The sequence below is a fragment of the Mustela erminea genome, chromosome 15 (genome assembly GCF_009829155.1).
Source record: "Mustela erminea isolate mMusErm1 chromosome 15, mMusErm1.Pri, whole genome shotgun sequence".
In the NCBI taxonomy this organism is placed as follows: Eukaryota; Metazoa; Chordata; class Mammalia; order Carnivora; family Mustelidae; genus Mustela; species Mustela erminea.
Window position 1 is genome coordinate 42,144,303 of NC_045628.1, and position 72,089 is coordinate 42,216,391.

Consider the following 72,089-nt stretch of genomic DNA (forward strand, 5'->3'; position numbering starts at 1 on the left):
TATTCCACCTGAACAAATATATCCTAGGGTTGTTCAAATATCTAAATATTTTGGACAAAAACATTTGCAGGAAAAATATATATATACATTCTGTATGCTGAATAATAAATAAATAAATAAAATTAAAATGATGATATTACATATTTCGTAAAATAAAAGGAAATGGCAGAATATTTACTGGAAAGTAAAATATTCTTTCAGAAGGCATTGTCTTTTCAAGTAGTAGACATTGGAGTGGATATGATAGACACATTAATGTTTTAAGTAACATTTAGTAGAATAAGCACTATATTCAGACGTGCAAAATCTTTGGAGTATGTAAGAGAAATATTATTGGGGATGTAAGAAATAAATAAATAAAGTATCATGTTTAATGAAAGGCATTTGATTCAGACCCTAAATGGTAAAAATTCCATAATTAGGGTAGAAGAGAAAGACATTGTAAGATATAAGTCAGTAAATAAATGTCAATAAATAAAAACAAATAATTAAGTGGGCATCTTGACTTTAATTAGGGAAATTGTGATAACATCTATTGTGTAAATAATGTTTGAGTGTGGGGAAGGTATAGAACAGAAATCAAGTTTGACATAAGATTATCATTTACTTTTTAAGAGTTTTCTACTTTATCCTATGAGACAATCAGCTAAAATTTTTCTTTTCAGCATATAACTGAAAACATTATGAATAAGTGACTACAGACGTCAAGGAGTGAAAAAGCAATCTCAGTTAACTGAATATTGGAAAAGATCATATGAAAGACCACTGTGAAATAATAGTATTATGGCTCAGTAGGGATAGATCTGGGAGATAATTTAGTTGGTGGCATTGACAGGATTTAGAAAATAAGGAAACATGTAAATTGAAGAAGAGTGATGGAGAAAATTAGGATTATGAACAAACCTGGTTGTTAAAAACCAGGACAAGTGAATTAAATAATGAAGAGAAATCCCTTATTCTCACATTAGTCAAAATATTCTTTAATGTCTTCAAAACTCGGATTTAATTGCCACCCCCCACTCTCTTATTTTCTTCTATTTCAGATTGTCAGTTGGTTGAAACATTTTAGGTGCCCACCACTGGCTGACAAACACATTTTCTTCAGTATTTTTCTTTCCTTCATTTATTACCAGGAAGAGGCGCTCACTGATTTTATCTAGCTCTAATTCCTCTACCTACATTTTTGGGTCATTTCTCTGCTTATCTTTAAATTTAATAACTATCTACTTATTTCTAGACCATTACTCTCTTTTTTTCTACATTTGCCACCCTATCATTAAAACATGTTCAAATCTTTCCCATCTGAAGACTTGGGTGACATCCCATTTAGTTTTTTGCCTTACAGCCCTATTTCACATCATAGCCAATATTTTCAACAAGTTGTCTGTATTCATTGACTAAATATTTTCACAATCACTATTTTTCACTTTTTAAAATCCGGTTTCTACCCTCAGAACTGTGATTATAATCCCCAAGTTACAAAATCCAAAGAATGCATTTTAGTTTGATGTATTAAAATATGCATGCATATTGCTATATATCCCTTCCAATTAAAACAAAACAAACTATTGGTCTTACTGACCCAGATATACTTTTTGGAACTTTGCAGGAAATACTAGTCTGATCCAAAGTCTGTTCACTATAGTCATTCCTTAAATTTTGGTATTTATTAGCCTAAGCCTATCTTTTCCTTTCCTTTCCTTTCCGTTCTTTTCTTTTTTCTTTTCTTTCCTTCCTTCCTTCTTTCCTCCTTTCCCTCTCTCTCTCTCTGTCATTACATGATGGTATAAAACATTATCTTTGAGCCAAAACTGGACTGGATATTTATATTCAGCACATGGTATTTTAAAGCATTGATTACTTCTGTGGAGAAGATATTTAACTCCCCATCACTGATTTTCCACTCCTCTTGAGGAAGATCTCCAAATACATAGTGGTGAAAGAATTCAGTGACCTTCTCGCCATCTAGGAAGGTGAAGTGGGTAAATCTGCTTTGTACCTGCTCACTACTATCAGACAGAGAGGTTTTTGCCATTGGATTGCCCAATCAGACATTCTTTTTGTGAGCTTTCAGTCTGGAGTTAGGAAAGTAGAAATAGATCTGAGTTAATGTTCATTGGTTATATTGGAGATGTTTTAGACAGATTGTTCATGAAGCCAAGCTCAATAAGATTCCTGGACTCCTGTCTACTTTGTAAACCTGAAATGCTTTGTATTATCCTTCCAGTTCTGTGAAGTTAAATATCATTCTAAAATTGTACTTTTTTCACTACGACATTCAGAGAACTTTTCTTTCTTTGCTTGTTAGAAGAACTACCATAATATACACTGGACCATGTGTATAAAAATGTAGACATTTGGCTTCCCTTCAAAATTAGATAATCTGACAATTCCTAGTGTTGAAGACCAGCTGGCTCTATTAAATGAAGCATGTGGCTTCCAGTACTAAACCACCCTACTACTCTTACATTTGGAAAGCTTTACTTGTTTTTGTTATACAACAACAAGGGTGGTATTTGACTTTGTGAACTGCAATTTACACTTTTCCCCAAGACATCTCATTCATTCTCACTGCTTTGAATGCCATATGTGCATTAGAACTCTAAAATCTAATATATTGTACATGAACATATTTTTGAACTTCAGATCTATTTTTACAATTGCATTTTAGATATCACTTCTAAGGACCTAATATTAAAAATAATGAAAACTGAGATCACTACTCACCTAAAAATATCCCTGCTATTCTTTCTATCTTCACATATCTTTAAATGTAAACATATAAAGAACTAGAAATCTGGAATGTATCACTGACTTCTTCCTCAATTCTATGCCTAATTAATCATGACCATCTCTCAATGCCATATACAAAGTCTTTCATATTTATTTCATATTTATTTATTCTTCCTCCTTATCCCATCAACCTGGGGCAGGCCAAAATCATTTCTTATGTGAATAAGGTATTTTAACTTCCCACATGGAAACTTGATTTGCAGAAATATGTTTTCTGCATCCCATTTAGAGCACTCTTTGAAGATACGGAAAATCTAACTAATAACCTATTACATAACTTCTCCTTTTAAAGTGATATCTAAAATTCTTAAAATTACTTAAATATCCTTATCTCACTTGCCTTCTCTGATCATACCATTTTTTAATTTTATTTATCCAAATATAATGTATAGATACAGTCGGATATTTGTGTATGGAACCCAAGCAGGTGAATATAATCTTTATTTCTAAATCACTTAGGACTGCAAAAGTGAATTAAATTTTATTGTAGCATGAAGGGTGTTTTTTCAGGTAAAGAAGAGGAGGATATTATCTGCTCTTAAGCTATACTAAATAGAAATACGTATCTGAGCAGTCAAAATCCAAGAAAAGCCTCCAAAGTACTCAATAATCTAAAGACATTCAAGAGAGAGAGAATCTTGGGGCGCCTGGGTGGCTCAGTGGGTTAAGCCGCTGCCTTCGGCTCAGGTCATGATCTCAGGGTCCTGGGATCGAGTCCCACATCGGGCTCTCTGCTCAGCAGGGGGCCTGCTTCCCTTCCTCTCTCTCTGTGATCTCTTCCCTTCCTCTCTCCTACTGTGATCTCTCTCTGTCAAATAAATAAATAAAATCTTTAAAAAAAAAAAAAAAGAGAGAGAGAATCTTGATGTAAATGATGAGATATTAACCAATGTAACATTATGAGCCTTGGAGTGTACAACACTTACCTAGATCTCTGACATCAAGAAACTTAAAACTTAAGAGCAGATATAAGCAATTATTTAAAAATCCACAAAAGTTGGGGCGCCTGGGTGGCTCGGTGTGTTAAAGCCTCTGCCTTCGGCTCAGGTCATGATCCCAGGGTCCTGGGATCGAGCCCCACATCGGGCTCTCTGCTCAGCGGGGAGCCTGCTTCTCCCTCTCTCTCTGCCTGCTTCTCTGCCTGCTTGTGATCTCTGTCTGTCAAATTAATAAATAAAATCTTTAAAAAAAAATCCACAAAAGTGCGACAAAGGCTATATGATTTGGATAGCACAGGTATCCAAAGAGTATATATCACTTTATTTTGCCATATGAATCTTGAATATACACCTACCCAACAGTTTAAGTTCTCTTTTCCCAAAGTGTCACAACACTAGAATGAAGTTTTCAAAGATGATTTTTAGATACTTCATAGATGCATGCCAACCTAATGATCCACTTCTGTGCACAGTGGACCTGAACTTGGTGTGGACTGAGAGGAGATAGAAAGGAGATAGCAGGAGATAGAAAGATCTGAGATCAAAAAGTAATAAGGTATGAAAATATTTCAGATATTTTAAGTCATGTTAAGACCTTGGATTTTACCCTGAATGATACAAGGAACCAATGCAGTTTATTGCAGAGGATTATCATGCTGTAGAATATAAATTTGAAAGAACATTATGTCAGCTGTTGATAATAAATTGTGGGAACCATGGGGCAAGGATAAGATATATCTAAGGAGACTAGTGAGAAGGCGTTTCAGATACCTGAAATGAAGGTGATGGTGGCTCACATGAGGACTAGCAGTGTATAGAATGAGAATTGTATGGATTCTGGGCATACATATCTTTCCCATTAGAATAATATATTTTAGGGGGGCGGAGTCAAGATGGCGGAGAAGTAGCAGGCTGAGACTACTTCAGCTAGCCGGAGATCAGCTAGATAGCTTATCTAAAGATTGCAAACACCTGAAAATCCATTGGCAGATCGAAGAGAAGAAGAACAGCAATTCTGGAAACAGAAAAACAACCACTTTCTGAAAGGTAGGACTGGCGGAGAAGTGAATCCAAAGCGACGGGAAGATAGACCCCGGGGGGAGGGGTCAGCTCCCGGCAAGCGGCGGAGCAACGGCGCACAAAATCAGGACTTTTAAAAGTCTGTTCCGCTGAGGGACATCGCTCCACAGGCTAAACCGGGGAGAAGCCCACGCAGCGTCAGTGTGGCCGCAGGTCCCGCAGGGTCACAGAAGGATCGGGGGTGTCTGAGTGTCGCAGAGCTTGCGGGTATTGGAACGGGAAAGCCGGCTACAGAGACAGAGCCAACAGTAAGCTCACAGCTCGGTGTTACCTTGAACTGGTCGCAGGCTCGGTGAGCTCGGAGCGCGGCCAGAGATCGGGCAGACGGGAGTAACTGGGCGCTGTTCTCTGAGGGCACACTGAGGAGTGGGGCCCCGGGCTCTCGGCTCCTCCAGGCGGGAGACCAGGAGGCCGCCATTTGTATTCCCGTCCTCCGGAACTCTATGGAAAGTGCTCAGGGAACAAAAGCTCCTGAAAGCAAACCCGGGCGGATTACTCACCCCAGCCCCTGTTAAGCACGGTGCAATTCCGCCTGGGGCAAAGACACTTGAGAATCACTACAACAGGCCCCTCCCCCAGAAGATCAACAAGAAATCCAGCCGAGACCAAGTTCACCTAAAAAGGAGTGCGGTTTCAATAACAAGGAGAGCAGCAGAATTCCAGAGGAGAAGAAAGCAAAGCATGGAACTCATGGCTTTTTCCCTGTGATTTTTTTTAGTCTTGCAGTTAATTTGATTTTTTCTTTTTCATTTTTTGTTTTTTTTTTCCTCGCCTTCTGGTAAATTTTTTTTTTAACTTTTACCTTTTTCTTTTTTAACGTTTTTTAACTAGTTTATCCAATATATATATTTTTTCTTTTTTATATTTCTCTTATTTGTTTTCTTTTTTTTAATTCTTTTCTTTTTTTTTCTTTTTTCTTTTTTTTTCTTTCTTCCTATTTGAACCTCTTTTTATCCCCGTTCTACCCCCTCACGATTTGGGATCACTTCTAATTTGGTTAAAGCATATTTTCCTGGGGTTGTTGCCACCCTTTTAGTATTTTCCTTGCTCCTTTATATACTCTTAGCTGGACAAAATGACAAGACGGAAAAATTCAACAAAAAAAAAGGAACAAGAGGCAGTACCAAAGGCTAGGGACCTAATCAATACAGACATTGGTAATATGTCAGATCTAGAGTTCAGAATGACAATTCTCAAGGTTCTAGCCGGGCTCGAAAAAGGCATGGAAGATATTAGAGAAACCCTCTCGAGAGATATAAAAGCCCTTTCTGGAGAAATAAAAGAACTAAAATCTAACCCAATTGAAATAAAAAAAGCTATTAATAAGGTGCAATCAAAAATGGAGGCTCTCACTGCTAGGATAAATGAGGCAGAAGAAAGAATTCGTGATATAGAAGACCAAATGACAGAGAATAAAGAAGCTGAGCAAAAGAGGGACAAACAGCTACTGGACCACGAGGGGAGAATTCGAGAGATAAGTGACACCATAAGACGAAACAACATTAGAATAATTGGGATTCCAGAAGAAGAAGAAAGAGAGAGGGGAGCAGAAGGTATACTGGAGAGAATTATTGGGGAGAATTTCCCCAATATGGCAAAGGGAACGAGCATCAAAATTCAGGAGGTTCAGAGAATGCCCCTCAAAATAAATAAGAATAGGCCCACACCCCGTCACCTAATAGTAAAATTTACAAGTCTCAGTGACAAAGAGAAAATCCTGAAAGCAGCCCGGGAAAAGAAGTCTGTAACATACAAAGGTAAAAATATTAGATTGGCAGCTGACTTATCCACAGAGACCTGGCAGGCCAGAAAGAGCTGGCATGATATTTTCAGAGCACTAAACGAGAAAAACATGCAGCCAAGAATACTATATCCAGCTAGGCTATCATTGAAAATAGAAGGAGAGATTAAAAGCTTCCAGGACAAACAAAAACTGAAAGAATTTGCAAACACCAAACCAGCTCTACAGGAAATATTGAAAGGGGTCCTCTAAGCAAAGAGAGAGCCTACAAGTGGTAGATCAGAAAGGAACAGAGACCATATACAGTACCAGTCACCTTACAGGCAATACAATGGCACTAAATTCATATCTCTCAATAGTTACCCTGAATGTTAATGCGCTAAATGCCCCTGTCAAAAGACACAGGGTATCAGAATGGATAAAAAAACAAAACCCATCTATATGTTGCCTCCAAGAAACTCATTTTAAGCCCGAAGACACCTCCAGATTTAAAGTGAGGGGGTGGAAAAGAATTTACCATGCTAATGGACATCAGAAGAAAGCAGGAGTGGCAATCCTTATATCAGATCAATTAGATTTTAAGCCAAAGACTATAATAAGAGATGAGGAAGGACACTATATCATACTCAAAGGGTCTGTCCAACAAGAAGATCTAACAATTTTAAATATCTATGCCCCCAACATGGGAGCAGCCAACTATATAAACCAATTAATAACAAAATCAAAGAAACACATCAACAATAATACAATAATAGTAGGGGACTTTAACACTCCCCTCACTGAAATGGACAGATCATCCAAGCAAAAGATCAGCAAGGAAATAAAGGCCTTAAATGACACACTGGACCAGATGGACATCACAGATATATTCAGAACATTTCATCCCAAAGCAACAGAATACACATTCTTCTCTAGTGCACATGGAACATTCTCCAGAATAGATCACATCCTCGGTCCTAAATGAGGACTCAATCGGTATCAAAAGATTGGGATCATTCCCTGCATATTTTCAGACCACAATGCTCTAAAGCTAGAACTCAACCACAAAAGCAAGTTTGAAAAGAACCCAAATACATGGAGACTAAACAGCATCCTTCTAAAGAATGAATGGGTCAACCGGGAAATTAAAGAAGAATTGAAAAAAATCATGGAAACAAATGATAATGAAAATACAACAGTTGAAAATCTGTGGGACACAACAAAGGCAGTCCTGAGAGGAAAATATATAGCGGTACAAGCCTTTCTCAAGAAACAAGAAAGGTCTCAGGTACACAACCTAACCCTACACCTAAAGGAGCAGGAAAAAGAGCAAGAAAGAAACCCTAAGCCCAGCAGGAGAAGAGCAATCATAAAGATCAGCAGAAATCAATGAAATAGAAACCAAAAAACAATAGAACAAATCAACGAAACTAGGAGCTGGTTCTTTGAAAGAATTAATAAAATTGATAAACCCCTGGCCCGACTTATCAAAAAGAAAAGAGAAAGGACCCAAATAAATAAAATCATGAATGAAAGAGGAGAGATCACAACTAACACCAAAGAAATACAAACTATAATAAGAACATACTATGAGCAACTCTACGCCAATAAATTTGACAATCTGGAAGAAATGGATGCATTCCTAGAAACATATAAACTACTACAACTGAACCAGGAAGAAGTAGAAAGCCTGAACAGACCCATAACCAGTAAGGAGATTGAAACAGTCATTAAAAATCTCCAAACAAACAAAAGCCCAGGGCCAGACGGCTTCCCGGGGGAATTCTACCAAACATTTAAAGAAGAACTAATTCCTATTCTCCTGAAACTGTTCCAAAAAATAGAAATGGAAGGAAAACTTCCAAACTCATTTTATGAGGCCAGCATCACCTTGATCCCCAAACCAGACAAGGATCCCATCAAAAAAGAGAGCTATAGACCAATATCCTTGATGAACACAGATGCGAAAATACTCAACAAAATACTAGCCAATAGGATTCAACAGTACATTAAAAGGATTATTCACCACGACCAAGTGGGATTTATTCCAGGGCTGCAAGGTTGGTTCAACATCCGCAAATCAGTCAATGTGATACAACACATCAATAAAAGAAAGAACAAGAACCATATGATACTCTCAATAGATGCTGAAAAAGCATTTGACAAAGTACAGCTTCCCTTCCTGATCAAAACTCTTCAAAGTGTAGGGATAGAGGGCACATACCTCAATATCATCAAAGCTATCTATGAAAAACCCACCGCAAATATCATTCTCAATGGAGAAAAACTGAAAGCTTTTCCGCTAAGGTCAGGAACACGGCAGGGATGTCCATTATCACCACTGCTATTCAACATAGTACTAGACGTCCTAGCCTCAGCAATCAGACAACAAAAGGAAATTAAAGGCATCCAAATCGGCAAAGAAGAAGTCAAATTATCACTCTTTGCAGATGATATGATACTATATGTGGAAAACCCAAAAGACTCCACTCCAAAACTGCTAGAACTTATACAGGAATTCAGTAAAGTGTCAGGATATAAAATCAATGCACAGAAATCAGTTGCATTTCTCTACACAAACAGCAAGGCAGAAGAAAGAGAAATTAAGGAGTCAATCCCATTTACAATTGCACCCAAAACCATAAGATACCTAGGAATAAATCTAACCAAAGAGGCACAGAATCTATACTCAGAAAACTATAAAGTACTCATGAAAGAAATTGAGGAAGACACAAAGAAATGGAAAAATGTTCCATGCTCCTGGATTGGAAGAATAAATATTGTGAAAATGTCTATGCTACCTAAAGCAATCTACACATTTAATGCAATTCCTATCAAAGTACCATCCATCTTTTTCAAAGAAATGGAACAAATAATCCTAAAATTTTTTTGGAACCAGAAAGGACCTCGAATAGCCAAAGGGATATTGAAAAAGAAAGCCAACGTTGGTGGCATCACAATTCCGGACTTCAAGCTCTATTACAAAGCTGTCATCATCAAGACAGCATGGTACTGGCACAAAAAGAGACACATAGATCAATGGAACAGAATAGAGAGCCCAGAAATAGACCCTCAACTCTACAGTCAACTAATCTTCGACAAAGCAGGAAAGAATGTCCAATGGAAAAAAGACAGCCTCTTCAATAAATGGTGCTGGGAAAATTGGACAGCCACATGCAGAAAAATGAAATTGGACCATTTCCTTACACCACACACAAAAATAGACTCAAAATGGATGAAGGACCTCAATGTGCGAAAGGAATCCATCAAAATCCTTGAGGAGAACACAGGCAGCAACCTCTTCGACCTCAGCTGCAGCAACATCTTCCTAGGAACAACGCCAAAGGCAAGGGAAGCAAGGGCAAAAATGAACTATTGGGATTTCATCAAGATCAAAAGCTTTTGCACAGCAAAGGAAACAGTTAACAAAATCAAAAGACAACTGACAGAATGGGAGAAGATATTTGCAAACGACATATCAGATAAAGGACTAGTGTCCAGAATCTATAAAGAACTTAGCAAACTCAACACCCAAAGAACAAATAATCCAATCAAGAAATGGGCAGAGGACATCAACAGACATTTCTGCAAAGAAGACATCCAGATGGCCAACAGACACGTGAAAAAGTGCTCCATATCACTCGGCATCAGGGAAATACAAATCAAAACCACAATGAGATATCACCTCACACCAGTCAGAATGGCTAATATCAACAAGTCAGGAAAGGATAGATGCTGGCGAGGATGCGGAGAAAGAGGAACCCTCCTACACTGTTGGTGGGAATGCAAGCTGGTGCAGCCACTCTGGAAAACAGCATGGAGGTTCCTCAAAATGTTGAAAATAGAACTGCCCTATGACCCAGCAATTGCACTATTGGGTATTTACCCTAAAGATACAAACGTAGTGATCCAAAGGGGCACATGCACCTTTGAATGTTTATAGCAGCAATGTCCACAATAGCCAAACTATGGAAAGAACCTAGATGTCCATCAACAGATGAATGGATCAAGAAGAAGTGGTATATATACACAATGGAATACTATGCAGCCATCAAAAGAAATGAAATCTTACCATTAGCGACAACAATGATGGAACTAGAGCATATCATGCTTAGTGAAATAAGTCAAGCAGAGAAAGACAACTATCATATGATCTCCGTGATATGAGGAAGTGGTGATGCAACATGGGGGCTTAAGTGGGTAGGAGAAGAATCAATGAAACAAGATGGGATTGGAAGGGAGACAAACCGTAGGTGACTCTTAATCTCACAAAACAAACTGAGGGTTGCTGGGGGGAGGGGGTTTGGGAGAAGGGGGTGGGATTATGGACATTGGGGAGGGTATGTGCTTTGGTGAGTGCTGTGAAGTGTGTAAACCTGGTGATTCACAGACCTGTACCCCTTGGGATAAAAATATATGTTTATAAAAAATAAAAAATTAAAAAAAAAAGAATAATATATTTTATTTTTTAATTTCATATTTTCCATGTTTTTCCCTAAAAACAAGGACATTTTCTTTAACCAGAATTAAATAATCAAAATCATGAGATTAAATTTGATACTGTGCTATTTTCATATCTGTATATACCTTGGAGGTGGAACTAACAAGATTTTTTGCCAATTAGAGCTGTTTTTAAATGGAGTTTCCTGGATGGCTCAGTCAGTTAAGTGTCCAACTCTTGATCTCAGCTCAGGTCTTGATCTCAGGGTCTGAAGTTCAAGCACCACACTGGGCTCCACACTGGGCATGGAGCCTACAGAAAGAAAGAAAGAAAGAAAGAAAGAAAGAAAGAAAGAAAGAAAGAAAGAAAGAAAAGGCAAATAAAAGTTGTTTTAAATAAAAGAAAGGAGTTGAGGACAACTGTAAAGTCAATACAGTTAAAGTAACTATATTACTTCGAGTATTACAGAATTTCAACTGTATTGAAGTAATACAGTTACTTCAACTATATTTGTTTTAAACAGATAGATAGAGCTGACACTGATGAAAATGGGAAACCTATGAGTGCAGCAGATTTGGGGTGTGGGGGAAATCAGAAGTTCATTGTTGAACATGAAAATTTTGAGAAGTCTTTAAATATCCCAGTGGAGATATCAAATAGGATATTTGATATATAAAATTGACCTTCTGGAGACAGGTCAGGAAAGTTTTTTCTGGAAAGGAATTGAGATTAGTCCTCCTGCCTAAGGAAAAAGCAAGAAAATGGTGAAGAAGGATGTAAAACCACTTAATATTGTAGATAAAGGTAATTGGTTAGTTTCATAACAGATATTCTTTATTAAACTCAACAATCAAAGAAACAAATAATCCAATCAAGAAATGGGCAGAAGACATAAATAGACAGTCTCCAAAGAAGGCATGCAAATGGCCAACAGATACATGAAAAAATACTCCATATCACTTGTCGTCAGGGAAATACAAATCAAAACCACAATGACATACCACCTTACACCAGTTAGAATGGCTAAAATTAACAAGACAGGAAGCAACAGATGTTGGCAAAGATGTGGAGAAAAGGGAACCCTCTCACACTGTTGGTGGGAATGCAAGCTGGTATAGCCACTCTGGAAAACAGTATGGAGTCTCCTCAAAAAGTTAAAGTAGAGCTACCCTATGACACAGCAATTGCACTACTGGGTATTTACCCCAAAGATAGAGATGTAGTGAAAAGAAAGGACACATGCACCCCAATGTTCATAGTAGCCAATGTCCACAATAACCAAACTGGAAGGAGCTGAGATATCCTTCAACAGATGAAAAGATAAAGAAGATGTTGATATATACAATGCAATATTGCTTGGCTAACAAAAAGGATGAATACCTACCATTTACATTGACATGGATGGAACTTGAGGGTATTCTGCTAAGTGAAATAAATCAAGCAGAGAAAAGACAATTATCATATGGTTTCACTCATATGTGGAATATAAGAAATAGCACAGAAGATTATCAGGGAAGAGAGGGAAAACTTAATGGGAAAAAATCAGAGAATAAAACCATGAAAGACTTTTGATTCTGGGAAACAAACAGGGTTGTGGAAGGGGGTTCGGGGGGATGGGCATTAAGAAGGGCATCTGATGTGATGAGCAGTGGGTGTCATACACAACTAATGAATCAATGAAAACTACATCGAAAACTAATGATGTACCATATGTTAACCAATTGAATTAAAAAAAAAAAAAAAGAATACCTGACAAGGGCAATATTCAAAAACTAGTATGAGAGTAAGGGGCATACTTTCAGTTCTGCATGACTAATTTACTTAAAATAGTTTCCTTGATGGAAAAGGGCCTAAAATCGCATAACATCTACTTTCTCATTTTTTCCCTTTTACCTCACCTTTCAGAATATTTTCCCTTACATGTGAAGTGATTTTTCCTTCCTACGCTATTGAAAAATCTTCAGTTTCTATTTATTTGCTTTCTTTCCAAGTGAATTTTTCTGTATTCTTTAGATCCACTGTGAGTTGATAAATAGAATCATGTTTCAAGGTACTCTCATCTTACCTAGCAAGTATCTCTTCCAGTAAGACTATAAGAGTCCCTTCCTCTTATCTTTATAAATTTGCATGCATTACATTTACATGATAAGCTGTGGTTCTCTGATAAGTCAACAACCCTCTAAAAGTTCCAGATCTTATCAAGGCTTTCAGTTGTTGAGTCTCCTAACTCCTAAGAAGGAAAGACAAAAACAAAAACAAGGCAAACAAACAGAAAGATTCTACTATTACATTACTAGCCTTACAGGTCATTGAAAAGATTTCGAATCTGGGTATTTTGAAATAACCTTTTTTTACCATGTTTCCTTCCTACTGGCAATCTTAAGCTGATATCTTTATCTGCCATGAGTAAAAGTGCTATTATTGCTAGCACATCATTAATGCCCAGCAGGAGTATAACAAATTACATCTTTTCTCTGCAGTTTTACTCTAGCACTATTTTTCTGTTGTTAAAATGTATTAAACTGGACTTCCACTTGGCACAAGAGCACAGAGATACTCTATAACTGTCAAGGTCACTAATACATTTGCAATTGGGGTTATCATATTATTTTTGGTCTGTTTACAGAACAGCCAGACAAAAGAATCCCCAGTTGAAAGTGGGGCAAAATCAGAATATGTGTGGAAATAAGGCATGGCCCATTTGTGAATATATTTACTAAAAACAGTATAATTTAGCTATTTACCAACTTAGAAAGCTGGAGTCCAGTATTGTTAAATTTTTCAATTGAAATATTCATAGTAGAGATAATCAAGGTGATGTGGGTCATAAGACTTTTTTTTTTTAAGATTTTTTTACTTATTTATTTGAAAGAGAAAGATCGAGCAGGAGAAGAGGTAGAGGGAGAAGAAGCACCTTCCCTGATGAGCAAGTAGCCTGATGTGGGGTTCGATTGCAAGACCCCAAGATCATGACCTGAGCCGAAGGCAGACACTTACCAGACTGAGCCACACATGTGCCCCCATAAGACATTTTCTATATCCTTTCAGCTTTCCTTACAAGGAGAGTTTTGTCTGTTTCTGATTGGGGCCAGAATTTTTGCAGGTGATAGGAGTATACATGAACAATTTATTATATTGTATTTTTTTCTGTAGGTCATAAGAAGTAGAAATTGGGAAAAGCTATCAGACAGAATACCTGAGTTATAACAATTAGTTTTGGTCATATTTAATTATTTACTAGCATTCATCTTCACTTTTAAGTGTTACAGAAATTTTGTGGGAAGGCTAATGAATGTCAATTTTTCCTTTATTGTATTTCAAATTGCTTTCAGACAAATTGCCTCATTTTATCCTCAGAATAACTATAAGCTAATTAATATTCACATGCATTCATTCTCTCTCTAACCTCTTATATATGATCCATATGGTTAATCACCAATTCTTACCACTTAACTCAATAGTAAGACAGATCTTATTTTTACTCAGAAAATATCCCTACAGCTTCACTTAATCTTGCAAGCGTGAAATCTGGCTAAGGTAGCTTGGTGCTTCCTGGGAAACCCAATGTATCATGCGTATTTGAAATATGGGTAGTCTGTAATATGCAATATATCAACTTTAGATAAAAAGTTATCCAGCCTTCCTACAAAAGCTTTCAACTGAGATAAGCAATCTCATAGTACTTTAGTATAGCATTTATTATATTATTTTGTAACTGCTTGTTTACTTTTCTGTCATAACAATTGATACTGGTTTCAAAATATGAAAATATGCCTTTTAAATCTGCATTGTCCCTAGCAAGACTTATGGGACCTTTTTGGTAGGGAATAATTTTTTGTACATTCATGACTGGAACACTCTCCTCTTCACCCATGTCTCCCAAAGTTTTCTTTATTGTCCAGAGAACCATTTTGGGAAATCAATTGACTCAAGAATCTTGAGACTTATCCTAAAGGCAATTAAAAACCTAGAAAGAAGATAGTGGAGTGGGAGAAAATTAGCATGCTTTCACACTAGAAAACACTTGCAAAGCTTTATTAATTCTTCCATCTTTTCTCCACTTTCAAATATAATTGTCCTGCTTAGGGAATGGGGCCTTCATTAACAAAGATTATGCCATATTTACAAGCCTTAGTTGCTGGACATAATGTTCTTGAATTGTCCTTATTACTCAAACTTACTTCCTAGCTCTCACATGTCAAATGTGCCAAGATCTTCTGTTACTCAATCTCTGCCTTGCTTACACTAATTAATATCTATGTTTACCCTGAATATTTCATATTTTGTATTTGGATCATATTCTGTAACTGGAGCATATAATCCAATTCTCCCTGTTTAGGATATTACACTCCACTTAGTACAAGCTTTAGAATCTTTTTTCAACTTTTACGATGATATATTATAAACATATTTCACCCCTAGATTTTCTCACTATTTTAACGTGTATTCCTGATGACTTGTGATTTGCAGTTCAGAGGTTTAATGGACCTGTGAATGATTTAGTAAGTAGAATCGTTTTAAATTTTAAATTTGTGTTACATTTAAAGAAAACATCATATGTCATTGAGAGATATTCTGTCAAACATACTTCAGAAATTACATTTTGGTCACTAGCATTGTGGATTTTTTATTTATATATTATTAAAGAATGTCAAATCAAAAATACAAAAACATGATTTTATTTTTTAAAATGTATGGATTGTAGGGGCACCTGGGTGGCTTAGTGGGTTAAAGCCCTGCCTTTGGCTCAGGTCATTATCCCAGGATCCTGGGATCAAACCCCCATCGGACTCTCTGCTCAGTGGAGAGCCTACTTCCTCCAATCTCTCTCTCTGCCTACTTGTGATCTCTGTCTGTCAAATAAATAAATAAATAAAATCTTTAAAAAAAATGTCTGGACTGTAGAGGTGGTACATAGATCAGTAGTAAAAAGCTATTTAAGGTGAGAAAGGCTAATAGGTGAAAGACAGAAGGTTGTATAAGGTGGTTATATATTCTGTATGCTATAGTATTATGGATACTTGACATTATGCTTTAAACCTTTACTGCACAAAACTGAACCTTATTATACGCAGATTTAAATTTTGGGGGGGGAACTGGGGGATATCAGAATGGAGCACTGAATATGATGAAACAATCTAGCTATATTACAAATATATGAAACAACATCAGTACATGGAGTAGAGCTGGGAAAGATGCTGACCTAAGTAGCTTTGGAAATAAGCAGATTCTGTAAGAATAAAGTCAAAAGTAACTGAACACAAGAACCCTACATTAATGGATAAAATTGTTTCTTATGGGATTTTGGTTAAAATCTCTGAAACCACTGTATGTATATACTGGAACTGAACAACTAAGTAAATGAATGGCAGATAGTGAAAGCTTGGACATATGGCTGATTGTAAGGCTTGGGCAGGAAACACACTATGTGAACCTGGAGCATCGTGTCATGCCAGGAAATAGGGATGTGCTCAACAACAATAAACAACAACAACACCACACAATAGTGAGTTGATGTCAAATATAAGAACTAACTGAAAAAACTACTAACAGACAAAGCTAGGAAAATTTGAGCAAACGAATTCAGGATATTAGATTATACAAGAAGTATACAGTAAGTATCCATGCATCTATACTTACATAAATCAATTATATATATATGGAATAGAATATACAAATCACCTGTGAAGAATTATAAATAATTTTTGAAGATATTTTATCATCAAGGAGGTGATGCATAACTCCTTACTCTTTAAGTGTGCGTTACATATAGGGACTTTTGTCCAAAGAGCATATAGTATGAAACAGGAAACAAAAAGCATAACTTCACAGTACGGAAACCTAACAAACACTATTTCAGCTTGGTGACCAAGGTTAGTATCAACAGTGATAAGTCATGTTGACAGGTTACACTCTTGATGTGATGGTGATACTTGACCTCTGTAGTATTCCTCCTCAAACCCATAACCTACATCTAATCTCAAGAAAAAATCAGACAAATCCCAAAGGAGGAATAGTCTACAAAATACATGACTTTTGAAGTTGTATTTTTCTTGACAAACAGCATTGAAATTGATACACATGAGCTTTTAATCCATTTGTAAAATCTCTTCTTTCATTAGGTTTGTAACACTGTGTGATCTTTCTTTAGTGAGAGGTTATGGACCATTTTTTGATGGTTTTTCCCCTAAACAGTAGTTTAAATTTAGCTGATTGCTTATATTCAGAATCATCCGGCTACTGGCATTTTACTTCATGTCTAAAACTTAGTTTTTCATCTTATATATTTCTTCAAACTTCCTCCCATTCACATACTTGCTCTTCTTGTTTTCCTATTTCATTTTTCCTCATTTATTAATTAATTTAACAAATTTTTAAATTGAATACACAATGTGCCAAGAGCTTTTCTGGGCAAAAAGGAAATAAAAATTAACAAAGACTAAATTTTTGTCATCTTGGAGTTTATTTCCTTATAAGGACTGGTGGGGATACAATAACAAGAAAATTAGATTATACTATAATTTCAATGACAATAAATGTGATAATTTAAGTATGAGCTGAAAGTTGGGGATATGAATTGGTTTTAATTTAAAAAAAATTATAATTATACAAGACCTTAAGAAGGTGAAGGATTAAAATATGTGATCCACTTCGAAGTTTATATATGTGTCAAAATGTTTGATTTAGTTCATGAAAGCATTTCATACAGGGGAAATAGAAAAACACAAGTGTTCAAGATAAAAACTACCTGATGCATCTGAAAAAAGTACTATCGTTTTATGTATGCGGTACTAACACACCTCTTTGACTAATTTCACATTTTCTACCTTTATACCATATAGTGGCCACTAATCACTATTTGTTGACTAAATATGCAAATCAATGAATGATAGTCAAAAGAATAAAGAAGAAGCTTCCAATGATATACTAAATTTAGTTATTCATGATGAATACCTGAAAGGTAATCTCCAAGCTGAAATATATGTACGAATACCAAATGAAGCTAGAAGAGTTTAGTAAACAGAATGCAATCAATTTTTACACTTGTTTCAGAGCTAGGTTTTTTGAGATTTTTTTAAATGATTGATTGATTGATTGGTGATTGATTGATTTGACAGAGACAAAGTGAGGACAAGCAGGGATAGTTGCAGACAGAGGGAGAGGGAAAAGCAGTCTTTCTGCTGATCAGGGAGCTGCTGGACTCCAGCACCCTGGGATCACAACCTGAGCTGAAGGCATATGTTTAACCAACTGAGCTACCCAGGGGCCCCTCAGAGATAGATTTTAAGCTTTCTATAAATCACTATGGTGACTGGAATATAACTTAGTAAATAATATTTCTGTTACTTAATCTAAGATGTCTCATAAATTTACCAATGTTCACTTTAGTTTACCCAGTATTACAAAGTGTTGCTTATCATGCCCTTTAGATAAATTGTCAATAAAATGCTACCAATTATTAGCTCAGAATATATACTCCTGAGTTTTCACAACATACAATTTTATTTTGCCATTTTGAATTAGTACTTTTCACCCAAACTTATAGGAAATGAGTTAGGTTGGTCAATCTTTGAAGTGAGAATAGCAAATTGAAGAACAGTAAACACCCAATCTTTTTTAAACACAAAAGCCTTTTAACAGAAGGATGTCACCAATGTTCCATGGACATTTGAAAATTATTTATGGAGTTAATATGAACAAATAATTTATTTGATGTTAGAGTTTCTTATTTTTCACATTATTCACAAAAAAGAAATAAAATAAAATATATCCCTGGAATACTGCCCTTTCTTACAACTATCTGGCAAAAAGATGATGATGGGCCTCTTTAAAGCTTAAAGAATACAGGGCGCCTGGGTGGCTCAGTGGATTAAGCCACTGCCTTCGGCTCAGGTCATGATCTCAGGGTCCTGGGATCGAGTCCCGCGTCGGGCTCTCTGCTCAGCAGGGAGCCTGCTTCCTCCTCTCTCTCTGCCTGCCTCTCTCCCTACTTGTGATCTCTCTCTGTCAAATAAATAAATAAAATCTTAAAAAAAAAAAAAAAAAGCTTAAAGAATACAGTAGGTAATAGAAGAGGGAGCAAGAAGAGGCCAAAAAGTATCCTGGTAGGGGGGGTTTTGATGTGCATATTTTCTCTTAAGTAACTTTTCATAATTTATTAGGTGTTAAAAGCTAGTGTGAGATTCCAGAGCAGAATGAGTTGCAAATGAAGGAGCACATTTGGAATGTCTAAGCCTTTTGTCTTTCCGTGTTCCATTTTATCACCTTCACTCAAGAAACTGACACAGTAGTCCTCAGATCTGCCTTTTTTTCTCTGCATTGAAAAAAATTTTTTTTGATCCATAGTAATTTTATTCAAATTTCAGTTAGACAACTATAGCCAGGCAGTAAGGGTCACTTAAAAATCATGTAGATTAGTTTGTAAATACTGATACTGCTAAATTACATGTAAATTATATTGTAAATACTGATACTAGAGGATTATAGGGAAGCAATAACTGTATGAGAGTATGTATGTTTCTTTGCATTGAATACTTCTATGTGTGAACCACAGAAATAAAGTTAAAATGAATGTGCAAAATATGTAGACTCATCATTTCAAAAATTCAGGATTGAGTATTGTACAAAGCCCTTTCTCATTATTTCTAATATTTATTAACAAAAATGTCTCAGAGACAAGAATAAAATATTTAATGAGGAATGTGTTTTTCAGGGGCGCCTGGGTGGCTCAGTGGGTTAAGCCGCTGCCTTCGGCTCAGGTCATGATCTCAGAGTCCTGGGATCGAGTCCCGCATCGGGCTCTCTGCTCAGCAGAGAGCCTGCTTCCCTCTCTCTCTCTCTCTGGCTGCCTCTCTGTCTACTTGTGATTTCTCTCTGTCAAATTAATAAATAAAATTAAAAAAAAAAAGAATGTGTTTTTCAAAATATACCAACACTTCAGTAATATACCTCAACATCAATAAACTCTTTTTTTAGGAAATATATATATATATATATATATATATATATATATATATTCTATCTAATGTTTATTACATCTTTTTACCTCTACTAATTAAAAATATATTATGTAAATAATTAGTATGTATAATTGGCTCACCATGTCCAATTGTGTTGGTGAAATAGACATTTGTGGGAAGAGTATTGGAATTTTTCTTTCTCTCTTTCCTAAGTGATACATGTTTATTTGATAACCAATTTTATCATCTCATTGGTGCTGTTAACATTACTTACTAAAATTGAAATTCAAATAAATGAAATTAGAAGGTTTTTTTTTTATTAAGTCTGTTGAACTGAATATCATTATGATTATTCACAAGATCCTATTAAGAGTAGTATCCACCACCCAATGAAAGTGGTAACACATAGAGGGACAATGTGATAAATAATTTTTAAAAGTTGAAATGTAAATGTTATAGTAGGAAAAAAGGAGATATTATTTCCAGCTAAGACACTTTAAGTATACCCTGTGCAGAATTTGGATCTGAGCTGTATCATAAATATATGGTTTATTGGTTCAGATTTCATAGCATATACAGAAATTGATAATTTAACTAAGCAAGGGTATGCATAAGCAATAAGAGACTTACAAATTGGAATAATTTTGGAATAGCTGGAAGTATGGGTTCTAGGCTTAATCTCTAAGACCTCTTCTAATTATCAGAAGTTACCACCTGACTGAAAGGAAATATTTATTTTCTAAGAAGTTATTGTTCTGTTCCCAAACCATCTGGGTCTGTTTCACGTTTCTCCTATTAGTGTCTGCTGTAGAGTACATGGGGCATACAGATGTGCAGTAGACACTTCAGACAGTCAGAACAAGACCAAAATGAAAAATCTGTTTGCACTTTATTCTGGAACAGCTAGAGAACATTTACTTGCTCAGCATACCTCTTTATGCTGAGAGTATTAGTGGTCATTGTATGAATGAAGAGCAATGCATTCAAATGTGGTGCATGTTACAGCTAAAGAGACTCAATCCTGTACTATTTTCCTATTAGTTCAGATCTCAAGGCAAAGCTATTTGTTACTCACTTTGAAGAAGTGAATAACATGCCCCTCAACTAGTAACACAGACATATCAGCAGCATGGGAACACCTTCAAATCTCAATTAGTGATGTGGGTTAATATAATGAATGTCCATGCATATTAATTATGAGCAGAATGGGAGTAATGACATAGCCCTGAACAAAATTGTTATAAATTTGATTGAAGGCACTCAGCTGTCCTTGTCATGGGAATGCAAATGGCTTCTACCTTTCTTCATTTTATTTGCAGAGATAAATCATTTACAAAATCATTGGTTATTAAACAGATACCAGGGATGTGTTGATTTGCCTAATTGTCCCATTAAAGAATCTATATCTGAAACATCAGTTGCAACTGGAATTCTGGCCCCATTCAGCTTACAATATTTCACTATAATCCTTTAAGATGCGTCTGTCTCCAGGAAAATCATAAGAGGATAATTAAGTTAGAAAGTAAAATAAATATTTTACCTTGACTTTTTTCACATATGTAAGGTGCTAATAAATACTTCTCTTCCTACAGATCTTTACCGTATTATTCGATAATGAAGTGTCACTCCAAAAATTGCCATGGTTTTTCTAATTGTATTCACCTTCCCAGTTAAAACTTACTTAGTAATTTAATATAAAGGCTTGAGGAAGTCTGCAATGTAAAGCAAAATATACGAAAAAGTAATATTAGAGAAAATAATCATAAAGAATCTATTCACTTTCTCCACATATTCGTAATAAAATTTCCAGGGTTATAGAACAGAAAAAAAGTAGAAGGAAATAAATTATTAAAAATAATAAAAGATTTTTTTTCTCAATAAGATGATAATCATCATTCTTTTGCTTGAAAGGGCTGATGGACTGCCAGTCTAGTTAAAAGCAAACTAACCTAGAGATAGATATGTTTTGCTAAAATATCAGAATTTTAAATATAGAAGAAAATTGTAAAATCATCCAGACCAAAAGTGGTTTGCTTAAAAGAGAAGAAATATTAGATAGGCATTAGACTTACATTTTTATGATTATAAACTAGAAAATAATTAAGCCTCTTACATTTCCAAAAGAAAATCATTTTGACCCCAAATTTTAATTAAAATATGTTCTTAAATATTTTAATTAAATTATAAATCTGATGTGAGAAATAAAATCTGGTATAAGAGAAAAAAGGTAAAGAAAAATATTTTGACAATGATTTATACATTCTTCTATGAGAAAACAAAATTGAAAAAAAAAAAAAGTTAGAATCTTCCTGCAACCACTAAAGCTAAGGACATCAGGTATCTTCCACAAAGAAGAAAGGGATGTTTTACATTCAGCTATAATCTTTTTTTTTTTTTTTTTTTTTTTTTTACATTCAGCTATAATCTTAAAAAAATTTGTCTACCATGTTGCCTTTCATTCTCTCTTTTTCTGTTTTTTTTTTCTTTTTGTTGCTCTACTTTTCCTATTTTCCTTAGTATTATTTTAAATATTCTGATATTCCCTTTTGAATCTCTATAGTTTTGAAGCTATGGGTAGTGGTAGCTCTAGATATTATAATTACATAATATTTTATCCTTAATTTCTCAAGGTTGTCCTTCACAGAATAGAAAAATCACTTCACATATTATGTAAGAAGTATTGTTGTTTTTACTCCTACCCACAATTTGTGTGATCATTGTCATATTTGCTTACAAAATTAATAAATTCTCGAGTAATAAATTCTCTGCCTGACACTCTTCCTATTTGTGCTATCTCTCTGACAAATAAATAAACAAAACTTTAAAAAAATCCATTGTGTTTTCTCAATGAAATACCCTTTAAATAGTTATTAATATTGAAAGAATACTTACAATATGTTTATTCATTCCATTGTGTTTCATTCCTTCATAGATTTAAGTTCTTTTGGACATGTAAATTCCCCTGTAGAATTTTCCTTGTGAAAATATTTTTCCCCTCTGGATTTTGTCTGAGCTGGTGGAAGGACTATTAAGATTCCCAGGCAGGGGCGCCTGGGAGGCTCAGTGGGTTAAGCCTCTGCCTTCGGCTCAGGTCATGATCTCAGGGTCCTGGGATCGGGCCCCACATCGGACTCTCTGCACAGTGGGAGGCCTGGTTCCTCCTCTCTCTCTGCCTGCCTCTCTGCCTACTTGTGATCTCTGTCTGTCAAATAAATAAAATCTTAAAAAAAAAAAAAAAAAAAAAAGATTCCCAGGCAGATCCACCCTACTATAACTAAACAAGTTGTGTTGCTTCCAAAATGCAGTTCTTTTGTGTCTTGTGTCTTGATTTACCTTTCTTGGCTCTGGTAATAAATCTAACGAAGCAGGGAAGATCATTTATTCTTGTTGACTGTTTCTGACTCTGTTTTGTTTCTCAGCCAAGTCTGACTCCATTTTGTAAATGAACATCGTTTTGTTTCCTCTTTAGCAGTAACATTGGGAGGTTGGCTTTGATTATATTATCTGACCATATGGTCTTTTACAAGTGACAGAAAACACTATCTTTCTGTTTATTCCTGTGTTTGCTTATGTTGAGGACTCTGTTATCTCTTGATATTCACTTTGGCAATGGATCATAAGGATATGATTTTAGGGTGCCTGGGTGGCTCGGTGGGTTAAGCCTCTGCCTTCGGCTCAGGTCATTATCTCAGGGTCCTGGGTTCAAGGCCCACACCAGGTTCTCTGCTCAGCGAGGAGCCTGCTGCTCCCTCTTTCTCTGCCTCTCTGTCTACTTGTGATCTCTCTGTCTGTCAAATAAATAAATAAAATCTTTTAAAAAAAAGAATATGATTTTAAAAGATAGATGGCTGATCTCTAATGCAAAGATGATAAAATGCTCATATTACATAGTAAAACTTTAATTATGTATAATTTGGTTAATAGATAAAACCCTTAAAGTTTGTATTGTTTACATGTCCTGTGAACTTGAATCACTTTTTTTTTAAAGATTTTATTTGTTTATTTGACAAATAGAGAGCATAAGCAGGAGGAGTAGGGGGGAGAGAATCAGGCTCCCCACTGAGTGGGGAGAAGAATGCAGGCTAGATCTTAGGACTCTGGGATCCTGACCTGAGCCAAAGGCAGATGCCTCACCAACTGAGCCGCCCAGGCACTGCTTGAATCTCTGTAACTTTTTTTTTTTTTTTTTTTAAGCATTCTAATGAAAATCAGTTCTTGCTTCAAGGACATCTCAATATTTTTCATGTCTACCTGACTATCCCAACCTGAAAGTGATGGAACTGATTGCTGCTTTGGTTTGAAATACAGCAAATTGTTCCTTGTATTAACAGTTGACCAATGGCCAAAGTTAAAAAACTGGCTATTGGTCCTCTATGTTTCTTTGTGGTGAGTGTGTGAGAAACTAATTTCTGAAAGAGTTTTTATTACACACAAAAAAAATAATAATTACTTTTTTAAGCGTTATTTTCATTGTAGCCTTTTTTAACACTTTTGGAGATTAACTGGTCATATAAATATTTCATTTGTGTGTATTATAGAGTCATCTAATTAGAACAGACCTACCATAAAGGGGGTAAAATGTATGCAAAGTTTTAAAGATTGGAACCATTTTTATGTGGTTCAGAGAGCAAAGAGCTCTGACTTAAAAAAAAAAAAAAAGGAGGAAAAAAGGCTTTTCTTGGTTTGGATGAAAAGTGTATGAATAAGTCTAAATTAGTATCATAATTAAAGGTACATGAAATGAAAACCTGTACTTCTGGCTTGTAAAGTGCTCTTTCCCTGACTTAGATTATCAGAGGGTTCTAATTGCAATTTTTGCTCATTTCTCTTGAAAAAAACAAGACAACCACATAGAAATATACAATGTCTAGGCAAGATGTTTGCAAGAAACCTCTGGGTCTGTAAAAATTGTTAAATTTTATCTTGACCCAAAATATCTAGACTAGTGCTTTCACAAACAACATAAATGAAATAGGGCGATATATCCCCTGACCCAAAACACCTTATCCTGAAATTCTGTGGCTTTTAAGCCCTGTGCACAGAGTGAAATGCCTATTCAGGGCTTAGTTCCAGATAAAATGGACTATAAACTATAGAGAATAGCTGTCTTCAAACTTTTTCTAGCTTACCTGAGTAGTTCATAAGATTTGCTTTGTGTGTGTGTGATTTTTTTTTTTTTTTTAGGACTTCAACTCTATTATTCTACTTACCATTACTATTATTAATAGTGTAACTAATTGGGGTATTTTCTAACTAAACAGCAGTACAACTCCAAAAGTAATGGGACAGTTGCTAAGAGTAGATCTTAAAAACTCTTATCACAAGAAAAAATTCTAACTATTTAAGAAGATATATGTTAACAAAACTTGTATGGTAATGACTTCACAATAGGTACATATATAAATGATTATGTTTATACCTTGGGCTAACATAATAGCATATAGAAATTGTGTATCAATAAAACTGGAGGAGTGCTTGGATAGCTCAGTTGGTTAAGGGTCTACTTTGGCTCAGGTCATGATCCCAGAGTCCTGGGATCAAAGCCCATATGAGGGTCCCTGCTTGGTGGGGAGCCTGCCTCTCCCTCTCCTTCTGCCTCCCGCCATCTTTGCTTGTGCTCTTTCTCTCTGTCATATAAAAAATAAAATATTTTAAATACATAAATAAATTGGAAAAAAATGTAATGATGGATATTTCTGTCTCCAAATTACTGCTTAAACATACTGTCTCCTAATAGCCTTAGCTTGATTCTTAGGGAAGCTGTGTGGAGTGAGAATCTCTATAAAATTCCCAACTTTTTAGACAAAAGTCTCACAAGACAGAAAGAGATTTAGGCAGGGGGGAGGCTAAAGAATTCTCAGGTACTTCAAGTGCACCGATGTGGAGCTTGTTTCAAATTACTGATTTCAGTCTAGTTAATGAATAAACTTGGCACAGAAGTGTAACACACATGTATAAACTTTTGGGAGTCCAGGGGACAGGAACCTAGTTGGGGGGATCTAAGAGATGCTATCCAATCAATTCCATGCTATTCTGTAACACAGAAATTAGAAGGAAGCATAGGAGTTCGGATAATATGGAAATACCCAGGAAAAACAATTTTGCATTAAGCCATAAATAATGTAATTATAAAAAAAAAGGTCTTTTCTTTTTGTCTTATTGCTGTAGAACATGCTATTTTTTAAGATAAAAAAAAAAAAAACCTCCCAGCATTTTGGCCTAATATAACTGAACACAGCATGCTAATTTTGCCATTTGGTAAAGAAAATTAATACTGTATTATATAAAAAATATGCAGTTAAACCTCCTCCCCCCACATTGTAGTAACATCACAAACATGATTTCAATAACACCTTCTGGAACCAAAGAAGCCCTGAGATTGAGAGAGAACACATTGTGGCAAGGTAGAGTCTTCCTGGCTGTCTTCAGGAAGGTTATTGTTGATGTATCAGGGAAGAAATGGAGTTATATAAGAATTGTCAGACTTTGAGAATCAGCAGGACTTTTTGTATCATGAACCAAAGAGCATCACAGAATTAACCCTATAGGGAATAATTTAGTTGCAGAAAACCTTGGGTCATTGAATTTTTGGTATGCCCACAGTCTATAATTTACATATAGGAAACTCATTGGTGGTGTTCTACCTGTTTCTTTGGTCTCCATCTTTCGTGAGAATTGGAAGCCAGATCCAGAAGCTTGATCAGATTCAGAATATATCTGAGAAGACTATTGGCAGTACTTTGTTCTTTTACCTGGCAGTATATAATGGTTGTGTTTTTATGACAAGTAAGAGTCATAGATGCTCAAATCTAGTTCCTCTACTTCATTAAAACGTTGTTTTTGTTTTTATCTTGAGTAATAATATAAGAAGATCGTTCTCGTCTTCTATTATTTAGTTATCCAGCCGTTATGTACTAGTGCGGTTGATATAGGAAAGGAAAGAAAAATCCTTGATTTTTCCTTTTTATTTAGCAAACTGTCTAGATAATGAATCGGTCTCTTATTATCTGAGAAGGTGCATGGTTGGTTTTATTTCTCTTAATATCATTATAAACTCATGAGTTTAAATGCATTTGATGAGTTTCAATTCATTGCACTTATTATTAATATTCAAATTACCTCTTTTGGCCAGTGGGAGTCACTTTACTTTGACTTCTAAATCCATTTTTCATGACCACAGAGTTAGATAGGTTTGATGACATCTTCAATTTATGTTCTATTTGCACACTAGAAATGTTCATTGCTACTGGGTTGGTCATTAAAAACTTTATGACTTTTTTAACATTAAAACTCCAAAAATCATGTCTTAAAAATTTTTATTATAAATTGATATTTATAATGAGTAAGATTCACAAATCTGGATACCTTTACTTTATCTGGAGCACCTGATTATACTCACTTGATCATTTTTTACATTAACTGGGGGGGAAATGGGCTGCATTACAATGTCTTATTCTGTGCTTTGTATTAAACAGAAAATTCTCATAATTTTTACTAATTCTTTCATAATTTAGTGAGATTTATGTATTTTATTTAATAAAATAAATTTTTTGAGCTAGGAATGGATATGGGTTTTAAAAGAAAATTTAATACCAATACTTTAATGCTGAGTCTGTTCTATGCCTTTAAAAAACATGCTTTTTCAAAATACAAATGTAGTTCAAATTTGTAATTAATTCATATACTGTAAAAATGAGTAAATTGTAGCAGCCCTTTCAATGACTGTGGTGGTTAAGGGTAGAATAACAGCCATGATATTCTTGTAGCACACGTAATTTGGTTGAAATAAAATGTTTTCCATTTTTGCTAGAATGCAAATTAATGATATCAACATAGTTATGTCAAATTTACCTTTCAGTCAGTTCAATCTCATGAATTGTTTTATGAAAACTCAAAATCACTTGCATTAAGGAAGAGAAATGTGAATTTACTCGTGCTGTTACTATAGGATACTTCACAAACATTGAAAGACCAAGAAGATTAACAATCTCTGAATGCAGGTAAAAATATTTAAACCACTGAAAATCAAAGCAAAGGTCCCTAGAAACACAATGAAGTTAGAAAGGTCAGGGAAATTGTTATATATGAACAAGAGTATAATCTTGAACATGTGAAAAAAAAATGTTTGAAAATTTGGTGAGAGTGGACAATCAGAGATAGATATAGGTGATTTAGAGAAATCCAGTTGTGGATGGATTTTTATGACTACAAAGTTGTTGTGTAGCTATCTACAACTTAAACATGGGAAGGAGAGGCAATGGAGACAACAGAAACCTTGACAGGAAGAAAATGGAAACGTTTATTTACAGCAAATTGCCAAAATGTAAATGAATGCAACAAAGAAACAAAAATATTGGTGGAGAATGAGGTAGTATCTTTTAAAGAATCTCAATTGTGGATATATAGATCGGAAAATAAGAGAGTAAATGAAAAAGAAGACAAGGAAAATGGTGACAAATTGTAGCCAGCCCAATGATAGCTATTCTAGCAAATACTGGAATGGTGATTGTTGGACAACAGGGGTGGTGTAATGGCCACTTTGCTTTCCATTTCCTTTCTTTTTTTATTCCTTTTCTTATGTCTATACATAAATACAGTCATGTTAAAAAATGCTGATATGCAGTGAACCAGCAATCTCCCTATAAATACTGAAATTACTGTGATTTGTTCCCAAATAGATTGACTAAAACTCAGTGGTAATTTATCAAATGGTTTTAAAAAAAATTTTGTGTAGTTTCAGGAAATATCTATTTTGCTTTGAGGGAGAAAAAATTGTTTCAGGCTGTCTGCGATCAAATTGATTGTCAACTTGGTGATGCTTGTTGGTTTATGAATAAATCCAAATAACTATTGTACGTTCAGTTAGCCCAACTTCCTCTCTAGGAGAAGTCTGAAAGTGGAAGAGCAAGCATTTCTCTCCTACACAGGGGAAACTTTTAGGATGTATAGTTCTACTTTTCTTCCCCAAAGAAACCTGCCTTTTTAAATAAACATAAAGGCTACAATGGTTTTTATGGATCATATTATTAACAATTGTTTTCTAGGGCACCTGGGTGGCTCAGTGAGTTAAGCCTCTGCGTTCAGCTCAGGTCATGATCTCAGGCTCCTGGGCTTGAGCCCCGCATCAGGCTCTCAGTTAAGCAGGGAGGCTGCTTTCCCCTCTCTCTCTACCTGCCTCTCTGCCTACTTGTGATCTCTCTCTGTCAAATAAATCAATAAAATCTTAAAAAAAAAAAAAGATTTTTTTCTAACTGACATGTTTGAAAGGTTTAGCACACATATTAAATAATTCAAATGCCAAATCTATACATATTTTGTTATTAAATAACTGCTACCTCCATATCCTGAGTTCTCATGCTTTTTATGATATGCTTTGCTGAATAAATTTTTCTTATAAATTCTACCAAATAGGCAAAATCAAGAGATAAAAACCTTTGGACTATGGTTTTAATTCAAAGGAAACAATATAGGATTTAATGGTTTGTGTCAAGTGGTACATCTCAGAAAGAACAGATAATAATAACAGCTAATCCATGTACTGGCTTTATTGCCAGTCAAGCAGTTTTATATTTTAAACAGCTTTATTGAGATATAATTCACAAATCATAAAATTCACCCATTTGAGGTGTGCAATGCAATGGGTATAGCTATTTAAAGATATATCCAAACACCACTGAGTCAATTTTAGAAAATTTTTATTACCACATAAAGAGAACCCATATGTTTTGGTTATAATTCCTTTATCACTCCGTTTCCTGTCCTCCATCCTAAGGAAATATTTTATATTTCTTCCTCTATAGATTTGCCCATTCTGGATAATTCATGTAAATGAAATCATATAATATGTTGTTTTTCTATGGCTAGTTTCTATCACTTAGTATAATATTTTCAAGGTTTATCCATTTTGTAATATATCTCCGTGTTTCATTCCTTTTTATGAATGAATACTATTATATTGTGTGTATATACCACTTTTGTTTACTCATCCACATACTGACGAAGATTGGAATTGCTTCCTCCTTTTGGTTATTAGGAATAACGCTGCTATAACAATTCATGTACACTTTTTTTGTGGACGTGTTTTCATTTCCCTTGGATATGGGGTTGGAAGGGAAACTATCTCTTTGCCTAACTGCTTAACTCAGAAATCAGTCTTCTCCTGCCCTTGGACTGGGACTTAACACTCCTGGTTTTCAGGTCTTTCAACACAGATTGTAATTTACACTATTTATTCACCTGGTTTCAGGCTTCTGGACTCAGACTGGAATTACACTGCCAGCTTTCCTGGGTCTCTAGCTTGTAAATGGTATTTTGTAGTATTCTCAGCCTCATAATCATGTGAACCAATCCTTAGGTAGATAGATGATAGATGATAGATAGATAGATAGATAGATAGGTAGGTAGACTCTCATACTGGTTCTGTTTCTCTGAAAAACCCTCATATATCCAGGCACTGGCGCTCCAGGATTTGTAATATTAACAAGCATACCAGGCAACTTCATGCCCAAAATTCTGCAAAATTTTCCCTCTTCTATCTCTATATTTAACATAGGCTAAAGTGAGATACTGTAGCATAACACAAAAAATTAAAGATTTGGGGTGCCTGGGTGGCTCAGTGGGTAAAGCCTCTGCCTTCGGCTTAGGTCATGATCTCAGGGTCTTGGGATCGGGTCCCATGTCAGACTCTCTGCTCAGCAGGGAGCCTGCTTTCCTTCCTCTCTCTCCGCCTGCCTCTCTGCCTACATGTGATCTCTCTCTGTCAAATAAATAAATAAATAAATAATCTTAAAAAAAAAAATTTAAAGATTTTTGTTATCAGATACACCAGGAAAAACCTTCTAGATTTGTCCCTCCATAGTATGTGTAAGCAGGTAAATAACTACTATTGGTATAATTGCAAAATGGGGAAAATCATCATCTTTCAAAGATTCTATTGAGACACATACTTGTCTGCGATATATAATGTGGGAATTTGGTCCCAGGGATGTAGTGTTTGTTGACATAGCTCCAAACTAAATACTAAATAAACCCTTTTGACAAGATGTGTCAGAAGATTTATGATTTAAAGATGTAGTTGGCAGGAAGGATTTTATCATATATTGACACCCACTAGAGTACTTTATTGTCGGTTTACAGAAATTCAGCAACTAAGTATTCACTGTATTTCTGCTGCTTAAAAGATTTTAACACCTTCTCTTCATTTTTGTATTTTGAGGCCAATAGGTGTTGTCATGATTTCAATAAATAATCCATAAATTATTGTACCAGTCATGTTTCAAACTATGTGGTTATGTGTTTCAAACTATGTAGTGGATAATGAAACTCCATTTTTAAATCTCAGTTTTGTAATGCAGTATCTGCTCTTAGAAGAAAGATGGCAAAATGAACTAAGCCCTAGACAACATGAACTGACACAGTCCTAAGAAAAGCTATTCTGGTTTAGGGATTGTCACATATATCACTCTATTATCTTTTTTCTTTTCTACATTGGGCCCATTTACTATCTAGGATTCATTGTCTTATGAGTTAACAAGAGCTGTGGCTGCATACACATTTTGGTGACCATGATAAATATGGAAGAAAAAATAATGATCTTGTATTTATAATGACATGGCCCATCTTTGCATGTAAGCTTGTTCATGCACATATGATTTTTCTACCAATACATCGAGTGAAACTCTGGTATTCTTTATTTTAAAATAATCCATTTTCTACATTGTTAAATACTAATTTATCTATACACTTTCAAAGTATTCATCATTTATTATCAAGAGAGTTTTTTTTTTTTTAACTAGAGCTAAAATAAATCAAGGGGAAATGAAGCAAAACTGCTCTTTTGTAATTCAATTACATCAATTAATTTACGCAATGCATTGTGGCTAAGGAGGTATGTATTTCAAGAAAAAATCAATTCAAATACTACTTTATTTCTACAATTATAATTTTTTCCTCTAAACCTATCAGGTTGATAGTGTATATTTTGCATGCCTTAATGCAAAGACAGAGTACCTCTATGTATTTTCTTTTTAAATGTATGCATAAAGCTGAATTCAATCCAGTGAATACTGAACTCTCTAGAGGTTAGGACTGATACAAAATTGGAAATTGATTTAAAAAAATGTTTTTAACTGTAGCCACTTAAAAAACTGCTACTTCATTTTCCTGGTAAAAAGGGTCTAATGTCTATAAGCATAGTCCTAGTTTTTTTGCTGATTAGATTCACTGATTAAGTTTCTCTACCTGATTAGCTTTGCTGAGCTAAATGTAGGTCAAACTTGCACTAGAAGAACTTGTAGCATTTAACTATTATTCTAATGCAATTAGTCTATAGGGCATTATTTTATGTTCCAGAGCATGAATAACTTGAAATTATCAGAAGTAACTATGGTTACAAAATGGTGATGAATGCTAGATACTAAAATTCCCACAGCGACATGATTCAAACAAACAAATACCAATTTACAGAAGCTCCCAATGTCAGCATAGTTCAACAGGCATAATCTGTGAGTTTCGAAGAAGTGTGCTAATGGGAGCGCCTCTCTACTTGTTAGATGGGGTGTTACCCCACTCAAGAATCATTTAATAAAGCCAATTAGATTCAAATTTACTTCGTTGAATTTTGTTATTTAACAGATTTGGAAGCAGCAACAGGATCTGCAGCAAATATCAGCAGCATATGGGGAAGAATGAGAAACACAAGCATGGTACCTGTGAATCCTTTGAAAGCACTTTCTCTTTTCCAGGGGCTGTGGGTCAGCTCCTCTAGGTCTGAGCTCCACTGGGTTTTGCTTTTGAGCTCTGAATCTAAATGGTTTTCCTTTGCAGGGCAGGTCAGCATGGGCTGGCAGAAGGGTCTGCAGGAGCCAAGCCCCTAGCCTTTCATGCCACAATTACCCAGGTGGAAAACCTCAGTGAGGTTCCATGGAAATTGGTGGTGATATGCACAAGGCCTTCTTATGGCCAGGGCACAGTACAGCTGATATATTAAGGTAAATGTCTCTTTTGTCTTGTGTAAATAAAAGCTATCTCTAGAGGGATCTCAGAAGCCAAAAACTGCAAAAATTGGTGGGCATGGGCTCAGCATTAAAAAGATGTCAGAGCACTCACCACTCATCATATAGTAAAGATAAATTGGTTATGAAACAGATTAGATCGACCCTAGGTCACCTACCAAACTCAAGAAAACGTCTGTGCAACAAGGAAATGTAGACGACCCCCAATCCAGTGACACATCCCTTTTAGGTATTATCTGGGCTCTGAGAAACCTAAAGTTTAACTAATGAGATCCTTAAATTCTAAAGAGTCAACTCTGCTACCTTCCAGCACCTGCTTATTTTATGTGTAATAACTATAGTTATGGAAGTTGGCAGACATCTAGAAAGATGAAAAAATGTATTAAAAATAACCGAAATTATAGAGGCCATTATGGGAAGTGTTCCAATCAGATAAGATGTTTATTTAAGAGATACATTTGAAAGTAAGGGCTCCCAAATTAAATAAAGAGAATGGGATGCCTGTTTTAATTTATCTGCAGGAGATTCCAAAGGCTTTAAAGATTCCAAAATAGTCTTGTTGGAAGATTCATGGTGAAAGACTAATAAAATTAAAAACACAAAAAGTACCTGAGCAAAATAAAAGAAGTATGGTAAGTTTCAGGTTTATTTTCAGTTTTTGATTATTCGGAGTATTTTTCTCTAATCTATGAATTGATTATTTCTTCCATATGTATTAAATTCTGGACTTAAATTGTTAAATATGTTTAGTAGAACATTGTTAGAATACTTTCTAGGGAGAGATTTAGTATAACAACATTCACTGCAGTTAACTTTTGGCTTTCTTTTTTGTATTCTTTTAGTATAAAACCATGAAAGAAAGTTGAATTATTATTCAGAGAAAAGAACTGAACTCCTTTTTTATGATGCAGAAAGTTAAGAAAATTTTCCAAAGGATTGTTGGAATAATGTTTTTTTCAGAATGTTTTTGAGTGTCTGATATGTATCAGGTATGAATTAAAAATCAGAAAAACATGTAAAAAATTATCAATTTTATTAGTCAAGAGGGAAATGCAAATTAAAAGGACCATAAGTTAGTCCATACCTCCTGAAATAGGAAAAACAAAAGAAAACAATAGCAGCAACAATAAGGAAAACATCTCCTTCATTGTGACTAGGTTGGCTAGGTTGCAGAACAACAGGAATTGTTACATTGTTGGTGGCAAAGCAAAATTGTACAGTCATTTGAAAAACAGTTATGCAGTTTCTTAAAAGCTTAAACATATACTCACCTTATGTTCCAGGAATCTCACTTTAGATATGTACTAAATGAAATGCAAACATGTTCACATAAAACCTAGCAAGTGGATGTTCATAGTAGATTTATTTATAATCATTTTGAACTGGTAACAACCCAAATGTCATTCATCTGGTGACTCAATAAACACACTGTAGAATGTCTATAGAAGAAGAAAAAAACTTAAATTTATAAAATTATGGATGAAACACAAATGTATCATGTGGACTCCAAAGTCTTTATACACTATGACTCCATTGATAGGACATTGTGTAGAATGAAAAACTATAGGAACAGAAAATACCAGTGTTGCCAGAGGCTGGTAGTTGGAGGTTGACCACAACATGTCATGGGGAAAGTTTTGGAGTATTTTAACTGTTATATATCTTCATTGTTGTGGTGGCCAGATAACTGTGAGTGCTTTTCAAAACTTGCAGAAATTTACACTAAAAATGGTAAATGTCATTGTATGCAAATTAATTTAATTTAAAAAGGTAAAATGTTGAAGGGAAAAAAGTCCAGTAAATAGTCTACTAAATAGTTGTGTTACTTCCATGGTTGCTATACTTACAGAATTAAAGATTATATGACATTCAAAAGAAATGGGTTAATCCTAACAATACAATACTCAGTTAAAGAAGTAAATCCCTCTGCAGCCAATAAAGCTGACTGTACTACAGTAGCCTCCTTGGTAGTGTATGCAGCTTGTTGATTGTATGGGTTGCCCTAAGGGACCTTAGAGACAGCCCTTTCATGGATGTTGGGGTCTGACCTCATGGCTATCTCCAATTTAGGCTGCAGACAGGTATGCAGGGTGCCTTTGGAAAGCCCCAGGGCACAGGGGCCACATTGGCCAAGTCATCATGTCCATCTGTACCAAGCTGCAGACCAAGCATCATGTGACTGAGGCCCTACACAGGGCCAAGTTCAAGTTCCCAGGCAGCCAGAAGATACACTTCTCCAAGAAGTGGGGCTTTACTAAGTTCAATGCAGATGAATTTGAGACATGGTGGCTGAAAAGTGGCTTATCCCAGATGTTTTTGGGGTCAAGTACATCCCTAACGTGGTCCCTTGGACAAATGGAGGGCTCTGCACTCGTGAGAACCTTGGCACTTCCCCTTCCCATCATATCTATGCCCACCAATAAATCCAACTTCCTGTCAAAAAGAAGAAGAAGAAGAAGAAGAAGAAGAAGAAGATCCCTAAAAATACATATAGCATGGTAGCCATTTTTTAAAATCAACTAAAATTAAGCAGCATTTTTTTTCCTTTTAGGAATTCCTGTAGTTGTGATTTGTGAGTGTGAGTGTACATGTGTGTGTTTTTGTGAGTGTGCATGAAATAAGACAGTGGTCTACATAAGATCCAGGATTGTGGTTTCTCTGGGTGGTCAAAGGGCAAGAGCATATAGGAGCTTCATTTTTAATTTGAGTGGTGTATATGTGAGTGTTTCCCCTACAGTAAACTATAAATGTTACTTCCTTTATTCTATGGATGAAATGTGGCATAATAAAATTTTAATAATAAAATAGTAGCTTCTTATTGACAGCATGTATGTAGGTACTTTAAATATGTTTTTTATTTGATAATCAAGGACTGGAATCAGAGAGAAGACCTTCATTTAAAATTAGTCTTTGCCGTGTTTTCTTGTGATGTTTCACAAAATATTTATTTGATTTTAATAAGTCAAATTTTTTTTTCATTTAAATAACTGATATTAACGGGTATTTAAACTTTTTAAGAAGAGAGGGGAAAAAACGATTTAATACTAGGGTAGCTAAATTCTCTAATTGCTTGTTAAATACAAATAATGCATCGTCTATAATGTCTTATTAAGAAGTTAAGTTCCACTATGGCAAAACAATAAAGATAGTGATAATAAAGAACTTCATTATCTTTAAATTCAATTTCTGATTTTTTAATATTTTTCTCAGTCATCTTAATGTATTAAATTAAAAAATAATATTTAACTGAAATATTTGCACTCATATCCTCATGAGATGTTTGCCAAGGATCAAATTCTTTGTTCACACTAAAAAGAGGAAATAACTGCAGGCATAAGATAGCTATGAATATAAAATAATTCCTAGGGAAATATGTACATATTACTTCAAATTATATTTTAAGATTACAAAATCATGAAAAAAGTTGCATTTTGGAGTTAGGTAGTTTTTCCTATCCTAATTTTTTATCTGTTCTAACTTATCTATTGTTCTTCTGTGTGTCTTGTAAAACTTTGTCAAAATCATGATTCAATCAGGTAGAACGAAAGTAATGCCATGCTTATGGCAAGAACTGTAATTTTCTCAAAAATGAGCAAACAAATTAGATTATTAGCACTGAGAAAATGTATGAATATTCCACTATGATTTTGTCTTCTGTTCTCTGTGAAGAAATACTCTATATGCAGATAGTTTACCTTGTTAAGAAAAGAATTAGTACACTTGCATATTTATTTTTCTTTCATAAGAGGACAGTGTTATTAACCCAAAAAATGTAGATTATTTTCAAATTGGTTTTGTTTCTATGTTTTTGTTATTATAATAATTAAACATTTGATATAAAAATTAAACATTTTGAAACAGAAATACCTAGAAGAGATTATAATCATTTTAACCTGAGAGATATTTAAATCCCAAAGACAGCTTTTATGTCCAAAATATTGTTTCATTTTTCAAAACTGTCCTAAAATTTTTGAGTTACTTTATATGACTTTATACTTTATATGACTGTAAATAATTTAACTTAATAGGGCGCCTGGGTAGCTCAGTGAGTTAAGCATCTGCCTTCAGCTCAGATCATGATCTCTGACTGACCCAATATTGGGCTTCCTGCTCAGTGAGGAGTCTGCTTCTCCCTTTGCCCCTCACCCCACTCTTGTGCTCTCACTCACTCTCAAATAAATAAATAAAATTTTAAAATACAATAATAATAATTTAACTTAATAGTATATAAAATGTGGTAATTTGTGGACAATATAGCTATAAGTTTATATGTATTTTAATAATGTTTCAGTGAAATACAAAAATAAATGCATTATTTTTCAGAAATAAAATATTGCCTCAAATATTTTTATAAGCCAGATGAAAATTATTTGGCGAATTTACAGTGAAGATCTAGATAATTACCTCTATTCTCAGATGCAATTTTGTGTACTTACTCATATGCAATTATTTCCTATTATTATAAGTGTTTCTGTCTCTCTCTCTCTCTCTCTTTTTTTCCCCCAATTTAATAGCCTTAGAATTCCATGACTTTGGGAGATTAAAAAAGAAAAATTGGGGTTCCTGAGTGGTGCAGTCTGTTGGGTGCCCAACTCTTGGTTTCTGCCTGGTGGTAATCTCTGGGTTGGGTTGTGGTATTGAGCCCACCACTGGGCTCTGCACTGGGTGTGGAATCAGCTTGATATTCCCTCTCTCTTTGCCCCCTCAAATAAAATAAATAAATCTTTAAAAAAAAAAAAAAGACAAATCCAAACACTTTGTGCCTTACTTCTGAGTATTATATCTATACCCAAGATAAAGGATAATTTTTATGATTCTCTTATTTGTCCATGACATAAACAATTAAACTGGTGACTGAGGGTCATAAATGCTTTTCTGTTAATTGTTGATATTTTAGTAATTCCCACATATAATATTCAACAACAACAAAAAAATGAGGTCCTTATGCTTAATTAAGAAGTAGATTTTTTTTTCCATATGTAGAATGGAAAGAATATAAAAAGGCCATATATAGCATATTATTTGAACTTGAAGAAAATATGGGCTTTTGCCATAATGGTAATTTTTTTTTAATTTTTTATTTTTTATAAACATATATTTTTATCCCCAGGGGTACAGGTCTGTGAATCACCAGGTTTACACACTTCACAGCACTCACCAAAGCACATACCCTCCCCAATGTCCATAACCCCACCCCCTTCTCTCAAACCCCTCCCCCCAGCAACCCTCAGTTTGTTTTGTGAGATTAAGAGTCACTTATGGTTTGTCTCCCTCCCAATCCCATCTTGTTTCATTGATTCTTCTCCTACCCACTTAAGCCCCCATGTTGCATCACCACTTCCTCATATCAGGGAGATCATATGATAGTTGTCTTTCTCTGTTTGACTTATTTCACTAAGCATGATACGCTCTAGTTCCATCCATGTTGTCGCAAATGGCAAGATTTCATTTCTTTTGATGGCTGCATAGTATTCCATTGTGTATATATACCACTTCTTCTTGATCCATTCATCTGTTGATGGACATCTAGGTTCTTTCCATAGTTTGGCTATTGTGGACATTACTGCTATAAACATTCGGGTGCACGTGCCCCTTTGGATCACTACGTTTGTATCTTTAGGGTAAATACCCAATAGTGCAATTGCTGGGTCATAGGGAAGTTCTATTTTCAACATTTTGAGGAACCTCCATGCTGTTTTCCAGAGTGGCTGCACCAGCTTGCATTCCCACCAACAGTGTAGGAGGGTTCCCCTTTCTCCGCATCCTCACCAGCATCTGTCCTTTCCTGACTTGTTGATTTTAGCCATTCTGACTGGTGTGAGGTGATAGCTCATTGTGGTTTTGATTTGTATTTCCCTGATGCCGAGTGATATGGAGCACTTTTTCACGTGTCTGTTGGCCATCTGGATGTCTTCTTTGCAGAAATGTCTGTTCATGTCCTCTGCCCATTTCTTGATTGGATTATTTGTTCTTTGGGTGTTGAGTTTGCTAAGTTCTTTATAGATTCTGGACGCTAGTCCTTTATCTGATATGTCATTTGCAAATATCTTCTCCCATTCTGTCAGTTGTCTTTTGATTTTGTTAACTGTTTCCTTTGCTGTGCAAAAGCTTTTGATCTTGATGAAATCCCAATAGTTCATTTTTGCCCTTGCTTCCCTTGCCTTTGGCGTTGTTCCTAGGAAGATGTTGCTGCGGCTGAGGTCGAAGAGGTTGCTGCCTGTGTTCTCCTCAAGGATTTTGATGGATTCCTTTCTCACATTGAGGTCCTTCATCCATTTTGAGTCTATTTTTGTGTGTGGTGTAAGGAAATGGTCCAATTTCATTTTTCTGCATGTGGCTGTCCAATTTTCCCAGCACCATTTATTGAAGAGGCTCTCTTTTTCCAATGGACATTCTTTTCTGCTTTGTCGAAGATTAGTTGACTGTAGAGTTGAGGGTCTATTTCTGGGCTCTCTATTCTGTTCCATTGATCTATGTGTCTCTTTTTGTGCCAGTACCATGCTGTCTTGATGATGACAGCTTTGTAATAGAGCTTGAAGTCCGGAATTGTGATGCCACCAACGTTGGCTTTCTTTTTCAATATCCTTTTGGCTATTCGAGGTCTTTTCTGGTTCCATATAAATTTTAGAATTATTTGTTCCATTTCTTTGAAAAAGATGGATGGTACTTTGATAGGAATTGCATTAAATGTGTAGATTGCTTTAGGTAGCATAGACATTTTCACAATATTTATTCTTCCAATCCAGGAGCATGGAACATTTTCCATTTCTTTGTGTCTTCCTCAGTTTCTTTCATGAGTACTTTATAGTTTTCTAAGTATAGATTCTGTGCCTCTTTGATTAGGTTTATTCCTAGGTATCTTATGGTTTTGGGTGCAATTGTAAATGGGATTGACTCCTTAATTTCTCTTTCTTCTGTCTTGCTGTTGGGGTAGAGAAATGCAACTGATTTCTGTGCATTGATTTTATATCCTGACACTTTACTGAATTCCTGTATAAGTTCTAGCAGTTTTGGAGTGGAGTCTTTTGGGTTTTCCACATATAGTATCATATCATCTGCAAAGAGTGATAATTTGACTTCTTCTTTGCCGATTTGGATGCCTTTAATTTCCTTTTTTTGTCTGATTGCTGAGGCTAGGACCTCTAGTACTATGTTGAATAGCAGTGGTGATAATGGACATCCCTGCCGTGTTCCTGACCTTAGCGGAAAAGCCTTCAGTTTTTCTCCATTGAGAATGATATTTGCGGTGGGTTTTTCATAGATGGCTTTGATGATATTGAGGTATATGCCCTCTATCCCTACACTTTGAAGAGTTTTGATCAGGAAGGGATGCTGTACTTTGTCAAATGCTTTTTCAGCATCTATGGGGAGTATCATATGGTTCCTGTTCTTTCTTTTATTGATGTGTTGTATCACATTGACTGATTTGCGGATGTTAAACCAACCTTGCAGCCCTGGAATAAATCCCACTTGGTCGTGGTGAATAATCCTTTTAATGTACTGTTGAATCCTATTGGCTAGTATTTTGTTGAGTATTTTCGCATCTGTGTTCATCAAGGATATTGGTCTATAGCTCTCTTTTTTGATGGGATCCTTGTCTGGTTTGGGGATCAAGGTGATGCTGGCCTCATAAAATGAGTTTGGAAGTTTTCCTTCCATTTCTATTTTTTGGAACAGTTTCAGGAGAATAGGAATTAGTTCTTCTTTAAATGTTTGGTAGAATTCCCCCGGGAAGCCGTCTGGCCCTGGGCTTTTGTTTGTTTGGAGATTTTTAATGACTGTTTCAATCTCCTTACTGGTTATGGGTCTGTTCAGGCTTTCTATTTCTTCCTGGTTCAGTTTTGGTAGTTTATATGTTTCTAGGAATGCATCCATTTCTTCCAGATTGTCAAATTTATTGGCGTAGAGTTGCTCATAGTATGTTCTTATAATAGTTTGTATTCTTTGGTGTTAGTTGTGATCTCTCCTCTTTCATTCATGATTTTATTTATTTGGGTCCTTTCTCTTTTCTTTTTGATAAGTCGGGCCAGGGGTTTATCAATTTTATTAATTGTTTCAAAGAACCAGCTCCAAGTTTCGTTGATTTGTTCTATTGTTTTTTTGGTTTCTATTTCATTGATTTCTGCTCTGATCTTTATGATTTCTCTTCTCCTGCTGGGCTTAGGGTTTCTTTCTTGTTCTTTCTCCAGCTCCTTTAGGTGTAGGGTTAGGTTGTGTACCTGAGACCTTTCTTGTTTCTTGAGAAAGGCTTGTACCACTATCTATTTTCCTCTCAGGACTGCCTTTGTTCTGTCCCACAGATTTTGAACCGTTGTATTTTCATTATCATTTGTTTCCATGATTTTTTTCAATTCTTCTTTAATTTCCCGGTTGACCCATTCATTCTTTAGAAGGATGCTCTTTAGTCTCCATGTGTTTAGGTTCTTTCCAAACTTCCTTTTGTGGTTGAGTTCTAGCTTTAGAGCATTGTGGTCTGAAAATATGCAGGGAATGATCCCAATCTTTTGATACCGGTTGAGTCCTGATTTAGGACTGAGGATGTGATCTATTCTGGAGAATGTTCCATGTGCACTAGAGAAGAATGTGTATTCTGTTGCTTTGGGATGAAATGTTCTGAATATATCTGTGATGTCCATCTGGTCCAGTGTGTCGTTTAAGGCCTTTATTTCCTTGCTGATCTTTTGCTTGGATGATCTGTCCATTTCAGTGAGGGGAGTGTTAAAGTCCCCTACTATTATTGTATTATTGTTTACGTGTTTCTTTGATTTTGTTATTAATTGGTTTATATAGTTGGCTGCTCCCACGTTGGGGGCATAGATATTTAAAATTGTTAGATCTTCTTGTTGGACAGACCCTTTGAGTATGATATAGTGTCCTTCCTCATCTCTTATTATAGTCTTTGGCTTAAAATCTAATTGATCTGATAGAAGGATTGCCACTCCTGCTTTCTTCTGATGTCCATTAGCATGGTAAATTCTTTTCCACCCCCTCACTTTAAATCTGGAGGTGTCTTCGGGCTTAAAATGAGTTTCTTGGAGGCAACATATAGATGGGTTTTGTTTTTTTATCCATTCTGATACCCTGTGTCTTTTGACAGGGGCATTTAGCCCATTAACATTCAGGGTAACTATTGAGAGATATGAATTTAGTGCCATTGTATTGCCTGTAAGGTGACTGGTACTGTATATGGTCTCTGTTCCTTTCTGATCTACCACTTGTAGGCTCTCTCTTTGCTTAGAGGACCCCTTTCAATATTTCCTGTAGAGCTGGTTTGGTGTTTGCAAATTCTTTCAGTTTTTGTTTGTCCTGGAAGCTTTTAATCTCTCCTTCTATTTTCAATGATAGCCTAGCTGGATATAGTATTCTTGGCTGCATGTTTTTCTCGTTTAGTGCTCTGAAAATATCATGCCAGCTCTTTCTGGCCTGCCAGGTCTCTGTGGATAAGTCAGCTGCCAATCTAATATTTTTACCTTTGTATGTTACAGACTTCTTTTCCCGGGCTGCTTTCAGGATTTTCTCTTTGTCACTGAGACTTGTAAATTTTACTATTAGGTGACGGGGTGTGGGCCTATTCTTATTGATTTTGAGGGGCATTCTCTGAACCTCCTGAATTTTGATGCTCGTTCCCTTTGCCATATTGGGGAAATTCTCCCCAATAATTCTCTCCAGTATACCTTCTGCTCCCCTCTCTCTTTCTTCTTCTTCTGGAATCCCAATTATTCTAATGTTGTTTCGTCTTATGGTGTCACTTATCTCTCGAATTCTCCCCTCGTGGTCCAGTAGCTGTTTGTCCCTCTTTTGCTCAGCTTCTTTATTCTCTGTCATTTGGTCTTCTATATCACTAATTCTTTCTTCTGCCTCATTGATCCTAGCAGTGAGAGCCTCCATTTTTGATTGCACCTTATTAATAGCTTTTTTTATTTCAATTGGGTTAGATTTTAGTTCTTTTATTTCTCCAGAAAGGGCTTTTATATCTCTCGAGACGGTTTCTCTAATATCTTCCATGCCTTTTTCGAGCCCGGCTAGAACCTTGAGAATTGTCTTTCTGAACTCTAGATCTGACATATTACCAATGTCTGTATTGATTAGGTCCCTAGCCTTTGGTACTGCCTCTTGTTCCTTTTTTTTTGTTGAATTTTTCCGTCTTGTCATTTTGTCCAGCTAAGAGTATATAAAGGAGCAAGGAAAATACTAAAAGGGTGGCAACAACCCCAGGAAAATATGCTTTAACCAAATTAGAAGTGATCCCAAATCGTGAGGGGGTAGAACGGGGATAAAAAGAGGTTCAAATAGGAAGAAAGAAAAAAAAAGAAAAAAGAAAAATAAAGAAAAGAATTAAAAAAAAGAAAACAAATAAGAGAAATATAAAAAAGAAAAAATATATATATTGGATAAACTAGTTAAAAAACGTTAAAAAAGAAAAAGGTAAAAGTTAAAAAAAAAATTTACCAGAAGGCGAGGAAAAAAAAAAACAAAAAATGAAAAAGAAAAAATCAAATTAACTGCAAGACTAAAAAAAATCACAGGGAAAAAGCCATGAGTTCCATGCTTTGCTTTCTCCTCCTCTGGAATTCTGCTGCTCTCCTTGTTATTGAAACCGCACTCCTTTTTAGGTGAACTTGGTCTCGGCTGGATTTCTTTTTGATCTTCTGGGGTAGGGGCCTGTTGTAGTGATTCTCAAGTGTCTTTGCCACAGGCGGAATTGCACCGCGCTTAACAGGGGCTGGGGTGAGTAATCCGCTCGGGTTTGCTTTCAGGAGCTTTTGTTCCCTGAGCACTTTCCATAGAGTTCCGGAGGACGGGAATACAAATGGCGGCCTCCTGGTCTCCCGCCTGGAGGAGCCGAGAGCCCCGGGCCCCACTCCTCAGTGTGCCCTCAGAGAACAGCGCCCAGTTACTCCCGTCTGCCCGATCTCCGGCCGCGCTCCGAGCTCACCGAGCCTGCGACCAGTTCAAGGTAACACCGAGCTGTGAGCTTACTGTCGGCTCTGTCTCTGTAGCCGGCTTTCCCGTTCCAATACCCGCAAGCTCTGCGACACTCAGACACCCCCGATCCTTCTGTGACCCTGTGGAACCTGAGGCCACGCTGACCCCACATGGGCTTCTCCCCGGTTTAGCCTGTGGAGCGATGTCCCTCAGCGGAACAGACTTTTAAAAGTCCTGATTTTGTGCGCCGTTGCTCCGCCGCTTGCCGGGAGCCGGCCCCTCCCCCCAAGGTCTATCTTCCCGTCCCTTTGGATTCACTTCTCCGCCGGTCCTACCTTTCAGAAAGTGGTTGTTTTTCTGTTTCCAGAATTGCTGTTCTTCTTCTCTTCGATCTGCCGATGGATTTTTCAGGTGTTTGCAATCTTTAGATAAGCTATCTAGCTGATCTCCGGCTAGCTGAAGTAGTCTCAGCCTGCTACTTCTTCGCCATCTTGACTCTTCTCTCATTTTCTGCCTGCCATAATGGTAATTTAAAGATCAAAATATTGAAACAAAAATCATTGTAATCACTTAAAGTACGTTTGCTTCACATGTATATTTTTCTACTATTAGCAAATTGGGACTTGAAACTCACGGATTACTTAAGTCTTTCTCACAACCACCTCAAACAAATCTGAAATATATATTTAGTAATTTGGGTTTTTTTCATAGATCCCAAGGTATCTAGTCAATGCAGACTTTTGAAGTCTAGTGGATAAAGAATTTATAGTGTCAAGATTTAACAGGATGGGTTTGGATCAGAAACACTCCAAAACAAAAAGACAATGTTGTCAGCAACAATTTGTTCCTTAAGTTTGCCTCCAAATCCCATTTTCCCAAATAGACTTGGTTCTCAAGAAGGTGAGGGTTATAGGAGACAACACTGGAAGTTTTTACAATTAAAGGATTTCAAAGAATATTGTAAAATCCATAAACGGTGAGTATCAATTGATATGGATTTCTTAACCCATGGTGTATAGGGAATGCCCAGGAAGAGAATATAATTTTGCCAAATGCTATGACTATTGCTCTCTACTTTAACTTATATATGACTTTATAACCATAATACCCTGTAGAGTCAATTTGGTTTTAGTATGCTTATCCAGATTGTACTAGAGGAAACTGCTTGGAAAAAAAAAAAAAAGCCCCACTATTTCATGTTTGTTCAAGTGAACTAAGTAGTACCGTATTTTTAGCAAAGTTAATTTTCCAAAGGGAAAAAGAGAGTCTTCATATTAAACACAGAGAAAAATTTTATTACTGAGAATCTAGCATAGAAGTTAGGTGTAGTTCCATTTTTTAAAAAATAAATCTGGCTCACTTTTTTATCAAGGAGAAAACTCTCCTATACATTGCCAGCTAGATATAGAAATGACTCCAAAATACCGTGAAATGCTAAAATAATGACTGAGTTATACAGATTTCCCTCAAGTCCCTGGAAATAAATTTATACATTTAGGAACACCAAAGTCTGTGGACCCAAGAGGGAACCAATTATAGTATTTGACATCCAGCCCTAGGATCATTTCAGATTTGTCATTGAAACAATATGCACTCTCAGATGGAACCATTTTATCTCTGACATTCAAAGTAAAATTACAGCATAAAGATAATGAAATCTCACTTTCATACAGTAATTGCCACATGCTAGGCATTGTTCTAAGCATTTTACTTTATTATTTCATTTAGCTAGCTCAATAACCCAGTAAGAAAGGTAGATTTATTATTTTCTAGATAAGGAAACTAAAACACCAAGAAAATAAGTAACTTGCCCAAGGGGTCATAGCTAACAAATGGCAGTGCTGGGCTATGACCTCGGGCTGTCAACTTCCAGAAACTTGAGTTTTATTCAATGTACTACTCTAAATTTTATCAGAGGAAGTGACATTTCTAGAGTAAGTTTTCAAGAATTCCTATCTTATATAACACTGAAGTTAAAGTAATCAGAACTGAATACAAAAGAACACTGTAGCTTTTTACAATATTTTATGGTAGAGTAAAATAATTCTATATTCTAGAACCTGGGTTGTCGTACTCATAGAAGACGAGAAATCACCCATCTTGAATCCACCTACAAACTATTTATTTTATAACCCAACACACCAAGATGTTTATATTCCCTTACAAACAAAAAAACATTTATTAAATATATATATATATTAATGTACTATTGAAGAATAAAAGTGGTGAAAATAATGCCTCATATATGCTGATTAGGATTTTCCTATAGAAGTCCAAACTTCACTGACCTGAAGAAGAAAATCGAGCTTCATAATAAAAGGTTCTGGTTTATGATAGGAGGTGTCTACCCAGGGAGTTATACCAATTAGCACTTAGAATCTAGACTGATGAAATTCCAGCTGGTTGCAAATACCTTCTCTAACTCTTCATTTTCTTTTCCCCCTCTGAAGACAAAGTAGTAGCAGTAAATTAAGGTAAAGGGCATAGTTGTGATAATGTTATATTCTGTTCAAATTCATTTGACTATTTAGTTGGAGTGCTTTTATTTAAATTCAGCTTTGGGATTTTGACATTTCATTACCTTGTTTTTCCTTTCAACACTCAACAATATAGATGTTGGGCTCCCCGCCGAGGGGAGGAGGCGCCCGGGCCAGCCGGAGGCCTCTCCTTGGGGCTGAGCGGGATGGCGAGTGTCGCGAACCCGGAACGCACCCACAGAAGACACCGGGCTCGGGAGGTCTGTCGAAGCAGGATCTCGCTTTATTGAGCAGGGCAGCGGCTTATATGGGGTGAGGGAAGGGAAGTGAGGTCAGCAAAGTGGGGGCCAATGGGGATGTGCCGTGTCGGCGGGAGTTGGGAGAGACACGCCCTGCAGGGGGTGGAGACTCGCGGGAAACGAAACTGATGGGAAACTGAAACCGCCACTTTGGCGCCTTTGTGGTCGGCCATGTGGGTTCCCGATCCGGAAGAGAAGGCCACCCGGCGCCATCTTAGCCTCTTGGGGCCCAACATCTCCCCTTTTGTTTTTGTATGCATGACTTCTGTCTTAGGTCGCCGGCGGCGGGCCTTCAGGCTTACCCGTCATTGGGGAATCACACTGCTTTGGTGTACCCCCTGTCTTAGGTTGTTCTGCGTCCCCCGCCAGTCTTACCCGTCATTGAATATCATGCCTGTATAGGGGTTTGGTCCCTGACCTGGCGTGGGTTGTTCCTGCAAGGAATCCCATCCGCCATAGGTCATGAGACTATTGATGGGGCCCCTCGTAGGACTCGTCGTCACGGGTGGCCAGTCTCTGGTATTGAATATGGACGTTCATGAGTTGAATGGCCTCCACTCTTTTTTGGACGAATTGGGCAATCTTATTGATAATACAGGGGCCAAAGGTCAGCAGGAGAAGTAGGGTTAGGATGGGTCCCAGGAGGGGGAGGAGAAAGGGAAGTAAGCCATTAAAGCTTGTCCAGAAGGGGGAGGTCATCAGGGCGTGGCAGCGCTTCTCTAGGTCCTCCTGTAGCTTCTTGATTTTGTCTCGTACAATACCCGACTGGTTGGCAAAGAAACAACATTCCTCCTGTAAAAACAAACATATGCCTCCCTTTTCGGCTGTTAATAGATCTAAGCCTCGCCGGTTTTGGAGTACCACAGTGGCTAAGGAGTCCAATTGTTCCTGGAGGTTTAAGATGGTTCCCGCTATTGTTTGGAGATCATCAATCATTTGTTGGGAGAGTGTTTTATAAAAATGGAGAGAGGTGCCCAAACCGGCCGACCCAGTGGCTACCCCGGCAGTGATGCCGAGCCCCAATAAGAGAGAGATGGCAGGATTGGCTCGAGCATTTCTCTCTGCAGTTTGTTGGCATTCCTCCTTGTATAGGGCTGTCCACTTTGTATATAAGGCCCCTGGAAGAACGGCCCTAGCTAGCGACCGCCAGTCAGCTGCTGTACATGGGGCATGGGCCAGACCTCGGAGGATGGTTTCCATCCATGGGGCATTGGACCCGTCCTCTAATACTGCCTTTTTGAGCTCCTTAAGGTCCCCAGGTTCCCATGGGTACCAAGGAGCCGGACAGTTGCCTCCTGGGTTAACGTAAACAAAGTGCTGCCAGGAGGCAGAGAAAAGATTCCCGGTTTTAGAGTTCATAAGGCCCAACAGAGGAGCAGACACCATGCTTTCCCATCAGCCAGGGGGGAGGGGTTAGGCAGTCCAAGTCAGGCCAGAGAACACAGGGAAACTTCCCCGAAACAAAGAAAGTTTCGGCAGCTGCTTGGGAATATTCCCTATAGTCTCTGTCTCGAGTTAGACCAACCCCAGTTGGCTCCAGTTATAGCCATTAACACAGGAAGTGAGTGAGGGAGAAGCCCCCACATCTATTAGGAGAAACAGAGAGAAATACAGCAAGAGTCCCCTTTGTTAGGGATGGCCCAGCAACCTGGGTTTACTAGAAGAAAGCACTAGAAAACAGAGCACCGATAACTGACAGATGAGACAGACGAACAGGGGAACAGGAACATCGATATCGAAACACAAGTGCTGGCCAGCTTACCTCCCGGTGGGAGTCGGTTGGGTCCTTGGGCAGAAGTCCGATGATCTTTATTGTATCGCAGGCGCCTGCGGGTGGTCAGCAGCTCCTGCTAGCTGAGCACCCCAGGCTGGGGTGGTGCAGGATTTTTATAGACTGGGTGGGGCGGAGCTGACTGGCTGACAATTTACTCGGTGTTAGTGGATTCAGCAGAGAAGCATCCTGCCTACGTGACTATGCGGACCCCTGCCTACGTGACTATGCCTCGGCTATTAGCAGAAGGTATCTTGTTCAAACAGGAGACAAATGTCACACCCTAAAAGCCAAGCGGTTACAGAAAGGCAAAAGAGCGGTTAAATTGGTCAACAACTGGGGGAAGTGTCTTTCATTGCAAGGGGAGGAGGGGTATTCTTGCACAAGCGGTTACAAGAAGGCAAAAGAGCAGTTAATTAGTTAACAACTGGGGGAAGGGTCTTTCATTCCCGCCCTTTTTCTTTATCATGGATAGAATCTTATATCCATTTGTCCTGTTCAGTCTGGGGCTCGGTTTGTTTAAGGAGTTGATATTGCTGCGTCAGTACCATGGTCTGGATTACTGACAAGCGGTCTTTTATAAACTGTACGAGTTTATTTAAGATTCAAGGGCCGATGGAGAGGTTTAGTAGAAGTCCCAGTCAAAGAGATTACTTTCAGGCAGCCAAGGGGCGGCTTTAATAAGGGTTTCCCATGTTTTGAGAGCCTGGGAGTCGGTGAGGGAAAGACCGCGGCTCTTCAGAAGGAAGCATAGGGATTCTAAGGAAGGGTCATTTTTAGAAAAGGACTGCCCCATAGCTTATGGGGGTACACTCACCCGTAGACCGATTGGCCCGTCAGCGAGAAGAGCGAGGTTTCTCACACGGGGCACCAGTTGTTGGGCTCCCCGCCGAGGGGAGGAGGCGCCCGGGCCAGCCGGAGGCCTCTCCTTGGGGCTGAGCGGGATGGCGAGTGTCGCGAACCCGGAACGCACCCACAGAAGACACCGGGCTCGGGAGGTCTGTCGAAGCAGGATCTCGCTTTATTGAGCAGGGCAGCGGCTTATATGGGGTGAGGGAAGGGAAGTGAGGTCAGCAAAGTGGGGGCCAATGGGGATGTGCCGTGTCGGCGGGAGTTGGGAGAGACACGCCCTGCAGGGGGTGGAGACTCGCGGGAAACGAAACTGATGGGAAACCAAAACCGCCACTTTGGTGCCTTTGTGGTCGGCCATGTGGGTTCCCGATCCGGAAGAGAAGGCCACCCGGCGCCATCTTAGCCTCTTGGGGCCCAACATATAGATTTCCCAAAATGTATCTAGGTAGACTTTTAGTGCTTTTTCTACTCTAAAAGTGCTGAGCACTCATGGTTCTTTTTTTGAACTACACATATTAATATAATTTATTTTCAGTTTGATTTTCCTAATAACAAATTAACAGATTTCTGGTCTGTTTTAGATCTGCCTTTCAATCATAATCAAAGGATTATTTTTTAACTAGGAGAAAAGCTGCAAAATCAACTTTAATTTGGATTATATTCAGTGAAAAACTTTGTGAATGTGACAAATTGATTTTATGGGTGTATAATCATTATTAATCATCTTTCTACTTTTCATCATCATTGAGCAGCCAAATTAATAAAAATTTCAGAATATCTCTGCCAACTAAATAGAAATCACAACTTTTAGTAATGCAAAACTAAACAAGTAATTTGAAAATATATGTATAGTTTGAGATTATACAGAAGTTTTGTCTTAATTTGAGTGAAAGAAAGGTGATAGAAGTAATATACTTGACTATGAGATAGCATTATGTAGTTCTGAGCAGCATATTTTGTAGATTTTTCCTTTATGTCCTAAGTAATTAAAATCCTTTATCAGTTCTCTTCCCCTTTATCACAGGCTCTTTTTATTTCACAGACCATTTCCTCAACTTCATAGTGTTTTTGATCTAGTGGTTTATAACAAATTCCCAAAATAAATTTGGATCCATGGTAACAACCAATTTCTTGCCAGAGTGAGCCTGACCTATCCTATTCTCACTTATTCTGCCCAGCTATGTTATTTGCAACCTTTCCATCTCTGGTGTCAACACATGTATATAAGACGGAATGCTCCATAAATGGCATATTGTGAATAAAGTGATGAACACAATGATATGAAAAATATCAAGTTCCAAATATCCAGCATAAATGTTAATGAGTGAAACATGAGCTGTAACCCCATAAAAATTTCACATCAATCCAACTAGTTCTCATACTTGTTGCCCTCAAAGTTGGTTATTTACCAATACAGTGTGGAGGTCACCATTTTGTAAGTAATGAATGATCAATATTAGCATCAATCAATTAAAAAATTACATCTGTTATACTGTCCCACTAATATAAGTTCAATTGTGTTTTTGTTTTAATTGATTGGCTCAATATTTTACTACATAAACATGTAATTTTATTTATTTTAACTGATTTTGACATACATATGTAAGCAAAAATTTGTTAGATCTCATACAGTATACAGAATGATTTGTTAACAGGACATGAAAATTCAGGAAAATAAAGAATAGAGGGTAGAATTTGATATTCTTACACAATAACAAAGAAGGAAGAAACAGAATGGACTCTTTGGAGAAAATATTGAGTAAATTCAAGTACTGGAATAATGTGTTAGAACAAAATAGGACAGCAGTGAAACTTCATGCTTGAGTGAGTCTTGGTTTTAGTAGCTGCCTGACCTTACTTCCACAGGCATGGTCACAATCAACGTAATTAAACCACATTTTACTCATAATGTGGTTCACAGCCATGTTTAACTATGCCACTATGTGGAGGTATTCTTTTACTAAGGAAAATAAAACTCACTGTTATGGTTTTCACAACTGGTACAGGCTACTAGCAATTGAGGAAGATTACTACATGAATTATAATTCTCGCCTCTTACTACAAGCCAGAAAAGGTAGTGGTCATTGGAGAAACTATGATTTATGAGGCAACTCAGCAAGCTAGGCTGAAAGAGACTCCACTCTCTGGGCACTTGTATCTAGAATACAGCACTTTCTAGTTTGGTGCCACTAAGAAAGAGCAATTGGAAGATTCAATCAATAGCAATTAAATATTTCCACCCAGGGGTGGCATAGGTCATGTTCACTCACTATTTCTTAACCAAAATATCATATAAACATGCTAACATCAGGGCAACATTATATTTCTTTGTATCCAGTGTAGAAAGAAACCAAGGTGATTTCTGCCACAATTATAAATTTTAAAAGCTCCTTAATCTATAGCTTTGGAAAACACTTTAATATAATAAAAGTAAGTATGAAGTTCCACACATGATTATTAAAACATATGGTCTGGATGAGAATATGTAGGAAGAGCTAGGATATATAACTAGGCCACAATGATAAAGGTTATTCATTATTAAAAATACACTGAAACCAATAACGTACTGTGCTCCAGAGGTAAATTTGTAAATGTGACAAAGTAAGTGTTTCACCTAATTTAGCTTATGGTCCAGTGAGTGATATACATTTAATAAGCCAGGCTTATAAGAATAGGCATAATATTTTTTAAGGCAACTATCTCATCTTTTTTTGAGTTTAGTGAACCACCCAGACTTCAGATTAGACTAGTATCAAAGCATAAGGTTATGTTAGCTTTTGCCACGTGATCATAGTGTGTTGCCAGTCAGATGTAGAGACACAGAACAACAACACACTCTAATTTAATAGAGCCATCTATTACACTTATTTGTATCCATGAAAAACATTCATAGAGCAGGAGCGATGACAGTTCTCCTTTCTAAGAAGGGCCATCAAGTTCAAAGAAGCACCTCTGTATTTAAATGCTGGCTGATAAAATTATAGGGATTCTTTGTGATCCTCTTTGAGGAAAGGTTAATGTATCAGGGTGAAGTATATTAACATTCTCCTAGACTGTTTATGATGACTCTAACTTTTATGTGTATCATGCAATATGCCTTCTCTACATTTTACTTATCGACTTTTCTAGTAACAGACAACTCCTTTTCTCCATCTCCCTATCAGCTTACATGTGTGTGCATGTATGCGCACATGTGCACACATACACACAAAAAAACTTTGACAAATATTTTGTAAATATAGTCTCTGGACTTTGGAGTAGCTATGGTAAGATTGCTAGAATAGCCTAGTGGTTTAAGTGAAAAAGGGGTAAGACCCAGCAATTGCACTAGTGTGTATTTATCACAAAGATACAAATGGTGATCCAAAGGGGCACATGCACCCCAATGTTTATAGCAGCAATGCCCACAATAGCCAAACTATAGAAAGAGCCTAGATGTCCATCAACAGATGAATGCATAAAGAAGATGTAGAATATATATGCGATGGAATATTATGCAGCCATCAAAAAATGAAATCTTGCCTTGTGCAACAATATGGATGGAACTACAGGGTATTATGCTAAATGAGATAAGTCAATCAGAGAAAGACAATTATCAAATGATCTCACTGATATGAGGAATTTGAGAAATAAGAGGATTATAGGGGACGGGAGGGAAAAATGAAACAAGATGAAACCGGAGAGGGAGACAAAACATATGAGACTCTTAATCTCAGGAAACAAACTGAGGGTTTCTGGAGTGGAAGGGAGTGGGAGGGATGGGGTGGCTGGGTGATGGACATCAGGAAGGTATGTACTGTGGTGAGTACTGTAAACTGTGTAAGACTGATGAATCACAGACCTGTACCTCTGAAACAAATAATACATTATATGTTAATTTAAAAAGAAAGAGAGAAAAAAGGGTAAGACCAAAATAAATACAAGCTACATCCCCCTCTTGTTTTGTCTTAAGGCAAAAAAGTACAAAAAAGAACATCTAAGAGGCTTCTAGGAAAGGGCCTCTGAAAAAGGAATTCAAGCCTCTAGTATCTCTCAGTACCACTTACAATTCAAACAACATTTGGAAGGGCACCTGTTAATCTCTTACCCAAGTGAGAATTCAGGATTAGGGATGATGATTAGGACTCTGGACATGAGCTAAGCTCTACTGGTAAATTTTCCCAAGTGAGAACTTTCCTTACTCTTGTATCCACATGAGTCAAGTCTCCCTGTAGCATCCAGTCTCACGTGTTGCCTGACAGATGGCTTACAACTGTTATAGGTTAAGAGGCTCTTCATCTGTACTATAACTGGGGCACCTGCATGAAAGCCCTGTGGCTTGGTTGCCTCTACCTGGGTATTCTGTGCCTGCCATTGATCATGTGCTTTATAATCTTATTATCTACTCAATTAAGCACAAGCAAAGCACTGGATTTGAGTAGGGAAGTTTCAGCCTGCTAAATGCAATAAGACCATATGGTAGTTACAGGAAAGGAAAAAAAGGGAGTGTATCTAGGTCACTTCTCAGGATGGCACACTTTAATCTATTCCTTGGGCTCAGATATTGCAGCAAACCCCATAGTAGAGCTTACCTGTCTGGCAACAGATGAACACGAAGGCCAGATCCAGCTATTAACCCATTATACATTCTATAGGACATGCAAGTGTCTTGGAGTTAGTGTTATTATGGGAGTGGAGTTGCTGCCTCTTGCTATGGAGAATTATTAAAAACAATAGAAAAGTCAGTGGAATCATTGCAAGTGGGGTGAACAGTTTTTATGATGCTTCCTAAATTAGAGAAACTGTAATAGTAGATCAGATGGAAAATATTATATATTTATATTATATTATATCATATCATATTATATTATATTATATATAAAACAACAAATGAGATTTCAGGAGATAATGCTATTTCATACATTTGGCAGAGTCAAGATCCAAAATAATGAGGAAGGTCTAACAGAAATCCCTTAATTTGAACAGTTGTTAATGATTAACAGTTGTTAACAGTAATTAATCAGTTGTTAATGAGTTTTAATACTTCATTCTAGGATAAGAGAATCTTTGAAGACATAAAAAAGCAAGACCCTCCTTACTTAATTTATATTATGATTATTTTCAAGCAACTCCATCTTTGCAAATGGTCCATGGCACCTCATAGTGGAACTAGAGTGGATTAAGTGAAATTGTCACTTTCGTTAGCATCCCTACCAACTTTGACTATGTAGTTGTTACCCTATCAACAAGGGGATAGAATAAAGTAACTGATTTGTTAAACTTATTTTCTTTATCCCACTAGCAGAAGTTAACTGCCTCTACAACCTCCACATAGGAATACCTGTGTTCTAGGTCCTCACTGTTACAAGGCTGAATAAAAGGAGATTGGGGAAACTGGCTTGAAACCTAAAAAAAGAAAGTCCCTACAGAATGTGGAGTGACCATATGGTCAATTTCTTGTGGTACTTATGTAGAACAATCTGTCAGGTAAAATGATGTCTTCCCCATTTCTGAGAGTGCCCCAAGGCATCTCCAATTTCTGCTTAACGGTAACCTTAAGAACACTTAATTTTAACAAACAAAAATGGAAGGCTCTCCAATTCAAAATTGTACCCACTTGGGTAAATTATTCAATAAGAAATTGCAAGAGACACAAATAAAGATATGTGTTTTGTCGTTGTTGTTCCCAGAGACCACTACCATGAAATCCAGTTTGTCTCACTGATACATCTGAAGGGAATAGCTTATATGAAGCAAAATACATATATTTCACAAAATTTCAAAATTTGTCTTACTTTAGGATGGTTTGGGCATATCCTCTCATATCAAACCTTGCCAATAAGATATGACAGCAGAAAGTGTGCATTCTGTGTGTTGGTATGAATGTGTGCATGGTAGTGGTCATGGAAATAATATCAAGCTGAATATTAGAAGGAATAAATGATGATGCTACTAAATTTTTAAAATGCATTTTAAAGTAAGAAAGATTAATTCAGTTTTTTGTTTTGTTTTGTTTTTTTCTAAGGATGAATAAAAAGTTAGGGATAAGAGTCCTAAATGCTCCGACACCATGAGATTGAGATTGGGCTTTCATCTTGCTATCCCCAGGACAGTACAGATCCGGCAGAGAAGGTAATTACAATAGGTCCAGGAAGTACAGCCTGGTGCCAGAGAGGAAGACATGATTATACAAATTTTATATTCATGTCAAACGTGCTTCATGGAGAGAGTAATTCTTTTGAAAACTTCAAAAGTTATGTTCCCAAGTGGCTGGTTATTGTCTAGCTAAAAGGTGTTTGCTAGTCATACAGACCCAGAGTCTGAGCTACTTGTGGAGAGATTACATACTCTGTTACTCCCATATGGGGTACCTTTACCTATGGCTAAGGATCCATAAGAAATGTTCCGAGCAATGAGCTTCTGAATGTAATTAACAACAGCAACAACAAAAATGCTGTTGAACCCTCAAAAAGGGGAAAGAAGCATGATTGGAATTTATAAACCATGTATGGGTGGTGAAATGTATCTGTACACAACATGTTCAAAGAGCTGAATCACATGGAGTTTTCATTCTTTTTAACTTTTGTATTAGGTTTTGTGATACAGGGACTTTTACTGAAATTGCTGTCACCTGTCAACTAAATTGGCCCTATGTTAGTTTAATGTGGAATTAAAAACATACTTCACTAGATTAATAAGGAAGTGTCGCCAACAGCATCAAGGAATTTTAAATACTAGTTAAGGACGCACCGATGGTTGATTGATAGGTAAAACTTAACCATACCTGCCGTAGTAGAAACAAAAGTACAACCAATAATACATCAAGAAACAATGCAGAGAAATAAAACTATTGTTGTTGTGTTCATATTCCCTCCCATCCACTGTCCCCTACTACCACTTAAAACAGAAAAAAACACTGCCTAACTGACTTCTTTTCATCTAGGAATTCTTTCTCTCTGTTTTGTGCTTCTGTTGGAAGGAAAGAAATGTAATCACATGTACCTGCGACCATAAATTGGATTTGAATTTGAACTACTTGTGGATGATTCTGTAAGAAATGAAGGTGAGACTAACCTTAATTGAGTCCAAATCATCATTCTCACCCATCCTCAAGCCTGAATGAGGCTTTGTAATTTGCTCTCGTTCATTGCTCTTGGCTCTTTTTCAAAACCAACTTTCTTCACTCTTTGCATGTTGGATTTGTTTCCTTATTCTTTGTGGGATTTTGAATGGAGCACTTATATATTTTTTAACATTTATTCATCTTTTTAAAGCTGTTTATTAAAGTATAATATAAACTACTGAATGGTGCATGTAAGAATGTAGCTCACATAATTTTGACAAATGGATTTCATTGCTAGTAGACTAAACCAAAAATCATAACCTCTTGAAGGTCCTCTCACAGTCCCTTTGTTTCTACCCTCTTCTAAAGTGGTGTTCTGTATGGGATTCTACAGTATTTCATTACAAATAGTGTATAACTTTTTACTTCTTGCTTCTTTCACTGAATGTAATGCTTATGAGATCTAGTCATATTGCATGTATGCCAAATTATTCATTCCCCTTGTTGGAAAGTATTACATTATATGAATATGCTATAATTTGATTTCCATTCTAATATTGTTGGGCATCTGGGTAGTTTTAAGTTTGGGGTCAATTAAAATAGTGCTGTCATGAACATTCTAACACATGTCTTAGGTTTGATATAAATATTTCTATTAAGCATGTATTTAGGAGTCTAAATTTTAGGTTAAAAGATATTTAAGTGTTCAACTTTTAAAGATACCATTAGGTTATAAACTTTTCCAAAGTGATTGCTCTAATGTACTTTGCCCCCAGTAGTATATGAATATTTATTGGTTCATATTCTCACTGATACTTACAATTATCTGTCTTTTTAACTTTTAGCTTCTAGTGGCTTTATAGTAGAAACATTTTACTTTTGAACTGCATTTTTAGCTACAAATTTTCTTACAAGGGTTAGTTCAGTTTTGGTTCTCATATTTTGTCATGTAGAGGTTCCATAGGAATTAGGGACTAATTATTTTTCAAAGTTCCTTATTTTCTCTTTGAGCCAGCATTCACTTTGTAGTTTGTTGGTTACCAGATATGAGGATTTTATAACATTTTCTCATTGATTTCTAATTTTATTGCATTCTGTTTAGAAAACATGGCTTTATGGTGTTTCTTTTGAATATGAGATTTTCTTTTCTCTAATGCATGGTTTGTTTTTAATACACCAAGTGTATTCCTTATTTGCAATGCATGAAATTCTAAAAATATACCAAAATTATTTGTGTAAGCCTAGACAATTTTACCTTATAGCTAAATAATTCACAGCAACAAATATCAGTTACCAGAGTTTGAACCTCACAGAATTACTAGACATTAGCAGTGAAAGGGACAATACAGACTCTGATTTTTTTTTTTTTAAGATTTTCTTTATTTATTTGAGAAAGTGAGAGAGAGCATGACAGGGGAGAAGGTCAAAGGGAGAAGCAGACTCCCCATGGAGCTGGGAAACCAATGTGGGACTCGAACCTAGGACTCCAGGATCATGACCTGAGCCAAAGGCAGTTGCTTAACCAGCTGAGCCACCCAGGTGCCCCAGACTTTGATTTTTTTATACCAAAATTCTTTTACCTCTTTAGAATTGTGGGCAGTACTGGGTCTAGTCTTAATGTACATTCCAGAATTGAAAACTTCGTTCTAACAGGACTGACCTGCAGTCCAGTTCCATTTGATGTGTATCCCTGTAGACTTGTTCTCTTGAGTTCAATAGCCATCTTGAGTACGAAGTGATTTGGATCTCAAGATATAAGCAAACGTAAATTGATTCATAACATATCCTGCTTCAGCTTAGAAGATACTGCATGATTCATTGCACTTGACTTTATTAATGTAGACCCCAGTTAGTACAATTTAATATTACACTTCTAAAATATATTTCACCAAGCCTATACCCTACTGACATAATTTATTTAATGTTGACCATGCTTGTAATTTCATTTTAAACCTTAGAGTTAGAATTTTCCCATACTGTTTATCTTCCCCTTTCTAAGTATGTACCTTTGTCTCTGGGTAAGATGACCATTCTGTTCTGAATTTTCTTATCTGTTTCTTTTATTTTTTATTTTGTCAATTAAGATGTGATCATCATATGAGAGATCATAGCAACACAACAGAAACGTGATAAACTTTCCACTTTTCAATGTACTATCTTCTGCAATTGCACTCTCATATAGTTGTAAGTTAAAAGTGTTCTGCACTGAAATGCCTACACCATTCCGAACACAAATGGTTCTCAAACACCATCATAAACACACGCATACTCCAGTATCTGGGAGGAAGAGAAACTGGAACACAGGAAACCAGCTCCTGTGGTAAAATTATAATTATGCCAGGAATGTGATTGACACATCATATGCCTGACCTTGGTCACTTTTGAATGATATGTGATTCACAGAGTATTAAATAATTAAGACTTTGGGGTTTATATTTAACAATAATGCCATAATACATCTGAATACATCCAATTTTATAATATTACAAAATTATATTTTATAATTTAGATTGTGTTTATATAGTTTCTACAGAATCCTATAGGTTTATTTCTCAGATCCTTCAGAATAAATATGAATTTGGAACTCACATGGTTAGTTGATAAAATACTAGAAACTCTATGTTACTGTACACATGATATAGAACTAAATACCCCCACTACAGAATTCATGATATGATAATAGACACTAGTGCCTAACAAGAACTTATGAAAAATAAAAATCATATATGGATATTTTCTAATTTGTGCTTTTTTAAATTTTAAAAACATGTTCTTTAATAAGCCTTTTCTCCTTCTTAACTATGAAATGAAACAGAAAAAAAGATACTGAATGTAGTAATATTGTAAAGGAAAGTAACATGTGCCCAGAATAACAAACAATGTTAAAGAGGTTAGAATTATGGAAACATTTATTTGCTATACATGTCATTAAAATTACATATCAAAAGAATTATACATACCATTTATTAAAAACATAATAACCTAACAACCACACAAAACACATGGTATCATGCTTTCTGCTCTTGAAATCATTCAGAATATTTAATTTACCTTATTTGTTTTCTAATAACAAGATGAATTAAAAAACCACTTTACCATAAGAATTTTAGTAATAGAATTTTTCATCTTTTCCATATGGCAGAGCACTGAAAATCCAAATTGTAAAAATACACAGAATGGCATATTCTGTCATGCCTTTTGTTGAATTTCTTTATTTATTTATTAGTTTGTTTTTCCATTTGTCCAAGACTTTAAGTTGTTTTAGCCTCTGGGAAATATCCTTACATTATAAAACCCACATACAATTTAGAATGATTGACAGGTTCTGATGACAAAGGATCAAAACTGGACCAGTGGGGCATATATGTCAACAATAATGCACAAATGCATCCCAGATACTCATAAAATTCTTTTATATATGTCTTGCTAGACATACATTTTGCATGGATGCCTAATTTGCTTCAATCTGGGAAAATATCTCATACACTGGAAAGAGTAAATAATGAAGTGAAACTGAAAGGGTAAAATGCATTGACTGAAGAAGCTCGGCTGATGATACGGAGATGTGTTGCCCTGAAAGTGAATAAAACAACAGAAGAGTCTCCCACTACTTCTTGAAAGATAGCGTGATCAATAATAGAAAACTTTGTCCCACTGAGGGATAATGGAAGGAATTAAATAAGAGCAGAATAGAATATGAACAGAAGTAATAAGCCTTTTTTCTGAGGTTATCAGGAAGGAAGTTGCAGATAAGATATCAGAATTGAAAACAAGGCTTCACAGGAGCTGCATGAATATTTTCTTTAAAATAAGCACGTGCAGGTGAAGACAAATACCCGTGGACACAGTGAGGGTTCTTGATCATAAAATACATGAATAGATGTCAAACACACTTGTAAGGAAAGCTTGAATGCAAAATGGTTGTGAGTTGGTAAAGTAAAAGTTCACGTCCTTAATTGGTGTGAATATTGACAAAGTATTCCATACCATGTCTGGTAATTACAAGGTAGAGCCGAATAGTAAAAAGTTGGATGTCACATTTTTTTCTCATTTAAAACTCACTTTTCTCTTTTACTTTCCTTTAAAAATTTTCTATGAATATTTTCCTATTTTTAATATAACCTGATAGTCCTTTACTGTGAACCTCAAGTACTTTATAAATCATCAATGCTGGTGGGTTAGCATTTGCACACAGGCATGGCTTCAGGGGGTATGGGCTGTGCATTAGCCCAGGGCTAGCACTTGGAAGGGCCCCACGCTCACTTTTGTGTCTCCTGTTGCCGACTTGATAATTCCTAATAATTTTTAAATAAAGGGGCCCACTTTTCATTTTTCACTGAGCACTGCAAATTATGCCGCTAGTCTTGCATGCATCCCCTTAAAGTTGAAAATCTGCTCTGCTCTTTTCTTCCACTTCACAGAGATGCATTTCAGGGAGATTCCATTGCCAGTGTAACTTTCTTTAGAGTAGATTGCTATCACTCTTTCTCATCTCTTCTGGGTGGACAATTTCTGAGAGATATTCTAAAGTGTCTAGAGATGTGACATCATCTGATTATTATTGTTGCCTAAGGATTCCTCCTTACTGTTTTTTCAAGGATTTTATTGTTATATATTATGTTAGAGGACTCGGGGCAACATAGATTTGTGAGGAAATGATGGACATAATGTTCTTAGGATTATTCTGGGGCACTCATTGGAAGAGATCAAGGAAGAATTTGGTGAAATGGTCTCGGTTTAGGAGACTGGCTTAGGATGGACATCGTCAGTCTTTATGATTCACATGAAGCCATGGCTGTGGATGTCAGCTGTAAGCATGAGTGCACCAGGCCAGATACCCGGGATATGCTGACATCAAGGGTCACAATGAGAAGCCCACACTAGACAAATAGAAAAAGAGAGGGGTGGACTGTTCCTCCACTTTTTGCAAGACATTTACCCTGTTTCCCATACATTCCCCATATTTTTGGTCAAGACCTTTTTTTTATATTAAAGGTCATGTTCAAATATCACTCTTTTAGTACTTTATTCTCTGGTATTCAGATGGAGTTATTACTCTTCTAATATCCCTAGAACTTTCTTTCCACTTCTCTTTTATCACATAGTTTGTCTTTTCATTGGAGTTTCCTGTGCTTTCCCACCTTTCCTACTGTATTATAGATGGTTTTTATGAAAAATCTTTGCCTAAATATCTTCATATCTCCATCAATCCAATGTGCATATAAATATGCCTATGAATATGTGTGGAACGAAGAATAAATTGCCAGATTTGAGCTGAGTCTAGCCAGCTATGCAGAGCAGCTGGTGGCCCTGGACCAGAGCCTGTGAGTGCCTCCTGGCATTTCAGTCCAAGGCCTGCAGAGGCCATTCCCATTCAGGGATGTCATCACTGGAGCAGGCACACTGAAGGTCTGGACCCTTTCAGGATGTTAATGCCATGTGGAGATGCATGTCTTTCTTCCTGACACTTAGGTCCAGGTAGTTTCCAGGTACAAGTGGTCTTGCCTGCCACAAATTCCCCTGCACTCTCCAGTGTACTTCCCTTTCTTCTAGGACCTCCAGAGTGAAGCACCTTATGAATAGGATTCTAACTTGGTTGGACCATGGAGCAGAATGCAGCAGATAGCAATAACAAAGCAGATTGTTAGACAGATTCAGCAGCAGGTCCAGGGGCATCCGTTAGTGATACAAGTCAGCATTAATCACTGGCCTGTTAATCACATCAACTGGCCAACCTAACATGGTCCAAACAGTCCCTTGCGGACAAGTCACATCATCACACAAGAACCTATATCTGGGACAAAGAATCTGTAGCAGATTTTGTTGGATCTGTAGAGATAAATCCAGCTCTGGGACAGGAACAGAGGACAAACGTTGCAGGTGCAGGGCCAACAGGACCCCACTCAGCGATCATCATTCAGCAGCCACAGGCAGCTTGCAGTGTGAGCCAGACACAAACATGGCTGCCGATCTCTGTCCAGGAGCAGCATGTAGCACAGACTGTTGAAGGGCAGACCATCTTCTATCAGCCAGTTGATGCAGATGGCTTCACTCTCTAGCAAGGCATGACCACCGTCTCAGCAGCCAGATTGACAGAGGCACAGACTGTTCAAACAGAGGCCAATACCAACAAACCAGCAGTGGGCAAGGGCCTTCCATCATAACTCTACTAGGGGCAGACTACATGATCAGTTCAGGAGGGATGGTAATTAATGTTGGCACCCGGAGGTGGCTCTATGCCTGCTATCCAAGAAATTCCTCTACCTGGGACAGAGGTGCTTGAAAAAGAGCCTCTTCATGTGAATGGCAAACTGCCCAACATCTTTGTAAGAGGAGGCAAGCCTAGGATGATCTAGAGGGAGAAAGGAAGTTCCTGCACCAGACATGCTATAGCACAGAAGTGTGGTGAAAACAGGCAGGATGATTATTCTCTCCAAAGAAAAAGGATTGTCCACCATTTGCAGGAGCCAACCAAATAATTAAACAAACAAACAAACAAACAAACAAAACAAACAAACAATGGTATAGATCATCCAAGTTTCTCACCCCAGGGATACTCAAAACCACATTCTTCCCTTTAGAGCAGAGCAGAGGCCATTCAGTTTTTAATAATGGTCACAGTATTATAATTGCAGCAACGTCTGGCAAATTGAAGTGGCAAACTTTTGTCTCACTCCTTCAGTCCAGACCTATTGCAGACTTTGGATAACATTGACATTTCACAGATTGGGATGAATCAAGGAACCCATGCCACCTTAACAGTACCACATGAGGACTTATGTTGACAGGGAATGCAGGCCACCAAATTCAATAAGAAAGAACCTTCTCAACCTAAACTGTAATCAGGGAAGTCTTAGCCCACTCATTCCCACAGGAATTTGGTTAAATAGCATCTGTCCTTCTGGTTGCGCAGTTCATTTTGGCTAATGGAACAGGCATGTTATATTCATGGATGGCTTCCAGATACAGAAATTCAATATTGCTACTTGGAAACAATAAATTCTCTGAGATTATAAATACTTACATACATTATCTACATACGTACATTACATCATACATGCATACATACTTACATATATATATTGTTTAACCAAGATTCTCAAAGACTGCTCTGAGAAACAGTAGTTTAGAATATGTTAAGAATTGTTAATGTCTGGCAGAGGGGTCCTGTGATAATTATGGTAGTATATATATTGAAAGTACATAGTGTAGAAATCATATAGGATTTATCAGACCCTCCAGTATTTTTAAATTTTGTGACTATCTAAGAGGGAGGTACAGTGTGCAGTACTTTCCAAAATTATTTAATGTAAAATCAGGTTATTTGTTTCCAGCATCTAATGGAACCAACTTTTCTGTGAAACACACTTTAGGGGCACTTGGGTGCCTCGGTTAGCTAGGTGACTGCCTTGCAATCAGATCATGATCCCAGAGTCCTGGATGGAGTCCCACATCTGGCTCTTCCCCCTCTGCTTCTCCCTCTGACTCTCTCCCCTCTCAAGGTCTCTCTCACTCTCTCTCTCTTAAATAAATAAACAAAATCTTTAAAAAGAAAAAAAGAGCGCCCTCAGAGAACAAAGGAATAAAACTTAAAGATTAAAATAAAAAAAAAAAAAAGAAAAAAAGAAATACAGTTTAAAGAATATCAACTTAAAATTTAATAATCTCTTTCTTATGAAATAAAACTTATACAACTTGCTCAGATACACATTAAAAATGACATTTTAAAAATAGTGTAATATTGGGGTGCCTGGGTGGCTCAGTGGGTTAAGCCACTGCCTTCGGCTCATGTCATGATCTCAGGGTCCTGGGATCGAGTCCCCCATCGGGCTCTCTGCTCAGCAGGGAGCCTGCTTCCTCCTCTCTCTCTCTCTCTGCCTGCCTCTCTGCCTACTTGTGATCTCTCTCTGTCAAATAAATAAATAAAATCTTAAAAAAAATAGTGTAATATTTGGTGAAAATAAGTATTGCAATATTTGATTTGATTTCTCTATATTACTGGTATTTTCACTATATTAATAATATATACTTGGAATATCATGGCTACTGGTTATTGCAGTTCCATAATTGTATCTTTGAAATAATAACTTTGATAAAGAAGATGTGGTATATATATATATATATATATATATATATATATATATATATATACACACACAATGTAATACTATGTAACCCTCAAAAGAAATGAAATCTTGCCATTTGCAATGATGTAGATGGAACTAGAGGGTATTATGCTGAGCGAAATAAGTCAATCAGAGAAAGACAATTATATGATCTCCCTGATATGAGGAATTGGAGAGGCAAAGTGGGGGGTTTGAGGGGTCGGGAAGAAAGAAATGAAACAAGATGGGATTGGGAGGGAGACAAACTGTAAGAGACTCTTAATCTCACAAAACAAACTGAGGGTTGCCATTGCCAGGGGTAGGGGGTAGGGAGAGGGTGGTTGGGTTATGGACATTGGGGAGGGTATGTGCTATGGTGAGTGTTAGGAAGTGTGTAAGTCTGATGATTCACAGACCTGTACCCCCAGGGGTTAATAATATATTATATGTTAATTAAAAGGAAGGAAGGAAGGAAGGAAGGAAGGAAGAAAGAAAAAGAGTTCCTACTTTATTTCAATTCTCTCCCACTTAAACTGATCATCCTTTACATACTGCTATCCATATTAATCCAAGAAGAGAGGAATACAACAAGGACTCTTTCACTGTGGATATTTGCAATGTTTAGTGTGGAGATTACTAAATAAATAGGTATATAAACTTAAAAAAGACAGATAAAAATAACATGTATTGGCAAAGTTGTGGAGAAAAAGGAACCCTTTTAAACTGTTGGTGGGAATGTAAATTGGCTTAGCTTATGAAAAACAGCATGGAGTTTCCTCAAAAATTAAAAATATAACTGCCATATTTTCAAATATTCCCACTTTGGGGTAGATATCCAAAGGAGATATATCTAAAGGAGTATCTTGAAGAGATATATACACTCCCATGTTCATTGCAGCATTATTATAATAGCCAAGTTATGGAAATGACCTAAATGTCCATTGCCTCATCTGTTAATTAGCAGACGAAGTAAGAGCAAATATGAAGTTTATTTCCAACTTTTAGGGCCAATATCAGATGTTGGTAATGTTAGATGTGGTCCAAAGAACCCCAAAGTCTCATAAATCTTACCAATCCAGTAAATAACTTCGTCTCCCAGAAAATAACCACAAAGGAGAAATAAAAGGAATGTAGAAATTTTGTACTCTAACTTCCTCTTTCCAGTAGGGTGGAGAGAAAGTCTTTTCTCCTATGTGGAAGTATAAATATGGTAGAATAAGCATTCCACTCAACCTGAAGCATTATTAGAACTGTAGTCTTCAGGGTCACTCAAATCTCTATTCTTCTTCAAGTCAGTTACTATATATAATTTCTTTTCCTTATTGGCACTTATAAGCATCTTGTATATAAGTTATAGTGTTTCTTTTTTAATATTCTTTCTTTGTTTCCACTTCTTTCTTCTAATTTCCTCCCATTTTCCTCCAATCTCATATATCCATTAAATTTCAGTCTTATTAGTCTCTTACCTTTCATTCTTTTTTTTTAAACATTTATTTATTTATTTATTTATTTGTTTGTTTATTTATTTATTTCACAGAGAGAGAGAGATCACAAGTAGACAGAGAGGCAGGCAGATAGAGGAGGGGGGAAGCAGACTCCCTGCTGAGCAGAGAGCCCAATGCAGGACTCGATCCCAGGACCCTGAGATCATGACCTGAGCCGAAGGCAGAGGCTTAACCCACTGAGCCACAGGTGCCTTTACTTTTCATTCTTTTCTGCAGCCAGCAATTACTGAAATTATTCATCTTATGGAATATATAGAAAATAAAATAAATATTTTTTGAGCCATTATGTTAAAAAATTGCTTAACCCCAAAGGTAACAGTTTCAGTGGCTACAACTGCCTTAAACCTAACTTCCACCTTGAAGGCTGAAATAATCAGTATTTTGGTACCCTTCTAATGCATTATTAGCACACTTATTTCCAATGACAAACTAGTTGGTAAATTTGGTCACATTTTATCATGGATTAATCTCATTGAAATCTTCAGATATCATCTACATGCTATCAGTTTCCAAATCTAGATCCTGAGACACAAACTTTCTTTAGAGTACCAGATCTATTTATACAGCCAATATTAATGTGTCCACTTAGATGTCTACCAGTAATCTCAAATTTAACCTTAACCAAAAATCTCCCCCCAAACCTCTTTCACCTACTTTAACTAAGCTAGAGTTTCTTAATCTCAACACCATTGACACTTTGTTCCAGAAAATTCTTTGTTGTGGGAGGCTGTCCTGTGCACTGTAGAATGCAGAGACCAACCTGAATTCTATCCTAGATGTTTGTGGCATCACCCTCAGTCATATCAACGCAATATTGTCAATGTCACCAGGTATGGAGAGGGCAAATTCACTCCTAATTGAGCACCACTTCATTAAAGTGGCCATATCAAAAAAATAAAAGCCATTTTAGAGTCCTCGATTTATATTACACCCATTATTTTTTCCCATTTTATTTCTTTTCAGTGTTCCAGCATTGATTGCTTATGCACCATACCTAGTGCTCCATGGAATACTTGCCCTCCATAATACCCACCACCAGGCTCACCCAACCCCCCACTCTCCTCCCCTCCAAAATCCTCAGTTTGTTTCTCAGAGTCCACAGTCTTTCATGGTTTGTCTCCCCTTCCAATTTGTGAGTAATAATTAATTTATTCAACAATTATTTTAGTCTTCACTGACACTAAATTGTTTAAGACTTTTGTCATCTCCTGTTGGACTGTTTCAATTGTCTCCCAGTCATCAACATTTTACCTTCTGAAATTTGCAAGGAATCATTGTCAGTTACATCAAAGTGGTGTTTCTAAAGCACAGAATTGATAAAGAGACTCAATTAAAAGCCTTTCAATAGTTCCTAATCACTAAGAGGATAAAGACCTAAACATGGCCTTTGTCCTAGAATATATGAAAGTCATATGATTAACCTCTCCACTGCCAATTAATTATAGCATCCTGAGGAAAACTGTAAAAGAATATACAGAAAAGACAAATATTGAAAACAGTAGTTTCATAATTTAAAAATATGATTAAAAAGCAAAAAAAAGTCTTCAGTAGTGTAGATGCTATAGAGAGATTGAGAAAACTAAGCTTGAAAAGTGTACATTACATTTATTAGATCATGTGATTTCCTTGAAGAGATGAGAGTAGAAGTGAGAATTTAGTTAAGGAATAAAAGCTGAAGAATGAACAGACTGTGAGACATGAAGAGGAGAAAATTCTTTCAGGGTGTTTGGATGTAAGAGAAAAATAAAGTTTTATATAATGCTGATTGTAGAGTGATGATTGATGGTGGTGCTTTGGGGTTTGAGATTAGAAATACTTGAACAGCTTTTGGGTCAAGAGTAATTAACAAAAAGGCCAAATAAGGCAGATAATCATCCCATTCATCAAAAATAGAATTGCAAGAGGATAATGAGTTGAAAGTTAGGAAAGATAATCTTTGTTCCATTCTGGAAATGTTGAGTTGAGACATTTGTGATATGTATGTTGGAAATGCCCAGGAAATATTTAACAGGGTGAATATATGGATATTCAACTTAGAGAAGAGGTCTGAGAACCATTAAGGTAAATATAGATATTTAAAGCTGTTTGTTAAAAAAAAATACCAATTGTCTATAGCCCTTATTTTCTATGGAAGAAGTATCTTTCCAATCTAAGGGTAATTTCTCCAATCAGGATTTGATTTTCAGCCCCTTTTGCTGTAACAAAACACTTGTTTGAATAGTGTTCATATCATATTATCTTTATCAGTTTTCATTTGTGTTTGTATTGCCTGTTTGGTATGGTAGAAAAAGTATGTGGCAAATTAAATACTATGATTGAGTTATATTACCTGAGAAGTCCTTTCTATTTTCTTTCTTGACTATTCAAGAAGCCCAAACACCTTTTGATGAACATTTTAATCAGAAGGTTCGAAACATGACTTAGAATGAGCCAAATGAAGTCTGAATAGATAGCTTAAACCCAGAGCAAAGAAAAAAACACTTATTTTTTATAACTATGATGTTAGAGTTACTTTGGGACCCAACATTGATTTTGAATATTAATAGCCAAAATGTCTGGGGGACTCAGATCATGGCTTTATCATGTGAAGGAATTTGTGGTAGCATAAGAACAGTCTCCACAGCAAGACAAAGGGTGAAATAGAATAATATTAAAATGCTTAAAATACTTAACTGGGGCTGTCCCAGTGCTGAAAAGTAGAAAAACAAGTGATAGAAGCTTTAAGACAGATTTAGGGAGGCATAGCAGAAGAGACTTCCCTTCTGTAATTCTTGGAACAGGCAGTTTCTCAGAATGGCAAGAGTTAATCTAGATAAAAGTTACAGCAGAAAAAAATTTCTGAAAAAGACTCAGAAATGTTTGAATGTCAAAAACATTAATTTATCAAAAATAAAAGAAATCATTACTCATAAGTAATGGAGTTATGACTTTTCAAAATTACATATTTAGCCATTTTGCAGAATTTTGCGTGTGTAAAGTTAGGAGGAGAACTGGTCCAAACTGAAAAGCATAAAATTTGGGGCGCATGGATGGCTCAGTCATTTAAGAATTCAACTCTTTTTTTTTTTTTTAAAGATTTTATTTATTTATTTGACAGAGAGAGATCACAAGTAGGCAGAGAGCCAGGCAGAGAGAGAAGGGGAAGCAGGCTCCCTGCTGAGCAGAGAGCCCAATGCGGGGCTCGATCCCAGGACACTGAGATCATGACCTGAGCCGAAGGCAGTGGCTTAATTCACTGAGCCACCCAGGCGCCCCAAAAATTCAACTCTTTATTTCAGCTCAGGGCATGATCTCAGGGTGTTGGGATCAAGCCCCACATCAGGCTCATGGAGCCTGCATCATATTCTTTCTCTCTCTCTCTCTCAAAAAAAAAAAAAAGAAAAAAGAAAAGAAAAAGGCATAAAATTTATACTATCCTTACATTTTTAAACAATTATTACATGCTTAGTGTATTCCAGGGACTGTACTAGGTTATAGAATTTAGAAGTAAATAGACCCATAAGGTCCTTGATCCCAACCCATGGATCATGCAGTAGATGAAGAAGGAAGTGCACTAAAAAAGTACTTATGCATTCAATCTGGGTGTTATAGAAAAAAATCAGGCTGTTCTATGAATGTATAACAAGATGACTTCATATGAACATATGAGTTGTAAACAACTGCCCATCAAACAATAACACTCTTAAACTAGGGCCTTAAGAGGGAATTAGAGTTAACGTGGTAAAATGAGAAGGTAATTCCAAGAGAAAGACATGAGGGGAAAAAAAAAACAAGAAATAGCCATACATATTTATGTATTTTAAATACATAAATAAGGTAATACAGAAACATAGGAATAGAGGATCAATGTGGTACCACATGAGGCCACTATTAGTATAATACACTGTAGTTTCATTTCGCAAATATTTTTTTAAGCACAGCTATGTGTCAGGAGCTGTGTTATAGTAATAAATAGTTTCTTCCATAGAGCTCCTCACATGACAACACATGAATAGACCTTTGATAATAATACCCTATATGCTTTACTGTACAGGTGTATAGATGTCTGGATAGCACCCTAGCATTTGGCATTCAAGAAGCCTTCCTAAAAAGGGAAGCATCTGAGCTAAGCTGTGATTATTGGGGAAAAACTGAAAGTTCGGAACAAGGTGAAATAATGATCACAGATATTATAGAAAATACATGGAAGTGCTCAGAAACAAAAAAAAGTATAAAAATTCATTTAGTTTATAATCCTGCAATATTAATTCTGAGGAGTAGTAGAAGGGAACAGAAGGCACATGAGTAAGTCACGAGAAATATTTTGAAAAATTTAGAATGCCCAGTCCATGGAACTTACCCTTTTTCGCTGAAGTTCAGGGGTACTCTGAAAAACTTCAAGAAGTTAAGTCAGATCTGCTATATAAAGAGCACAGTGTAGATACAGATTGTCATTTGTGGACAAAATAAACTTAAAGAGAGCAATTCAGAGTACTTGACAGAAAGCAATCACATTCCATGTTGTGCAGTTGCAATGAATATAATCAATCATCTACCCAGGATTCATTTCCCTTTTGCACTATTTCAACTATTCACCTTTTTATTTAAGAATCCTCCTTAAAAAAAAAAAAAAAAAAAAAAAAAAAAAAGAATCCTCCTTAAAGGGTGGCACAGTTAGTTAAGCCTCTGACCAAGAGTCAGAGGCTCTTGGTTTCGGCTCAGGCCCTGATCTCAGGGTCCTGAAATTGAGCCCCCAGTCAGGCTCAGCTTGGAGTCCACTTTAGATTCTCTCCTCCTCTACCTCCCCCTCCCACTTGCGCTCACTCTTTCTCACTCTCTAAAATACATAAATAAATAAATCTTAAAAAAATAAAAATAAAAATAAAAGAATGCCCCTTCCCCATGGATCTCAGTATAACCTGGAAAAGTTGACTACATCCCCAGCTGAGAAGAGAGGGCACAGCTGATTTAAATGAACCAATACTTTGTATTTCATGGAACAGACACTGATTGAGTACTGGGCATACACAGAATTATGTGACCATTCTTTCTGAAACTAATGGTTTTTCTCTAAGGGCATGTGTGAGAACCAGAACTGCTGAAGCCATTACATTAATATTAAATACACTAATACTAAAACATGATCATGCACAAAGAATCATAAATACAGCAGAGCCATAACTGAACCAAGTTTTGCCACAGCTCTGCTTAAAATTTAAGCCACTTTGTGTTGGTTTTGGTTACCATCAACAGGAACCATTCTAAATAACAAAACAAATGTATTTGGAGTCATCTAGATGATTCACAATTACATTTAGAACATTATTTATATCTTCTTTTAGAGGATCCTGTCTCTCTTTGCCCTCTATAGATTTTTAAGAATTATTACATTTTATAAAATCTGTGAAATTGAATAAGGCATGTTTAGGCATAAAGGGAAGCATTAACTTTCAATGTCCTTGCTTTAGCCTATTTTATCAGACCCTTAAAGTTATTTTTATATTGTTTTGGTACTTAATTTTTTATAGCATGTGAAAATGTATTTGTCTGCCAGGGCCCAGAGAGAATTACAGAGAAGGCTAACAGATGATTCTGTCATCACTCTAAATGTCATTAGCCTGGCAGTTCTCCAGAACAAACAGAAGTACATATATAAATGGGGGGAAAATTGGATGGTAATATAAATATTTTTGTAGTTATTTAATGATATCTAGTCACTTAACAAATAATCTTCTCTACATGCTTTATATTTAAAATGCAAACTAATATGAATGTTAAATGGTAGTTATTTTTCCTATGTACCATAATAAATATATTAACAATTAATGATTTGTATAGCACCCAGCACCAATGCAAGTTTTTATTCAAAAACTATGGTAAGTGACACATAATTTTAATTAGAAATGTTTACAAAAAAAAAAAAGCTACAACTTCCTAGTCTAACATTTCACTGCTTGAAAATATGTAACAATTGCACTTAGCATGGCAAATGATAATCAAGACCCTCTCTAAGAGCTAACAGTCTACTCTCCGGCCTTCAGCTATTTTCCTGCTTTCTTTATTCATTCATGATGCAGCCACACTGTGTAAAATTACAGTGTTTAAAAAGCCACACATTCATCTCCTTTGGTCATTTGTTTATCTCTCATTGCCTGAAAAGCTTTCCTTCCCACTTATTCTAACTGGTG

At 36.4% G+C, this 72,089-nt stretch overlaps 3 pseudogenes; all 3 read left to right on the top strand.

Annotated features, from left to right (window-relative positions):
• Positions 1-34,871: 34,871 nt before the first annotated feature.
• On the top strand, positions 34,872-34,969 carry LOC116574648 (annotated as a pseudogene).
• A 22-nt stretch (positions 34,970-34,991) lies between these two features.
• LOC116573932 lies at positions 34,992-35,388 on the top strand (annotated as a pseudogene).
• A 26,527-nt stretch (positions 35,389-61,915) lies between these two features.
• LOC116574070 lies at positions 61,916-62,668 on the top strand (annotated as a pseudogene).
• Positions 62,669-72,089: the final 9,421 nt, after the last annotated feature.